At 45.3% G+C, this 71,908-nt stretch overlaps 3 protein-coding genes across 6 annotated transcripts; all 3 read right to left on the minus strand.

Moving 5' to 3' along the window:
* Nucleotides 1-15,122: 15,122 nt before the first annotated feature.
* On the minus strand, nucleotides 15,123-22,834 carry LOC110508022 (ewing's tumor-associated antigen 1). Its single transcript, XM_036973288.1, has 6 exons — nucleotides 22,497-22,834; nucleotides 21,063-21,194; nucleotides 20,112-20,176; nucleotides 19,622-19,731; nucleotides 17,593-19,382; nucleotides 15,123-17,422 (listed from the first exon to the last, which is right to left on the minus strand). Exons 1-6 carry the CDS (start codon nucleotides 22,672-22,674, stop codon nucleotides 17,298-17,300), a joined length of 2,400 nt encoding a protein of 799 aa, XP_036829183.1. The 5' UTR covers nucleotides 22,675-22,834; the 3' UTR covers nucleotides 15,123-17,297.
* Nucleotides 22,835-31,796: 8,962 nt separating this feature from the next.
* On the minus strand, nucleotides 31,797-33,834 carry LOC118948232 (atrophin-1-like). The gene is made up of 2 exons (XM_036973293.1): nucleotides 33,820-33,834; nucleotides 31,797-33,716 (listed from the first exon to the last, which is right to left on the minus strand). The coding sequence occupies exon 2, from the start codon at nucleotides 32,936-32,938 to the stop codon at nucleotides 31,964-31,966; it is 975 nt and encodes a 324-aa protein (XP_036829188.1). The 5' UTR covers nucleotides 32,939-33,716; nucleotides 33,820-33,834; the 3' UTR covers nucleotides 31,797-31,963.
* A 2,403-nt stretch (nucleotides 33,835-36,237) lies between these two features.
* Nucleotides 36,238-48,964, minus strand: LOC110507270 (kelch domain-containing protein 1). 4 transcript variants are annotated; one of them, XM_036973289.1, is made up of 14 exons: nucleotides 48,857-48,964; nucleotides 48,389-48,512; nucleotides 48,132-48,202; nucleotides 41,685-41,802; nucleotides 41,394-41,506; nucleotides 40,988-41,072; nucleotides 40,817-40,900; nucleotides 40,077-40,157; nucleotides 39,820-39,878; nucleotides 39,600-39,709; nucleotides 39,396-39,468; nucleotides 38,679-38,778; nucleotides 38,528-38,580; nucleotides 36,238-36,683 (listed from the first exon to the last, which is right to left on the minus strand). In XM_036973289.1, exons 2-14 carry the CDS (start codon nucleotides 48,494-48,496, stop codon nucleotides 36,563-36,565), a joined length of 1,176 nt encoding a protein of 391 aa, XP_036829184.1. In that variant the 5' UTR covers nucleotides 48,497-48,512; nucleotides 48,857-48,964; the 3' UTR covers nucleotides 36,238-36,562. The 4 variants fall into 4 exon arrangements, with proteins under 4 accessions (XP_036829184.1, XP_036829185.1, XP_036829186.1 ...); XM_036973290.1 differs by having other exon boundaries at nucleotides 48,389-48,509; nucleotides 48,857-48,925; XM_036973291.1 differs by lacking the exon at nucleotides 48,389-48,512.
* Nucleotides 48,965-71,908: the final 22,944 nt, after the last annotated feature.

Below are 71,908 nucleotides of genomic sequence, written 5' to 3' on the forward strand. Positions count from 1 at the left end.
CCACAGATAGAATGACGGATAGTAAGCCAATCAAGCCCTGAGCTTCAGATCTACGCTGTCAGTCATCAACATCGAGTCATGTGTTTTCTAAGACAAAACAATGAAAATGGATGATATCGTCTTCTTGTTAATTGGATGGCTCCTCTATGCTGTTATATTCTTATGGTCATAATCAGAGACTAAGTAAACTATTTATTTTCAAACGTTTTTAATGAACTTTGTTTTCTTTACATCCGTAATTCAAACCAGCTCGTATATTTTACATTTCTAGCCACTCTGTTTTTAAAGAGACAAGTCTTTCATATTGGAAATGAATATGGGGTGAATGTAATGTATTTAGTAGAGGACATGAATATGGGGTGAAGGTAATGTATTTAGTAGAGGACATGAATATGGGGTGAAGGTAATGCATTTCATAGAGGACATGAATATGGGGTGAAGGTAATGCATTTCATAGAGGACATGAATATGGGGTGAAGGTAATGTATTTAGTAGAGGACATGAATATGGGGTGAAGGTAATGCATTTCATAGAGGACATGAATATGGGGTGAAGGTAATGTATTTAGTAGAGGACATGAATATGGGGTGAAGGTAATGTATTTCGTAGAGGACATGAATATGGGGTGAAGGTAATGTATTTCATAGAGGACATGAATATGGGGTGAAGGTAATGTATTTCATAGAGGACATGAATATGGGGTGAAGGTAATGTATTTCATAGAGGACATGAATATGGGGTGAAGGTAATGTATTTCATAGAGGACATGAATATGGGGTGAAGGTAATGTATTTCATAGAGGACATGAATATGGGGTGAAGGTAATGTATTTCATAGAGGACATGAATATGGGGTGAAGGTAATGTATTTCATAGAGGACATGAATATGGGGTGAAGGTAATGTATTTCATAGAGGACATGAATATGGGGTGAAGGTAATGTATTTCATATTGGTCATGAATATGGGGTGAAGGTAATGTATTTCATATTGGTCATGAATATGGGGTGAAGGTAATGTATTTCATAGAGGACATGAATATGGGGTGAAGGTAATGTATTTCATAGAGGACATGAATATGGGGTGAAGGTAATGTATTTCATAGAGGACATGAATATGGGGTGAAGGTAATGTATTTCGTAGAGGACATGAATATGGGGTGAAGGTAATGTATTTCGTAGAGGACATGAATATGGGGTGAAGGTAATGTATTTCATAGAGGACATGAATATGGGGTGAAGGTAATGTATTTCATAGAGGACATGAATATGGGGTGAAGGTAATGTATTTCGTAGAGGACATGAATATGGGGTGAAGGTAATGTATTTCATATTGGTCATGAATATGGGGTGAAGGTAATGTATTTCATAGAGGACATGAATATGGGGTGAAGGTAATGTATTTCATATTGGTCATGAATATGGGGTGAAGGTAATGTATTTCATATTGGTCATGAATATGGGGTGAAGGTAATGTATTTCATATTGGTCATGAATATGGGGTGAAGGTAATGTATTTCATATTGGTCATGAATATGGGGTGAAGGTAATGTATTTCATATTGGTCATGAATATGGGGTGAAGGTAATGTATTTCATATTGGTCATGAATATGGGGTGAAGGTAATGTATTTAGTAGAGGACATGAATATGGGGTGAAGGTAATGTATTTAGTAGAGGACATGAATATGGGGTGAAGGTAATGTATTTCGTAGAGGACATGAATATGGGGTGAAGGTAATGTATTTCATAGAGGACATGAATATGGGGTGAAGGTAATGTATTTCATAGAGGACATGAATATGGGGTGAAGGTAATGTATTTCATAGAGGACATGAATATGGGGTGAAGGTAATGTATTTAGTAGAGGACATGAATATGGGGTGAAGGTAATGTATTTCATAGAGGTCATAAATAGCTCTTATACCTGCCTTCTTTTCCACAGATAGTGTTTCTGATGTGTGTGTGCATGCTCACGCACATGTGAACATGCACATACGCAGAAACACAAACACACACACCAGAAACACACACACACACACACTATCTCTGCAGCGTAGATCTGAAGCTCAGGGCTTGATTGGCTTACTATCCGTCATTCTATCAAGTGGTAATTGAAAACAGCCTGGCACTCATTACAAAAGTGTGTGTGTGTGTGTGTTGGATTTCTCTGTATTACACATTCATAATAACCAAGCTAAAGCACTAAGAGAAAACTACAAGTGGCTGTAGTATTTGGCATGACTTGAAGAGAACAGTGTTTGGAGACAAATACATTTATCTGAATGGAAAATAACTCATTTGTTGACAGATAGACGCGGCAAGTTGTCCTGGGAAATAATCGTCAGACGTTAAGTTCTGCTGTTTGGAAAGTCCAGGGTGTCCTTTTTGTCTCATGATTTTCTTAGAATGTAAACACACACACACACACACAAAGTTACACATGCAGACAGGCTGGAACACACACACACACACAAAGATACACATGCAGACAGGCTGGAACACACACAAAGATACACATGCACACAGGCTGGAACACACACACTCTACACAAAGTTACACATGCACACAGGCTGGAACACACACACACTAAACACATATTCAATGACAGACACTATGAACTCCTCCACTCCACGACCACATCCCCAGACAGTTATCACTGTGGTAGATTGAGGCTTGTCTCACACACACAAAGAGACACACACACAAACAAAGAGACACACACACACAAAGATGCACACACACACACACAAAGATGCACACACACACACTAAGATACACACACATACACACACACAAAGATACACACACACACACACAAGATACACACACACAAAAGATAAATACACACACACACACACAACGACACACACACACAAAGATATACACACACACCACCTTGAACCTGTGAAGCCCGTGTACATACAGGTTTTCCCTGTTAAGGATACTGTAGCCTGGGTTTAATCTACATGTGGAATGCGCTCCACCACTCCTGTCCTTGCCTGCGTCCTGAATGGCACCTTATTCCCTATGCCCTGCCCCCCCCCTGGTCAAAAGGTAGTGCACTAAATAGGGAATAGGGCACCATTTGGGAAGGCTACTGCTTGTGTCTCGTCAGCAGGTCTGATCTATTGATTGGAGGTTTTCAGCCTGAGAACCAACACACACTCATGGATGGACACACACACACACACACACACACACACTGGTGCGTGTCAACCCTCGCCTGATGGCTGAACATCAATCATCCCTTGTCGAGCTGCCTGCTTTGTCTCCTCCTACCACTGTTTTCCCTGTCAGGGATCCGTCTTTGTTTTGAATGGCAGCGGTGAGAATGGGGCCGGACCACATGGACGAGCCCCAAGTTGTCTGCAGGTGCCAAAAGTACGCTGCCCCTCTGTCATCTCCGCTCTAGCCAGGGGCCACGGATAACATGATGCATTCGTATCACTCAATATGGAGATGGTAGGTTGAGTACATGCGAGAGGCATTACAGCCTGTTGGGTTTTCTTCTTGGTTTCGCACGTCTATGTTGTGAATGTGTATGTGTGTGTGTGTGGTGTGAATGTGTGTGTGTGTGTGTGTGTGTGTGTGTGTGTGTGTGTGTGTGTGTGTGTGTGTGTGTGTGTGTGTGTGTGTGTGTGTGTGTGTGTGTGTGTGTGTGTGTATGTGTGTGTGTGTTTGTGTGTGAATGTGTGTGTTTGTGTGTGTGTGTGTGAGTGGGTGTGTGTGTGTGTGTGTGTGAATGTGCTTCTATGTTAACTTTGTCCTACATTCTACAGTGTATTATTAAATACACTGTAGAATGTGTTGTTGTTAAAAGAAGACAGCTATCCCCCATCATGCAATGCAGGATGTGCAGGCATACTATGCAATCAACATCCGTTACAAATATCCATCAAACAACTCCCCAACTTTTTCAAACTTGACTTACAGTGCATTTATCTCCTGATCATTAACATGTCAACATTTGAGGTTACAAAATTTGAGGTTACAAAATTCACACTGCATCAACTACAACTACTAAAGAGACAATAGAAAAATACATAGTAAAATGTTTATCTAGTTGTCACAAAATGATCAGAGATCAGAGACTTTTACAGGAAGCGGAAGTATCGCAGTAGACAGAATACAGTTCTATATCAGTAAAACACATCCCTTCATTGTGTTTTTTTCTCCCAGGCTACTGAGACTTAGTGGTGAAAAGATGTCACTTGTAGACCAGGACATGTACAACCTCCATTATGGAGAAGAACAGTGCTTTAGTTACACATGGATGGGATCCTCCATTCCGGTTCTCATGGTTTCCAACCACATTCAATCCACAACACAGGGCCTGCGGTAACCAAGAGAAAAAGGGCTCAATTCAAAGATATCGTCTGTCTGGATGTATCACGCTGCCTGAGGTGCTGCTAGTTCCATGTATATAAAAATAAAGACAACTTTCAAAACAGAATCTTCAAACATACTCATCTGTGTCTTGCTCTGTTGTGGGAAAAAAACGCAAAATAAACCTTGATGGAAATGTTTCATTTTTCCACCAACAGCTGCTAAACGAAAGAAAAAACAACAACAGATCTCTTCATGTGCATCTTTAGTTTCTCAGTTTATTTGATAAACCCTATTTGCATTTGGAAACAGCTTGGGTGATTTGACTGGGGACTGACAATTTCCCTGTAAGGAGATAACTGTAGTTCAAACATTTTCCCTCTGTCTCTTCTTTACTTTGCATTTGGCATTCATGAGCGCGCACGTGTGTGTGTGTGTGTGTTTATTGTGTACATCCATGTGTTCTATGATTATGTGGTGTGTGTGTGTTTGTGTACATCCATGTGTTCTAGTGTCCTTTGTGTCAGCCTGTGTATGAAGATCTATGAACATGTGGTGTGTTTGTGTGTGTGTCTACATCCATGTGTTCTAGTGTCCTATGTGTCAGCCTGTGCATGAAGATCTATGAACATGTGGTGTGTTTGTGTGTGTGTGTGTGTGTGTACATCCATGTGTTCTAGTGTCCTATGTGTCAGCCTGTGCATGAAGATCTATGAACATGTGGTGTGTTTGTGTGACAGAGAGAAAGAGAACTCCTCCTTGTTGCATGGACTTAATGTGAGACAGATGAGATGAAAGTACCACAGCAGCCCGTCATTGGCTACCACTATCACCATAGAGACAGGCGTGACCTCATAAAGGTCATGGGGAGTTTGGGACATCCATACCCCAGTCAGCTGACAGGTTTGTTTGTGTGTCCCTTGTGACTCAGTTGATAGAGCATGGCACTTCAACACTAGGGTTGTAGGTTCAATTCCCAACGGGGACCAGTATGCAAACTGTATGCTCCTGTAAGAGCATCTGCTACAGTGCAAATATTCTCTGCGTTCCCTTGAAAACGTCCATGTTGTGCATTTTAACCCTTCAGAATAAAAGCCTAAACTCTATGGAAAGATGAGGCTGTCATGAACACGATGGTGCTCTCCGACCTCCACAAGCCCCACCGGGACTCGTCTGAGGCCAGTACCACCGAGGTGCAGCATCTAAACCTATCGGGCTACAGTCATACACTCTTGTTATATGATGTACTGTTTTAGTTAGATTTAAAAATAACAAAATAATAATCTTTTGTCTGATGTGTAAATATGTTTTTTTTTTAATGTTTCTATTTGATTCTTCTCACTTTTGTTTATTTATTTCACTTTTGTTTATTTATTTCACTTTTGTTTATTTATTTCACTTGCTTTGGCAACGTAAACATATGTTTCCAATGTCAATAACTGCATGCCATTGAATTGAAATTGACTTGAGAGAGAGTCTCGGTGCTCAGTGAGAGAGATAGTCTCATGGACAAACTCAATGGCAGACCTGAACAGCTGGAGATGCACTCAGAGTCGGTCTCTTAATGCAGTCCTGCAACACATAATGAACTGAGGCCCTGCACAGCAGGATACGTTTTACTCAGGAGCACACAAGTAGCCTCGGCTAGCTAGCTAGCATTTACTGCTACCTCCTAGGCACACAACAGAGCAACAACAAACCCACATTCATCTCAACAACCGCTGCCTTGAAGTCTGTTGAGTGTCTGTTATGACAATGTGCTGATATAAAAGTTATTTGCGGATCTTCCTTTCATGGTTTTTATAACAACAATTGGCCAATAAAGTAGCAGATGAAACGCTAACAGGCTACGCTAGCTCCACGCCTCACCTCATTCTCCTCGGGGGGAGATTTGGCACCTCACTGCAAAGCCCGGCAACACAATTACCTCAGCCTAAACCTGTCAGCAGACTATTACAGCAGCTCGAGTGTGTGTTCGTGTGTGTGTGTGTGTGTGTGTGTGTGTGTCAACACACCATTACAGCCCAAGCCACCTATTATGGGGATGGGGGAGGGAGTCCAAAGCTATTGTAGCGAAAAGGTGTTGTCAGATATAGGCTGGCGGAATGTGGCTACAGGGTATTTGTTGGCGGAGGTCGGCCTATAGAGCAATCATGGCCTCTAAAAACATGGTTAAATCTGTAGGTTCTTCTCAGCACCCTTAATACTGAACACTGATGGTATGGTGCTGCTGATTGGAAGGATATGAAAGAACACTGATGGTATGGTGCTGCTGATTGGAAGGTTCTGGAAGAACACTGATGGTATGGTGCTGCTGATTGGAAGGATATGAAAGAACACTGATGGTATGGTGTTGCTGATTGGAAGGATATGAAAGAACACTGATGGTATGGTGCTGCTGATTGGAAGGTTCTGGAAGAACACTGATGGTATGGTGCTGCTGATTGGAAGGATATGAAAGAACACTGATGGTATGGTGCTGCTGATTGGAAGGTTCTGGAAGAACACTGATGGTATGGTGCTGCTGATTGGAAGGATATGAAAGAACACTGATGGTATGGTGCTGCTGATTGGAAGGTTCTGGAAGAACACTGATGGTATGGTGCTGCTGATTGGAAGGATATGAAAGAACACTGATGGTACGGTGTTGCTGATTGGAAGGATATGAAAGAACACTGATGGTATGGTGCTGCTGATTGGAAGGATATGAAAGAACACTGATGGTATGGTGCTGCTGATTGGAAGGTTCTGGAAGAACACTGATGGTATGGTGCTGCTGATTGGAAGGTTCTGGAAGAACACTGATGATATGGTGTTGCTGATTGGAAGTATATGAAAGAACACTGATGGTATGGTGCTGCTGATTGGAAGCTTCTGGAAGAACACTGATGGTACGGTGCTGCTGATTGGAAGGATATGAAAGAACACTGATGGTATGGTGCTGCTGATTGGAAGGATATGAAAGAACACTGATGGTATGGTGCTGCTGATTGGAAGGATATGAAAGAACACTGATGGTATGGTGCTGCTGATTGGAAGGATATGAAAGAACACTGATGGTACGGTGCTGCTGATTGGAAGGATATGAAAGAACACTGATGGTATGGTGCTGCTGATTGGAAGGATATGAAAGAACACTGATGGTATGGTGCTGCTGATTGGAAGGATATGAAAGAACACTGATGGTACGGTGCTGCTGATTGGAAGGATATGAAAGAACACTGATGGTACGGTGCTGCTGATTGGAAGGATATGAAAGAACACTGATGGTACGGTGCTGCTGATTGGAAGGATATGAAAGAACACTGATGGTACGGTGCTGCTGATTGGAAGGTTCTGGAAGAACAATGATGATATGGTGCTGCTGATTGGAAGGTTCTAGAAGAACACTGATGGTATGGTGCTGCTGATTGGAAGGATATGAAAGAACACTGATGATATGGTGCTGCTGATTGGAAGGATATGAAAGAACACTGATGATATGGTGCTGCTGATTGGAAGGATATGAAAGAACACTGATGGTACGGTGCTGCTGATTGGAAGGATATGAAAGAACACTGATGGTACGGTGCTGCTGATTGGAAGGTTCTGGAAGAACAACGATGATATGGTGCTGCTGATTGGAAGGTTCTAGAAGAACACTGATGGTATGGTGCTGCTGATTGGAAGGTTCTGGAAGAACAATGATGATATGGTGCTGCTGATTGGAAGGATATGAAAGAACACTGATGGTACGGTGCTGCTGATTGGAAGGATATGAAAGAACACTGATGGTACGGTGCTGCTGATTGGAAGGATATGAAAGAACACTGATGGTACGGTGCTGCTGATTGGAAGGATATGAAAGAACACTGATGGTATGGTGCTGCTGATTGGAAGGATATGAAAGAACACTGATGGTATGGTGCTGCTGATTGGAAGGATATGAAAGAACACTGATGGTATGGTGCTGCTGATTGGAAGCTTCTGGAAGAACACTGATGGTATGGTGCTGCTGATAGAAAGATCTGGAAAAATATCAACTGAAAAACATAAACAGGGGTTTCAATGACAAGCCTAAGAACAATGGGTTAACTGTCTGTTCAGATGTACCTTGTCAGCTCGGTGGATTTGAACTTGCAACCTTTCAGCTACTAGTCCAACGCTCTAACCACTAGGCTACCCTGCCGCCCCTACACTCTAACCACTAGGCCACCCTGCCGTCCCTACACTCTAACCACTAGGCTACCCTGCCGTCCCTACACTCTAACCACTAGGCCACCCTGCCGTCCCTACACTCTAACCACTAGGCTACCCTGCCGTCCCTACACTCTAACCACTAGGCCACCCTGCCGTCCCTACACTCTAACCACTAGGCTACCCTGCCCCCCCAACACTCTAACCACTAGGCTACCCTGCCGTCCCTACACTCTAACCACTAGGCTACCCTGCCGCCCCTACACTCTAACCACTAGGCTACCCTGCCCCCCCAACACTCTAACCACTAGGCTACCCTGTCGTCCCTACACTCTAACCACTAGGCCACCCTGCCGTCCCTACACTCTAACCACTAGGCTACCCTGCCGTCCCTACACTCTAACCACTAGGCCACCCTGCTGTCCCTACACTCTAACCACTAGGCTACCCTGCCGTCCCTACACTCTAACCACTAGGCCACCCTGCCGTCCCTACACTCTAACCACTAGGCTACCCTGCCGTCCCTACACTCTAACCACTAGGCTACCCTGCCGTCCCTACACTCTAACCACTAGGCTACCCTGCCATCCCTACACTCTAACCACTAGGCTACCCTGCCGTCCCTACACTCTAACCACTAGGCCACCGTACCGTCCCTACACTCTAACCACTAGGCCACCCTGCCGTCCCTACACTCTAACCACTAGGCTACCCTGTCGTCCCTACACTCTAACCACTAGGCCACCCTGCTGTCCCTACACTCTAACCACTAGGCTACCCTGCCGTCCCTACACTCTAACCACTAGGCTACCCTGCCGTCCCTACACTCTAACCACTAGGCTACCCTGCCGCCCCTACACTCTAACCACTAGGCTACCTGCCGTCCCTACACTCTAACCACTAGGCCACCCTGCTGTCCCTACACTCTAACCACTAGGCCACCCTGCCGTCCCTACACTCTAACCACTAGGCCACCCTGCCGTCCCTACACTCTAACCACTAGGCTACCCTGCCGCCCCTACACTCTAACCACTAGACTACCCTGCTGCCCCAGGTTACAGTAGATTAGAACTGAAAGATGGTGCCCCATCATGCAAACATTCTGACAGAAATAACATTCTGAAGATGGATGGTGATTGACCTTTTCACCTTTATTGCAGGACTGGGATGTGTACGACTTCAGCCTAAAACATATAGTAACCTCGTCCTTACTGTTACATCCACATCATACTCCTTGTTTTCCACTAGAGTGACTCCACATTATATTCTGCATCGTTTAAAACGCCCTGATTAAACCTCCTGGCCACACAGCCTTACAGGTAGACATACAACATATTCCATCCAGCCTGTATGGTACAGCCTGAAATCTAAACATGGAGGTCCCCTCCCCTGTTCAATGGAACATTCCAAGCAGCCCCTTTCCTCCCACATAGCCCTGATGAGGGAGGCCCCCAGGGAGGAAGGGAGCGATGCTATATGAATCACCCCCAGTCAGCTGCTCTCTCCCTGGGCTCGGGTTGGTCATACCTGGGGGCCTCTGAATGGAGCCCTCAGGTAAAGCACTGTTGAAACAAATCTAAAAGCTGGCTAATGACACGCACTGTGAAACTCTGCACAGGTCATTTACCCTGCTGACAGGCTGGGGCCTCTTCTCTCTGGCGCGCTCGCTCTCCTCATACACTGGGAGGTAATCTACATTAGGAAAACACACCTCTCTCTCTCTCAAGGTTTACTTACTCTCTCCCACCACAGCATGGGAAAGCTATCAGAGATCAGTAGAGACAAAGCAATATCCTTTTACAATAATACATTTAAAAAAACAGGTGAATGTTAAGTTGCTTTATGTGTTTTTAACAAACTCAGGATATTCTACACCACGACCATGTTTATACTGTATGTATGAAAGATGATCCATGTTTATACTGTTAAGATGATCCATGGTTATACTGTATGTAGGAAAGATGATCCATGTTTATACTGTATGTATGAAAGATGATCCATGTTTATACTGTATGTATGAAAGATGATCCATGTTTATACTGTATGTATGAAAGATGATCCATGTTTATACTGTATGTATGAAAGATGATCCATGTTTATACTGTATGTATGAAAGATGATCCATGTTTATACTGTATGTATGAAAGATGATCCATGTTTATACTGTATGTATGAAAGATGATCCATGTTTATACTGTATGTATGAAAGATGATCCATGCCACTGTTTTCCAGCTCCTGAAGAGATTCAACCAGAGAGAGAGGGTAGAACGTACAGTTGTGAGTGAAGTGGATTAGTCTGTGGAGAAAGTCAAATCCCCAAATGTATTTTTTATTTATTTAACTAGGCAAGTCAGTTAAGAACAACTTTTTTTTTTTTTACAATGATGGCCTACACTGACCAAACCGTAACCAGGACGACGCTGTGCGCCGCCCTGCGGGACTCCCAATCACGGTTGGATGTGATACAGCCTGGATGAAGACAGCTTGGCTGTCGAAACGTTGGTAATTCAATATTTGCATCTGAGCTCCAAGAGTGTGCGGCTCTCTTTTATTTTCAAGTTTTCTACTCCGCTAGCCAGCACCTCACCTAAATAGGTGTTCTACTCCGCTAGCCAGCACCTCGTCTAAATAGGTGTTCTACTCCGCTAGCCAGCACCTCGTCTAAATAGGTGTTCTACTCCGCTAGCCAGCACCTCGTCTAAATAGGTGTTCTACTCCGCTGGCCAGCACCTCATCTAAATAGGTGTTCTACTCCGCTAGCCAGCACCTCGTCTAAATAGGTGTTCTACTCCGCTAGCCAGCACCTCGTCTTAATAGGTGTTCTACTCCGCTAGCCAGCACCTCGTCTAAATAGGTGTTCTACTCCGCTAGCCAGCACCTCGTCTAAATAGGTGTTCTACTCCGCTGGCCAGCACCTCGTCTAAATAGGTGTTCTACTCCGCTAGCCAGCACCTCGTCTAAATAGGTGTTCTACTCCGCTAGCCAGCACCTCGTCTAAATAGGTGTTCTACTCCGCTAGCCAGCACCTCGTCTTAATAGGTGTTCTACTCCGCTAGCCAGCACCTCGTCTTAATAGGTGTTCTACTCCGCTAACCAGCACCTCGTCTTAATAGGTGTTCTACTCCGCTAGCCAGCACCTCGTCTTAATAGGTGTTCTACTCCGCTAGCCAGCACCTCGTCTTAATAGGTGTTCTACTCCGCTAGCCAGCACCTCGTCTTAATAGGTGTTCTACTCCGCTAGCCAGCACCTCGTCTTAATAGGTGTTCTACTCCGCTAGCCAGCACCTCGTCTTAATAGGTGTTCTACTCCGCTAGCCAGCACCTCGTCTTAATAGGTGTTCTACTCCGCTAGCCAGCACCTCGTCTTAATAGGTGTTCTACTCCGCTAGCCAGCACCTCGTCTTAATAGGTGTTCTACTCCGCTAGCCAGCACCTAGTCTTAATAGGTGTTCTACTCCGCTAGCCAGCATCTCGTCTTAATAGGTGTTCTACTCCGCTAGCCAGCACCTCGTCTTAATAGGTGTTCTACTCCGCTAGCCAGCACCTCGTCTTAATAGGTGTTCTACTCCGCTAGCCAGCACCTCGTCTAAATAGGTGTTCTACTCCGCTAGCCAGCACCTAGTCTTAATAGGTGTTCTACTCCGCTAGCCAGCACCTCGTCTAAATAGGTGTGTGTTTCTTTTTCTTCTAGACCGCCTGGATTCAAAACAGGGACTGTAGGAGACACCTTTTGCACTGAGACCTCTGCGCCACTCGGGAGCCCTTGAACACTCAAAATACCTTTCAGGAAAATAGATGTCCATCGTGTCTCTGACATGAGCTTCTTCCCCTGAACCTGAAACCGTGTGGGAGGAAAGGTCACGGTTGAACACTGCAATACAGAGTAGAGAACGTGACTTTTCTCAGCAACCAACTGCTTTTGAGGAATACTCTGACAGAGACAGAGAGGATGTTAAGAGTTCACAATGGAGAAGAAAATGGAGATGAAATTCATTGTTAGTTTCATCTGGTTTTGTTTGTATCTTCCATGTGAAGAAGGGGGGGGAGGGGGTCTTCCTCCCTCCTTCTGTACCACTGTGAATAAATAGATGACTACATTTAGCTTTTGTTTCTGTTCTGAATAAAGGAAGTAGCCTACAATCCCTAGTTTACCAATCCTGTACTGCAATCACTACTTCAATAGATACAAACTAAGTGATCCAAAAAATACAACATGTACAGTTGAAGTCAGACGTTTACATACACCTTGGTCAAATACATTTCAACTCAGTTTTTCACAATTCCTGACATTTAATAATGGTAAAAATGCTCTGTCTAAGGTCAGTTACGATCACCACTTTATTTTAAGAATGTGAAATGTCAGAATAATAGTAGAGAGAATGATTTATTTCAGCTTTTTATTTCTTTCATCATATTCCCAGTGGGTCAGACGTTTACATACACTCAATTAATATTTGGTAGCATTGCCTTTAAATTTCAGGAGTCAGGTTTGTAGGCCTCCTTGGTCGCACATGCTTTTTCAGTTCTGCCCACACATTGTCTGAGGATTGGAGGTCAGAGCTTTGTGATGGCCACTCCAATACCTTGACTTCGTTGTCCTTAAGCCATTTTGCCACAACTTTGGAAGTATGCTCGGGGGGTCATTGTCCATTTGGAAGACTCATTTGCGACCAAACTTTAACGTCCTGACTGATGTCTTGAGATGTTGCTTCAATATATCCACATAATTTTCCTACCTCATGAAGCCATCTATTTTGTGAAGTGCACCAGTCCCTCCTGCAGCCAAGCACCCCCACAACATGATGTTGCCACCCACATGCTTCACGGTCGGGATGGTGTTCTTCGGCTTGCAAGCCTCCCCCTTTTTCCTCTAAACATAACGATGGTCATTATGGCCAAACAGTTCTATTTTTGTTTCATCAGACCAGAGGACATTTCTCCAAAAGGTACGATCTTTGTCCCCATGGGCAGTTGCAAACCGTAGTCTGGCTTTTTTATGGCGGTTTTGGAGCAGTGGCTTCTTACTTGCTGAGCGGCCTTTCAAGTTATGTCGATATAGGACTCATTTTACTGTGGATATAGATACTTTTGTACCTGTTTCCTCCAGCATCTTCACAAGGTCCTTTGCTGTTGTTCTGGGATTGATTTGCACTTTTCGCGCAAAAGTACATTCATCTCTAGGAGACAGAACACGTCTCCTTCCTGAGCGGTGTGACGGCTGCGTGGTCCCATGGTGTTTATACTTGCTTACTATTGTTTGTACAGATGAATGTTTTACCTTCAGGCGTTTGGAAATTTTTCCCAAGGATAAACCAGACTTGTGGAGGTCCACAATTTATTTTCTGAGGTCTTGGCTGATTTCTTTTGATTTTCCCATGATGTCAAGCAAAGAGGCACGGAGTTTGAAGGGGGGCCTTGAAATACTTCCACAGGTACACCTCCAACAGAAGCTTCTAAAGCCATGACATAATTTTCTGGAATTGTCCAAGCTGTTTAAAGGCATAGTCAACTTAGTGTATGTAAACTTCTGACCCACTGGAATTGTGATAACAGTGAATTATAAGTGAAATAATCTGTCTGTAAACAATTGTTGGAAAAAGTACTTGCGTCATGCACAAAGTAGATGTCCTTACCGACTTGCCAAAACTATAATGTTTAAATGTACTGTTGAAGTCAGAAGTTTACATACACAAAAGGTTACATCCAACATAGGTTGGAGTCACTAAAACTAGATGTTCAACCACTCCACAAATGTATTGTTAAACTAAACACCTACAGTTGATGTACACTAAACAGGTACATTAAAAATAATGTAAACCGTTACCATGGCAACATGATGGGCAGCCATTACTGTCTAACAGCAATACAATCATTCTGATCCCACAAAGCAGACCTTGTGGTGTGGACACACAGTGTTCACTATTACAGAAATCCACCAATCCATCAGCAGGTGGGATATTGTTGGCCTCAACACCTGTTGGCCTCGCAGGTTTCATCAGATAGTTGAAATAAATGGTAGTCATCATCATAACTATAATCATAGTCATAAAGCCACCTTTATGCTCGCGCCAAACTGTCCTGCCATTTAGATTTACTGTCAATGTGCTGCTGAAGAGAGAGAGGAGGGTGAACACACACACAGATACAGTTCCCTGTGGGCACACCCACCCACACAGGTGTGTTCTACCTGAGAGCTCTACTCTGGCAGGCACAAAATGGCTCCCAACAGAAATGGCTGGGGGGGCTCTCATCAGAAATGGCTGGGGGGGCTCTCATCAGAAATGGCTGATGGGGGGGGCTCTCATCAGAAATGACTGAGGGGAGGCTCCCATCAGAAGTACACTGGTGAATTCTCAAGGGAGTACAAAGACACACACTGTACCACACACACAATACGGCAGGTGTGGAAGACAAATTAGATTCAATATGAATATAATCCCTCAACTTTCTAATATCGTCCAGAGAGATTAGCTGTTCACAACGTCTGACTTGTCGTTGAATGAGAAACTTACAAAATGTGCTCATTGCCATGTCTGTCATCATTCTTTAAATAAGCCACACCAGTGGAGGCTGGTGGGAAGAGCCACACGTGAGTTGGAATGAATCTGAGAGGAAAAAAGTAGCATGGTTTTGATGATAGTTTAATGGTGGTTTTGACTCAGAATGAATAACACCATCTAGTAATATTGTATAAGTGGCATGATACTGTGGTCTTTCTGTTCATATCACTGTGACCTGTGTAAATATGGACCACTGTAAGAAAAATAAAAAAAACAAGGTAACTATGACAACGCAAAGAAAAATAAAATGCATAAATTAAAAAATTAAAAAACAAGATGGTGAAAAAGTCTAATCTAGTCAGTAGTGACATATTCAAGTAAAAATGAAAGGAAAAATCAACTTTCTTTTCTAACACATTGGGTTTTAATAAAGTCGTAAAAGTTCTTCAACATAACATCACGCCGTCTTGATTCACAGCCGAGCTGCAGTCTCTCTCTAAACACACTGCTTTTGATCATCTTTGATTACAGAATCTGAATGAACATTTTGATGAAACAGTATATGCCAGGTGGTTTTGGTCAACACAGTCGTTTTTTAGGTATAACTGGTCATCTCTGGTACATAAAGACAGTAAAAACTAATCTGATGGGAGATACACAGCTCCACCTCTCTCCAGGTCATAACCTGTCTCTACAGTCACTGAGACTTGACTGATACAATGGACCCATTGAGATAACAGAAGTAGATACAGAACCACTTCCTCCTAGTCTTATACATCACCATGTGACATGCCAGGATTCCAACCTTTATTGAAAGCTTTTTAGATAGGTTTCCTTCCAATTGGCGACAGGTGTTTATGGGACTATTCAAAACAATCAGAAGAAACATGGACATTTCCCCACCAGAGACGAGTTTCCATCACACTGGATAAAAGTCTGTGTGTGATGGCAGAGCGCACATAAAAAATAACTTTTGTCGTTAAATTCTCACACGCGCTGAATAAAGAATACAAATAAAGTTAAATGGGCTTCCATTGCATTTGGGCTCCCGAGTGGCGCAGCGGTCTGAGACACTGCATCTCAGTGCAAGAGGCGTCACTGGTTCACCTGGTTCGAATCCGGGCTGTATCACATCCGGCCGTGATTGGGAGTCCCATAGGGTGGAGCACAATTGGCACAGAGTCATCTGGGTTTGACCGGCATTGTAAATAAGAATTTGTTCTGGAACTTGCCTAGTTAACATTTTCAACTCTACTGATGACTTTGTCACTACAAATTGCGTTGTATAGCAAATGTGCCCCACTCTGGTTTTGACACGCAGCTCACAGATGTGGGTAGGCCTATAGCCTACATGATGAGATTATTACGGGCAAAATATAAATCTTTTTTTCTTATTTGTCAAACGGCAGGGAAGCATCGATCATCATGTCACCAGAATAAAGCCCTTGATATTGAATGGTAAGGGGCATCATCAGGTCACCAGAATAAAGCCCTTGATATTGAATGGTAAGGAGCATCATCACTTTAGACTTTTACCACCCATCTCATATCCCATCTTGTCTAGCATATATTGTTTTGTCGACATTTGGACAAGTTCACTGACAAATTTGCCGTTTCCATCAGGTCTGTGGTGACATTTTCTTTCCCGACTCACATAAAGAGTTTGGATGGAAACCTGCTTAGTGTTGGAGTTATTCTCATTTCTGGGTAAAGGTGCAGAACACAAGGCACTAATATACCACATGCAGTGTAACGATAATGTACTATAATGTTGCAGCAACAAGGTGAGTTGTGGACCTATAGTTTATCTGAGAGATACTATCGGAAGACAGTAGAACAAGATCTCCACATTGCTCATCAAGACGACTCATTATCTACTTGGAATGTCAACAGACGTGTAAACAACAACAACAACAACAACAAAAGTGACACAAATCTCCCTTTGAGGTGCTGTAAAGGCATTGACAAGCCAACCGGTTGCTGTGACTCCTGATACAGTGTTGCTGTTGTATATTCTACTCAACTTCTCAGTGACCTCCAGAAAGAACAACAGTGAGAATATTAGCAACTAAAAAAAGTGTAGCAGCTCTCAAGTGAGTGAGTGAGTGAGTGAGTGAGTGAGTGAGTGAGTGTGTCTCAAGCAGTATAGCTCCGTAACGCTAAACCGTTCTAGTAGCGCCGACAGTGTTCTGTGAAGACACCGTGATACATGTTTATGCTACCTACCTAGCATAGGATAGCTATTCTACAGGTATTGTGGTTTACTGTGTATTAATCTAGTGTCCCAGTGTTGAGTCACAGAGGAAGTCCCCCTGCTTTTAGGGAAGTTTCTCTGGTCCTTCTTCTGGCTATGGCCTCCTGCTTCTTCCTCTCAATCTCCTCCTCCGTGCATCTCCCCGTCATCTGACTGTTGACAAACACTGAGAAACAAAATCAGATGACATGGAAATTAGGACTCTGAATGCAATTGACCCAACAGCCATCTATTTACCTCTTAGGAGGTCAGGGCTCTAAGAGTTAGCATAATATTAGAGCTAAGCTGACAAGTGGTGGATTATTGTTTTGCCTTTTTATGGGGTAAAAAGCTCACCTTTGTTGCCGATGGCGGCCGAGTCCGACAGATGTCTCTTGAACGATGACGCATGATGGGAATTTGAGTTTGGGAGGGTTCTCGCCGACACTGTCCGTGGCATGACTGACTTTGAGTTCTCCGCTTGGAAGGTTCTAACTCCAAGGGATCCTAGGCCAAATGTTCCACAGCCTGGAGCACCCTTCAGCTGGGTAAACTTGCCCAGACCCTCCCCGCTGCCTAGATGGTTCTGGGACGTGACTGTATGATGTCCGACCCAAACATTTCCTGCTTTCGCTGGAATGTTCCATCTCTGAAAGTGCACAGGGGTGCTGCTCCCATCTCCTGGTGCTGAGTTGGAGCGGCCAGAGGTGCAGGTGGTTGACTGTTTACTGCTAGGACCACCTACAGCCCTATCCATAGTCATAGACCCCTCTCTCACTGAGTTGGAGCGGCCAGATGTGCAGGTGGTTGACTGTTTACTGCTAGGACCACCTACAGCCGTATCCATAGTCACAGTCCCCTCTCTCACTGAGTTGGAGCGGCCAGACGTGCAGGTGGTTGACTGTTTACTGCTAGGACCACCTACAGCCGTATCCATAGTCACAGTCCCCTCTCTCGTTGCAGCCAGAGGGGCGGATGGAGGAGCTTTCGGTTTGCTCTCTTGGAAGCGGACCTCAGTGGTATCCGTGGTTACGGAGGCCTCCTTGGACAGGTGCTGACTGTTGGAGATCCTCTCCATGTCGTCACACACCTGATACAGCAGTTCGTCATCGTCACCTTCGTCGTCGTTCCAAAGCAACTCAGAGTCAAACAGGGACTGGAGGTCCTCCTCTGAGAGGTCTTTGAAAGCGGAGTCTGGGGCTGTGGTTCCACGTGAGGTTGGAGTTGTGGCTGTGCTCACCCCATCAGCCTTCCCTTCTGCAGAGTCTCTACTGGGGCCCCTACTCCCCACAGCCGCAGACACGCCGGGCCTGGGTCTCTCAGGCTGGGCCTCTCCAACAGTGAGGAACGGTCTGAGTGCTTCTTTGGTTGTCGGAGCCATATTCACCTGGAAACAAAGGTTGGGCTCCAGCAGGAAAGTGCTTCTGCTGGTGGGCTTGGGTTTAGGACATGGCCCAGTGAGGCCACCTCTGTTTGAGGGTTGAAGGTGTGTGCTTGTCCCCTTCCAGACAGAGTGAGAGGGCAGGCTGATAGGATTAGAGGTAGTAGAGGAGGGTGGTAGGGTCTTCTCTGTATCTGTCAGCAGCTGTGTGTGGTCTCTGTCAGTGCTCAGAGTCAGTGAGCTGCTGGGTTTGGGGGACAGCGTTTTCAGCCCCTCGGGATTCTGGGTCATCTCCAACACGATAGGGTCACTGAGAAGGTCATCATCCTCCCAGTCAAAGTCCTCGTCTTTCGCCACAGTCGTCATGGCGTTCCACTGTCCCACTTCCTCTTTACCAGTACGAGCCGATGAACCAGACGTGCTTCCCCCGCCAGGCTTGAACTCCGACTCTTTGACGAGGTCATCGGCAGTGAGACGGCTGACCTCAACTTGAACCTTGACCTCCTGAGGACAGGTGGAGGCGGTCGACCCTTGGCTGAGCCGTCCGGTGACTCGCTGCGTCGGCCCGTCGAACAGAGCGTTAAGCTCCGCCTCTACCTGCTGGGCTGATGACGACATTGTCGTCGGGCCCTTGGGTTCCTCCCCGTAGCGGTTGTTGTTTATGGTATTGTTTGTGTGTTCAGCGCTCCTCTTCTCTCGGTCCTGCTGGTGCATGTTGATGTCAAACTGCCTGGCCAGCTGCATCAAGTCCTCCACTGAGCTTTTCCTGTAGAGAGGAGAGGATGAAGTGACTGGATGAATGAACAAAAGGAAGGCATAATGAATATATTGAGGAACCTTTGAAGAAGCTAGTATAAGCACTATCAAAATATCTGAACACAAGAATGATCTGATTAAGAGAACTACTGGAAAAGACAAAACTATTGGACGAGAAATAAACCTTACACGTTTAAAATAAAAGGTTTTCAACCTGATTACACAAGTGATTTGTACAAGTTCACTCACCGAGTGGATCTCTTCCTTGCTTTGGGCGGGCGTACCTCTGGGGTACATGGGACAGCACTGTCCCCAATCCACTGGAGCAGAGGACTATCCACAGAGACATGCTGGGCATCCTGGAGCAGAAGACATGGATTACAACAGCTGGTTTGTGTGCTGTGACCGACCTGAAGCTCTGGGGGGGTACATTCTAGCCAGGGCCCAGGCTTTCACCTCCAGTGCTTCAAGAAGAACCAGATTTAGAATGTCTCTTTGCATCCACTGAAACAAACCAACACAGTAGAATGCGGTCTTTTACATTTTAATATAACGAGGCCTTTATATCCACAGTAACACATGATTCAAAAGCACGTTGGTGCCGCAGGGTGCATCTATTCATTTATCTTATGTCACTAGGCCAGTTAGTTAAGAACAAATTCCTGTTTACAATGACGGCCCTATACGCCCATCTATCAATGGACCTCAGTGACACGGTGAACATGTTTTATATACTGACCTTAGGGGCGATCCGATTGACAATGTCTGATATCTCAACAACTCTGGTGTTGCCGGGCCCTTCGCCTGGAGAATAAGGACAGCAACAGTTAAGCCTTCTGATGGCACATATACATAGTAACCACAAACACTTTGGGCACAAAGGCCACTAGCGGAAACTGTGAGTAGCCTGTGTGTAGGCTTTGTGGAGGATTGAAACACATGACCTCCTATCAACTGGCTTTGAGAAGAAGAACAAAAAGATGGGTGGATTGAGGATGACTCATGATGGTCTGATAGGTGTGAGGAGAATGAGGAAGAGGAGGAATGAAGGACAACGTTATGCTAATGTTAAAAAAATAGCTTCTATCTCAAGGCCATCAGACTGTTAAACAGCCACCACTAACATTGAGTGGCTGCTGCCAACACACTGACACTGACTCAACTCCAGCCACTTTAATAATGGGAATTGATGGGAAATGATGTAAAATATATCACTAGCCACTTTAAACAATGCTACCTAATATAATGTTTACATACCCTACATTATTCATCTCATATGTATACGTATATACTGTACTCTATATCATCTACTGCATCTTTATGTAATACATGTATCACTAGCCACTTTAACTATGCCACTTTGTTTACATACTCATCTCATATGTATATACTGCACTTGATACCATCTACTGTATGCCATCTACTGTATGCCTATGCCGCTCTGTACCATCACTCATTCATATATCTTTATGTACATATTCTTTATCCCCTTACACTTGTGTGTATAAGACAGTAGTTTTGGAATTGTTAGTTAGATTACTTGTTGGTTATTACTGCATTGTCGGAACTAGAAGCACAAGCATTTCGCTACACTCGCATTAACATCTGCTAACCATGTGTATGTGACAAATAAAATTTGATTTGATTTAAAGCTAAATCAGCCTTTTCATCAAGTGACTTAACAACATACCACTTCTAGCAGGAGTCGGTGATGCCGGGTCCCATATGATGTCTTGTAAAATATCTCCATCCCCGGGGGAATCAGCAGTGTTGTTTAAACCCGTGTATCTGCCCCTCGCTCGTCGTTTGGGGGTCTCCAGATCTGGTGGGAACGAGACAAACTGTAAGGTCACTAGACATACTAAATAGGTGAACAACAAAATGGGGTCTACCTGGTCACGCATGAGTACAATAGGGAGAGCATCAGCGCGTGTGTTTGACTAGGGGCTAGTGCATTGTTCAGTTATGCATGGAGCCATGTCATCGTGGAATGCTCTGCCACCAGAGGTTACTCAGGGAAAAAGTCTGTTTAGCTTTAAAAAATATATTTATATATATATATCACAGCACCTCTCCTCTTTCTGAAGATTATATATATATATACTTTTTTTATTTAACAAGGCAAGTCAGTTTAAGAACAAATTATTATTTACAATGACGGCCGACCCCGGCCAAACCCTAATGACGCTGGGCCAATTGTGCGCCGCCTTATGGAACTCCCAATCACGGCTGGTTGTGATACAGCCTGGAATCTAATCTGTAGTGACGCCTCTAGCACTGAAGATGCAGTGCCTCAGAACGCTGTGATACAGCCTGGAATGGAACCAGGGTCTGTAGTGACGCCTCTAGCACTGAAGATACAGTTCCTTAGACCGCTGTGATACAGTCTGGAATCTAATCTGTAGTGACGCCTCTAGCACTGAAGATGCAGTGCCTTAGACCGCTGTGATACAGCCTGGAATCTAATCTGTAGTGACGCCTCTACCACTGAAGATGCAGTGCCTCAGACTGCTGTGATACAGCCTGGATTGGAACAAGGGTCTGTAGTGACACCTCTACCACTGAAGATGCAGTGCCTCAGACTGCTGCACCACTCGGGAGGCCCAAAATCTCATCTAACTGTATATAAGAATATGAATATGTATACATTAATAGTGTGTAAATAGTAAATATTAATAGTGTGTAAATAGTATTTTTGTTGTCTCTATGTGTCTTTCTAATATATAACTCTTATTATGTTTTATATTTGTATATAATGCCTTTGGCTATAACTGTTTTGTACTTTGTAATTTATTTGTAAGGTACTCAGGAAGAGTAGCTGCGGCATTTACTGTAGTTAATTAAAGGTTCAAATGAAAAAGCTAATGGGGATCCTAATAAACAAAACCAACGAGGAATCACATCAGATCTATACATTGCATTTCTATCTGCAACGTTGAAGAACGTTTGGCAACTGAACGTGGCCCTGGCTAGCTACGTCTATGCCCAGCTAATTAACGTTAGAGCTGTTTATCCTGCAACCTACACGGACGTTTGCCAGTTAGCTATTGAGTCTAGATGTTGTTAGCTACCCAACTAGCTGGTTAGCAATACCATTCCCGTGCACTTTTAGCAACCATCTTACCTTTAGAACGAGTATGTGGTGACTTCCTGACAGAAGGTGAAGATTGGGGTGTCAGTTTCTGACTTTTACCCGATTTGTTTGTTCTCAGCCTTTTTTGTGAAAATGTGGAACCATGACTCCAGATTTCACTTAAGTCATTTGAGCCAGTGTTATGATCGTGCTTTCTTGGATTTGGCATATTTCGCCGTCAGTTTTCTTGTTCATCATTTGACTTGACCATTTAAACGCAAATCGAATCGTTTGTCATTATCCGATTGCTTATCTTCGTGGGTAAAAGTGTGCGGTGTTTGTGTTCAGCACGTACGCCGCCATGATGTTGTGTGACGTCACGCCAAAACGCATAAACCTGATTGGTTAATAGCGCCTTACCCGCTCCCTCTGCAAAAGTGAAGTTGCCCCCAGACACTGAACTGAGATCAGTTTTTCGATTTCACTCACTTTTTGTAACCTAAGAGTCATGGCAACTAGGATGTTTACTAGTTGTATTTACAAGTGATGCTGAAATATGTTAGAACACGGACCTGCTTTGTTTATCAGGACGTTTTGGAAGTTTATTTGTAATAGTCCATATGTATTAAATACAGTAAATCAAAGTTTATTTGTCACGTGCGCTGAATACAACAGGTGTAGTAGACCTTACAGTGAAATGCTGAATACAACAGGTGTAGTAGACCTTACAGTGAAATGCTGAATACAACAGGTGTAGTAGACCTCACAGTGAAATGCTGAATACAACAGGTGTAGTAGACCTGACAGTGAAATGCTGAATACAACAGGTGTAGTAGACCTCACAGTGAAATGCTGAATACAACAGGTGTAGTAGACCTTACAGTGAAATGCTGAATACAACAGGTGTAGTAGACCTTACAGTGAAATGCTGAATACAACAGGTGTAGTAGACCTGACAGTGAAATGCTGAATACAACAGGTGTAGTAGACCTCACAGTGAAATGCTGAATACAACAGGTGTAGTAGACCTTACCGTGAAATGCTGAATACAACAGGTGTAGGTAGACCTTACAGTGAAATGCTGAATACAACAGGTGTAGTAGACCTTACAGTGAAATGCTGAATACAACAGGTGTAGGTAGACCTTACAGTGAAATGCTGAATACAACAGGTGTAGGTAGACCTTACAGTGAAACGCTGAATACAACAGGTGTAGGTAGACCTTACAGTGAAATGCTGAATACAACAGGTGTAGGTAGACCTTACAGTGAAACGCTGAATACAACAGGTGTAGGTAGACCTTACAGTGAAATGCTGAATACAACAGGTGTAGTAGACCTTACAGTGAAATGCTGAATACAACAGGTGTAGGTTGACCTTACCGTGAAATGCTGAATACAACAGGTGTAGGTAGACCTTACAGTGAAATGCTGAATACAACAGGTGTAGGTAGACCTTACAGTGAAATGCTGAATACAACAGGTGTAGGTAGACCTTACAGTGAAATGCTGAATACAACAGGTGTAGTAGACCTTACAGTGAAATGCTGAATACAACAGGTGTAGTAGACCTTACAGTGAAATGCTGAATACAACAGGTGTAGGTTGACCTTACAGTGAAATGCTGAATACAACAGGTGTAGTAGACCTTACAGTGAAATGCTGAATACAACAGGTGTAGGTAGACCTTACAGTGAAATGCTGAATACAACAGGTGTAGGTAGACCTTACAGTGAAATGCTGAATACAACAGGTGTAGTAGACCTTACAGTGAAATGCTGAATACAACAGGTGTAGTAGACCTTACAGTGAAATGCTGAATACAACAGGTGTAGTAGACCTTACAGTGAAATGCTGAATACAAGAGGTGTAGTAGACCTTACAGTGAAATGCTGAATACAACAGGTGTAGTAGACCTTACAGTGAAATGCTGAATACAAGAGGTGTAGTAGACCTTACAGTGAAATGCTGAATACAACAGGTGTAGTAGACCTTACAGTGAAATGCTGAATACAACAGGTGTGGTAGACCTGACAGTGAAATGCTGAATACAACAGGTGTAGTAGACCTTACAGTGAAATGCTGAATACAACAGGTGTAGTAGACCTTACAGTGAAATGCTGAATACAACAGATGTGGTAGACCTGACAGTGAAATGCTGAATACAACAGGTGTAGTAGACCTTACAGTGAAATGCTGAATACAACAGGTGTAGTAGACCTTACAGTGAAATGCTTACTTACAGGCTCTTACCAACAGTGCAAAAAATGTGTTAGGTGAACAATAGGTAAGTAAAGAAATAAAACAACAGTAAAAAGACAGTGAAAGATAACAGCAGTGAGGCTATATACAGTAGAGAGGCTACATACATACAGTAGAGAGGCTATACACAGTAGTACACACTACTGCCCTAAATGTTTACATTCAGAATCACAGAGGACATCCTATCAAAAAATGATTTTTCTTTCTTTATATTTGTATATAATTGGTTGTTACAGTGAAATGCTGAATACAACAAACCTTACAGTGAAATGCTTACTTACAGGCTCTAACCAATGGTGCAAAAAAATTTATTAGCTGAAGAATAGGTTATTAAAGAAATAAAAACAACAGTAAAAACAATAGCGAGGCTACATACAGACACCAGTTAGTCAGGCTGATTGAGGTAGTATGTACATGTAGATATGGTTAAAGTAACTGTGCATATATGATGAACAGAGAGTAGCAGCAGCGTAAAAGAGGGGTTGGCGGGTGGCAGGACACAATGCAGATAGCCCGGTTAGCCAATGTGCGGGAGCACTGGTTGGTCGGGCCAATTGAGGTAGTATGTACATATGTACATGAATATATAGTTAAAGTGACTGTGCATATATGATAAACAGAGAGTAGCAGCAGTGTAAAAAGAGGGGTTGGGGGGGAGGAACACAATGCAAATAGTCTGTGTAGCCATTTGATTACCTGTTCAGGAGTCTTATGGCTTGGGGGGTAAAACTGTTGAGAAGCCTTCTTGTCCTAGACTTGGCGCTCCGGTACCGCTTGCCATGCGGTTGTAGAGAGAACAGTCTATGGCATTCCTCTGATATCGCCTGGTGTATAAGTCCTGGATGGCAGGCAGCTTAGCCCCAGTGATGTACTGGGCCGCACGCACTACCCTCTGTAGTGACTTGCGGTCGGAGGCCAAGCAATTGCCGTACCAGGCAGTGATGCAACCTGCTCTCGATGTTGCAGCTGTAGAAGCTTTTGAGGATCTCAGGACTCATGCCAAATCTTTTTAGTTTCCTGAGGGGGAATAGGTTTTGTCGTGCCCTCTTCACGACTGTCTTGGTGTGTTTGGACCGTTCTAGTTTGTTGGTGATGTGGACACCAAGGAACTTGAAGCTCTCAACCTGCTCCACTACAGCCCCGTCGATGAGAATGGGGGCGTACTCGGTCCTACTTTTCCTGTAGTCCACAATCATCTCCGTAGTGTCGGTTACGTTGAGGGATAGGTTGTTATTCTAGCACCACCCTGTCAGGTCTCTGACCTCCTCCCTATAGGCTGTCTCGTCGTTGTTGTGTCATCTGCAAACTTAATGATGATGTTGGAGTCGTACCGGGCCATGCAGTCGTGGGTGAACAGGGAGTACAGGAGGGGGCTGAGCACGCACCCCTGGGGGGATCCAGTGTTGAGGATCAGCGTGGCAGATGTGTTGCTACCTACCCTCACCACCTGGGGGCGGCCTGTCAGGAAGTCCAGGATCCTGTTGCAGAGGGAGGTGTTTAGTCCCAGGATCCTTAGCTTAGTGATGAGCTTTGAGGGCACTATGGTGTTGAACGCTGAGCTGTACTCAATGAATAGCATTCTCACATAGGTGTTCCTTTTGTCCAGGTGGAAAAGGGCAGTGTGGAGTGCAGTAGGGATTGCATCATCTGTGGATCTGTTAGGGCGGTATGCAAATTGGAGTGGTTCTAGGGTTTCTGGTGGTGTTGATGTGAGCCATTACCAGCCTTTCAAAGCACTTCATGGCTACGGACGTGAGTGCTACGGGTCTGTAGTCATTTAGGCAGGTTGCCTTTGTGTTCTTGGGCACAGGTACTACGGTGGTCTGCTTGAAACATATTGGTATTACAGACTCAATCAGGGACATGTTGAAAAGGTCAGTGAAGACACCTGCCAGTTGGTCAACACATGCCCGGAGCACACGTCCTGGTAATCCGTCTGGCCCCGCAGCCTTGTGTATGTTGACCTGTTTAAAGGTCTTACTCACTTCGGCTACGGAGAGCGTGATCACACAGTCGTCCGGAACAGTTGATGCTCTCATGCATGCCTCAGTGTTGCTTACCTCGAAGCGATCATAGAAGTGATTTAGCTCGTTTGTTAGGCTCGTGTCACTGGGCAGCTCGCGGCTGTGCTTCCCTTTATAATCTGTAATAGTTTGCAAGCCCTGCCACATAAGACGAGCGTCGGAGCCGGTGTAGTAGGATTCAATCTTAGCCCTGTATTGACGCTTTGCCTGTTCACCATCTCACCAGAGCTCTCAAAATAATAACAGCATTTTAAAACAGATGGAAAGTTCAGGAAGATACATAAAATATCCAACAACAGAACAAGACTGTGTCATATGCAATCAGCCATAGAGTGAAACTTTACACTACCTGGCTCTTTAAAGTGATAACTCAACCAAATGCCTCATTTACTTTTTTGGCACTTAAGCTGACTGTCCCGCATGTCATCAGCTTTGGGAAGTGATTCTCCACTCATCTGTACCCAACCCCTCCGATACACTTGAAGCCCTGGGCCCATATCCACAAAACTCCTTAATCATTAGGATCTAAAAGGCGATACTGATCCTAGATCAGCTCTCCTACTCTGAGAGGCTTTGTGGATACGGGCCCAGGGCTGTTTGCTCTGAATCTCTATGCAAACATGGTGGTAATGTGTCACTTCCCTCATCACACTGATGTGGAGACATGACCCTTTCCTGGTGGGGTCCAACACTGACTGTTAAGGTCACACTCTCTTTAGACCGATTGTGTATGTGTGTGTGTGTGTGTGTGTGTGTGTGTGCGTGCGTGCGTGCGTGTGTGTGTGTGGTGTGTGTGTGTGTGTGTGTGGTGTATCAGAGGGGTTGGTAGAGATGAAGACCATTCTCCATCTCTGGATAGTAAAGTATTCTTCTAGATCCAGGTTAGATAAGTCTGGAGTGTATGTAAAAGCTGATAGGAAAAATCTATATGGATAAATATTATATTAGTCAAAACTTGACCTAAATTAACCTAAAATCAATTTTTTCGAGGGGTATTTTCTTTCCAGTTTTATTATCAAGACAGATCTAAGGTTGATATATACTGCATTAGATCATTCAGTATAGTAGCCTAACCTGTGTGTTCAGCAGATATAGTTGGGTTATAGTTGGGTTAGATTTGGGGTCAGATATAGTTGGGTTAGGGTTGGGGTCGATATAGTTGGGTTATGTTGGGGCGGCAGGGTAGCCTAGTGGTTAGAGCATTGGACTAGTAAGCGAAAGGTTTCATGTTCAAATCCCCGAGCTGACAAGGTACTGTCGTTCTGCCCACCGTCATTGAAAATAAGAATTTGTTCTTAACTGACTTGCCTGGTTAAATAAAGGTACAAAATAATTGGTTTAGTCAGATATAGTTGGGTTAGGGTCAGATAGAGTTGGGTTAGGGTCAGATTTAGTTGGGTTAGGTTTAGGGTCAGATATAGTTGGGTTAGGACCAGATATAATTGGGTTAGGGTCAGATATAGTTGGGGTTCGATATAGTTGGTTTAGGGTTATATATTGTTAAAGTTAGTGTCAGATAGAGTTGGGTTAGGGTTAGGGTTCGATATAGTTGGTTTAGGGTCATATATAGTTAGAGTCAGGGTCAGATATATTTGGGTTGGGGTTAGATATAGTTGGGTTAGGGTTTGGGTCAGATATAGTTGGGTTAGGGTTAGGGTCAGATATAGTTGGGTTAGGTTTAGGGTCAGATATGGTTGGGTTAGGGTCAGATATAATTGGGTTGGGGTTAGATATAGTTGGGTTAGGGTTTGGGTCAGATATAGTTGGGTTAGGGTTAGGGTCAGATATAGTTGGGTTAGGTTTAGGGTCAGATATCATTGGGTTGGGGTCAGATATCGTTGGGTTAGTGTCAGATATATTTAGGTCAGGTCTAGGGTCAGATAGAGTTGGGTTAGGGTTGGGGTTCGATATAGTTGGTTTAGGGTTATATATAGTTAGGGTCAGGGTCAGATATAGTTGGGTAAGGGTCAGATAGAGTTGGGTTCAGGTCAGATATATTTGAGTTGGGGTTAGCATCAGATATAGTTGTGTTAGGGTCAGACATAGTTGGGTTAGGGTCAGATGTAGTTTTGTTCGGGTCAGAAATATTTGGGTTAGGGTCAGATATAGTTGGGTTAGAGTCAGGTATAGTTGGCTTAGGTCTAGGGTCAGATATGGTTGGGTTAGGGTCAGATATAGTTGGGTTAGGGTTAGATGTTGTTGGGTTATGGTTAGGGTCAGATTTTTTTTGTATTTTTTTTATCTTTATTTAACCAGGCAAGTCAGTTAAGAACAAATTCTTATTTTCAATGACGGCCTGGGAACAGTGAACTGCCTGTTCAGGGGCAGAACGACAGATTTGTACCTTGTCAGCTCGGGGGTTTGAACTCGCAACCTTCCGGTTGCGGTTAGGGTCAGATATAGTTGGGTTAGGGTCAGATATAGTTGGGTTAGGGTCAGATATAGTTGGGTTAGGGTCAGATATAGTTGGGTTAGGGTCAGATATAGTTGGGTTAGGGTCAGATATAGTTGGGTTAGGGTCAGATATAGTTGGGTTAGGGTCAGATATAGTTGGGTTGGGGTCAGATATAGTTGGGTTGGGGTCAGATATAGTTGGGTTAGGGTCAGATGTAGTTGGGCTGGGGTCAGATATAGTTGGGTTAGGGTCAGATGTAGTTGGGTTGGGGTCAGATATAGTTGGGTTAGGGTCAGATATAGTTGGGTTAGGGTCAGATATAGTTGGGTTAGGGTCAGATATAGTTGGGTTAGGGTCAGATATAGTTAGGTTAGGGTCAGATATAGTTGGGTTAGGGTCAGATATAGTTGGGTTAGGGTCAGATATAGTTGGGTTAGGGTCAGATATAGTTGGGTTAGGGTCAGATGTAATTGTGTTAGGGTCAGATATAGTTGGGTTAGGGTCAGATATAGTTGGGTTAGGGTCAGATATAGTTAGGTTAGGGTCAGATATAGTTGGGTTAGGGTCAGATATAGTTGGGTTAGGGTCAGATATAGTTGGGTTAGTGTTTGATGTAGTTGGTTTAGGGTTATATATTTAAAGGTAGGGTCAGATGTAATTGGGTTAGGGTCAGATATAGTTGGGTTAGTGTTTGATGTAGTTGGTTTAGGGTTATATATTTAAAGGTAGGGTCAGATATAGTTGGGTTAGGGTCAGATATAGTTGGGTTAGGGTCAGATATAGTTGGGTTAGGGTCAGATATAGTTGGGTTAGGGTCAGATATAGTTGTGTTAGGGTCAGATATAGTTGAACATTTGGTTAATCCCAATGAGCTTTGAAATATTTTATGCTGCCCTCATTTAGTGAGACACACACACACACACACACACACACACACACACACACACACACACACACACACACACACACACACACACACACACACACACACACACACACACACACACACACACACACACACACACACACACACACACACACACACTAGGCAGTGTTCATAAAGTGTCCACCAAGCCTTCATCCACCACTCACTATTACTGATGACATTATAGGTTGGTCACGTTCATATAGTAGCAGCGCACAGTAGTAGTGCTGTGGCTGCTGTATCAACCCCTGATAAATCACAATAAAACATGATTAATACCCCGCCAAATGAGTGCCCAGGCCTTTATTACTCCTGTACGAAGCAAAGAAAAATACTTGTCAGCAAAGAGGGGATAAAAAGTGCCCCCTTTCCCGCCCCCGTGGATAACACCCTCACCCCAAAACATATTCCCTGCTGCCGTGGTCATGTGGAACATATTTCAGCTCAATCGTAGTTTGAAACACAATGGAAGGCAAATGTTTGAAATGTTGTCGCAGGAGGTTGTAGGGCATTTATCTCTGTTATCGTAGGTGAGCCTAAGATAGAATTACTGTCTGGCTGCAACAGGTTCAGAGACAAAGGATGCATCCCAATGTAGCGCAGTGCTATTGACCCAGGGCCCATTCCCTATGTATGTGCACTACTTTTGGCATAGGGCTCTGGTCAAAAGTAGTGCACTATACATGGAGTAGGGTGCCATTTGGGACTCAGTAAAAGCTTGTGGATATACTTCAACACTGTTTCACACCAGTAATAACACATGTCTGGGTCAAAATGTGGCCATTTGTTGTGCTCATTTTGTAGTCTATTGAATTATACAACCTTGAGAAGATGTCTGGGAATACTTGTAGTTTCTCTTTATATGTAGAGATAAACTGAATCATGATAGTGTATTATTATTGACGTTTTTTACTTAATTTCATTTAATTTAATTTACACATTATATTTAGATATAAAACTGTCTGATGTATAATTTAGTTTTGCTGGTGGTAATTTGTATTACTTATGAAGTCTTACTGAGGAATGAGAAATGTTCCAGACATTTCACACACATCATTTCAAGTTGTGTTAATTCCAACAGAACATGTTTCTCTGGTGAATGCATGTTAAAGCACAGTGATAAAATTCATATAAAAAACAAGTTTAATGGATTTACAGTACAAGATTAACTGATATATATATATACAGTACAACATTAACTCACATATATATATATATATATATATATATATCAAGTTTAATAGATATACAAAACAAGTTAAATAGATAAAACTAGTTTAATATATATATAAACAAGTTTAATAGATATATACAACAAGTTAATTGATAAATAAAACAAGTTTAATTGATATATAAACAAGTTTTGTAACGACTTTCTTCCTGGGAAGGAGAGGCGGACCAAAACGCAGCGTGGTTAGGGTTAAACATCTTTAATAAAGACGAATACCGAGAAAACACTACAGATATACAAAACAATAAATGTGGAAAACCAAAAACAGTCCTGTGTGGTGAAACAAACACAGACACAGAAATAATCACCCACAAAAACTGAACACAAAACAGGCTACCTAAATATGGTTCCCAATCAGAGACAATGACTGACACCTGCCTCTGATTGAGAACCATATCAGGCCCAAACACAGAAACAGACAAACTAGACACACAACATAGAATGCCCACCCAGCTCACGTCCTGACCAACACTAAAACAAGGAAAACACACAAGAACTATGGTCAGAACGTGACAAGTTTAACAGATATATTAAACAAGTTTAACAGATATATAAAACAAGTTTAGTTGATATATAAAACAAGTTTAACAAATATGTAAAAGTGTAACAGATATATAAAACAATGTAGTTTGATACATGATTCTCTGTATTTCTATCTCAGAGGATTTTCCTGAGCAAAGCACTAGATGGTGCCTGTATACCTCTCTTGCTCTGTGTGTGTGTGTGTGTGTGCGTTCGTGCGTGTGTGTAAATGTGGCGTGTGTGTAAATGTGGTTTGTGTGTGTACCTGTGTGAGTGTGGTGCGTTTGATGCTGTGGGGATATGGGCTGGATGCAGGGAGACTGGAGCAGGACGGATGTGTGTTTGCTTCTCTGGGTTTGACTGCTTCCCTGTGTGAGTGTGGTGCGTTTGATGCTGTGGGGATATGGGCTGAATGCAGGGAGACTGGAGCAGGACGGATGTGTGTTTGCTTCTCTGGGTTTGACTGCTTCCCTGTGTGAGTGTGGTGCGTTTGATGCTGTGGGGATATGGGCTGGATGCAGGGAGACTGGAGCAGGACGGATGTGTGTTTGCTTCTCTGGGTTTGACTGCTTCCCTGTGTGAGTGTGGTGCGTTTGATGCTGTGGGGATATGGGCTGGATGCAGGGAGACTGGAGCAGGACGGATGTGTGTTTGCTTCTCTGGGCTTGACTGCTTCCCTGTGTGAGTGTGGTGCGTTTGATGCTGTGGGGATATGGGCTGGATGCAGGGAGACTGGAGCAGGACGGATGTGTGTTTGCTTCTCTGGGTTTGACTGCTTCCCTGTGTGAGTGTGGTGCGTTTGATGCTGTGGGGATATGGGCTGGATGCAGGGAGACTGGAGCAGGACGGATGTGTGTTTGCTTCTCTGGGCTTGACTGCTTCCCTGTGTGAGTGTGGTGCGTTTGATGCTGTGGGGATATGGGCTGAATGCAGGGAGACTGGAGCAGGACGGATGTGTGTTTGCTTCTCTGGGCTTGACTGCTTCCCTGTGTGAGTGTGGTGCGTTTGATGCTGTGGGGATATGGGCTGAATGCAGGGAGACTGGAGCAGGACGGATGTGTGTTTGCTTCTCTGGGTTTGACTGCTTCCCTGTGTGAGTGTGGTGCGTTTGATGCTGTGGGGATATGGGCTGCATGCAGGGAGACTGGAGCAGGACGGATGTGTGTTTGCTTCTCTGGGTTTGACTGCTTCCCTGTGTGAGTGTGGTGCGTTTGATGCTGTGGGGATATGGGCTGAATGCAGGGAGACTGGAGCAGGACGGATGTGTGTTTGCTTCTCTGGGCTTGACTGCTTCCCTGTGTGAGTGTGGTGCGTTTGATGCTGTGGGGATATGGGCTGAATGCAGGGAGACTGGAGCAGGACGGATGTGTGTTTGCTTCTCTGGGCTTGACTGCTTCCCTGTGTGAGTGTGGTGCGTTTGATGCTGTGGGGATATGGGCTGAATGCAGGGAGACTGGAGCAGGACGGATGTGTGTTTGCTTCTCTGGGCTTGACTGCTTCCCTGTGTGAGTGTGGTGCGTTTGATGCTGTGGGGATATGGGCTGCATGCAGGGAGACTGGAGCAGGACGGATGTGTGTTTGCTTCTCTGGGCTTGACTGCTTCCCTGTGTGAGTGTGGTGCGTTTGATGCTGTGGGGATATGGGCTGCATGCAGGGAGACTGGAGCAGGACGGATGTGTGTTTGCTTCTCTGGGTTTGACTGCTTCCCTGTGTGAGTGTGGTGCGTTTGATGCTGTGGGGATATGGGCTGGATGCAGGGAGACTGGAGCAGGACGGATGTGTGTTTGCTTCTCTGGGTTTGACTGCTTCCCTGTGTGAGTGTGGTGCGTTTGATGCTGTGGGGATATGGGCTGAATGCAGGGAGACTGGAGCAGGACGGATGTGTGTTTGCTTCTCTGGGTTTGACTGCTTCCCTGTGTGAGTGTGGTGCGTTTGATGCTGTGGGGATATGGGCTGGATGCAGGGAGACTGGAGCAGGACGGATGTGTGTTTGCTTCTCTGGGCTTGACTGCTTCCCTGTGTGTGAATAACAGACACCACTGGATTATTGATACTTGGATTATTCATACTGATGTTTGGTTCTGTCTTGGAGAGATGTGAGATTTTAGTTATGTTTTGCCTGTATTGTTTTAAATGAGTGGTATTGTTAAGGTCAGAGGTCAGAGGGGGCTGAGGAGAGCTATATGCCATGGTGGTCAAATTAATAGTACAATTGTCATCAATGTTGTAGCCAGGCCAGAGGTCAAATAGCAACTAGAATGGGTATTTTTCCTAAAGAGAAATTGTGTGACTTGCTTAATTTGTCCAATAATACGTTTTGAATCTTTAGAAGTTGAAATTGCTTGTGTTGAAAACTGTTGGCTAGTTGTAAGTAGTGAATGTATTACAGTAGTGGGATACTAGCCTTTAGTGATACCCTATATATACAAAAGTATGTGGACACCCTTCAAATTAGTGGATTCTGTTTTTTCAGCGACACCCGTTTCTGACAGATGTATTCAATCGAGCACACAGCCATGCAATCCCCATCGACAGACGTTGGCAGTAGAATGGCCTTACTGAAGAGCTCAGTGACTTTCAACGTGGCACCATCAAAGGATGCCACCTTTCCAACAAGTCAGTTTGTCAAATGTCTGCCCTGCTAGAGCAGCCCCGGTCCACTGTAAGTGCTGTTATTGTGAAGTGTAAACATCAAGGAGCAACAACGGCTCAGCCACGAAGTGGTAGGCCACACAAGGAATAATGGTCTGGGGCTGATTTTCATGGTTCAGGCCCAATAGTTCCAGTGAAGGGAAATCTTAACGCTACAGCATACAATGACATTCTAGACGATTCTGTGCTTCCAACTTTGTGGCAACAGTTTGGGGAAGGACCTTTCCTGTGTCAGCATGATAAGAATGACCTTAACCCCATCGAACAGCTTTGGGACGAATTGGAACACCGACTGCGAGCCAGGCCTAATCAGCCAACATCAGTGCCCAACCTCACTAATGCTCTTGTGGTAGAATGGAAGCAAGTCCCCACAAAATGTTCCAACATCTAGCGGAAAGCCTCTCAGAAGAGTGGAGGCTGTTAAAACAGCAAAGGGGGACCAACTTAATATCAATGCCCATGATTTAGGAATGAGATTTTGGACAAGCAGGTGTCCACATACTTCTGATCATTTAATGTATATTAAAAGTAGAAGTAGTGACTGCAGTAATAGTACGTAGTAGTGACTGTGGTAGTAGCACGTAGTAGTGACTGTGGTGGTAGTACATAGTAGTGACTGCAGTAGTAGTACATAGTAGTGACTGTGGTGGTAGTACATAGTAGTGACTGTGGTGGTAGCACGTAGTAGTGACTGCAGTAGTAGTACATAGTAGTGACTGTGGTAGTAGTACGTAGTAGTGACTGTGGTAGTAGTACGTAGTAGTGACTGCAGTAGTAGTACATAGTAGTGACTGTGGTAGTAGTACGTAGTAGTGACTGCAGTAGTAGTACATAGTAGTGACTGTGGTAGTAGTACGTAGTAGTGACTGCAGTAGTAGTACGTAGTAGTGACTGTGGTAGTAGTATGAAGTAGTGACTGCAGTAGTAGTACGTAGTAGTGACTGTGGTAGTAGTATGAAGTAGTGACTGCAGTAGTAGTACGTAGTAGTGACTGTGGTAGTAGTACGTAGTAGTGACTGCAGTAGTAGTACATAGTAGTGACTGCAGTAGTAGTATGTAGTAGTGACTGCAGTAGTAGTACATAGTAGTGACTGTGGTAGTAGTACATAGTAGTGACTGCAGTAGTAGTACATAGTAGTGACTGTGGTAGTAGTACATAGTAGTGACTGTGGTAATAGTATGAAGTAGTGACTGCAGTAGTAGTACGCAGTAGTGACTGTGGTAGTAGTACGAAGTAGTGACTCTTGTAGTAGTGACTGTGGTAGCAATTCTTCAGATATCTTATCAAAACTCAGTGGCCTCCATCATTCTTAAATGGAAGAAGTTTGGAACCACCAAGACCCTTCCAAGAGCTGGCCGCCCGGCCAAACTAAGCAATCGGGGGCAAAGGGTCTTGGTTAGGGAGGTGACCAAGAACCCGATGGTCAATCTGACAAAGCTCTAGAATTCCCCTGTGGAGATGGAAGAACCTTCCAGAAGGACAACCATCTCTGCAGCACTCTACCAAACCTTCCAACAGGACAACGATGCTAAGCACACAGCCAAGACAACTCAGGAGTGGCTTCGGGACAAGTCTCTGAATGTCCTTGAGTGGCCCAGCCAGAGCCCGGACTTGAACCCGATCGAACATCTCTGGAGAGACCTGAAAAGAGCTGTGCAGAGGCGTTCCCCATCCAACCTGACAGAGCTTGAGAGGATCTGCAGAGAGGAATGGGAGAAGCTCCCCAAATACAGGTATGCCAAGCTTGTAGCGTCATACCCAATTAAGACTCGAGACTGCAATCGTTGACAAAATGACTTTAACATAGTACTGAGTAAAGGGTCTGAATACTTTCGGAAATATGATATTTCACAAAAAAAAAAAGTTTTATACATTTTCAAAAATGTCTAAAAACCTATTTTTGCTTTGTCATTATGGGGTTATTGTGATGTCATTATGGGGTTATTGTGATGTCATTATGGGGTTATTGTGATGTCATTATGGGGTTATTGTGTGTAGATTGATGAGGGGGAAAAACAATGTAATCCATTTTAGAATAAGGCTGTAACATAACAAAATCGGGGAAAAGTCAAGGTGTCTGAATACTTTCTGAATGCACTATATGTATTATATATTTCTGGACGTTCTCCTCTGTACAGCTTCCAGTAGTTTCCGGGGCAGAGAGTGAAGCTGGTTTTGAAGCATCTTGCAGTTATTCACATTCTTTGCTATGCAGTCCACACATATCCTGTAAGACAAAACAACATGTTTAAATTGGAAATCAGCAGTTGCTACATCCATTTTTGGACATCTAAATTAATGATATGTACCCATTGCTTCTTGAAGACTATAACTTATCAACGCCTCATGAGCTTAGTTCAACTGTCGGACCCCATCAGAACCCGGAAAATAATCTTGTTTAAACTCCAATGTTTGTAAACAAAGTGAATGTAAACAAACACCATATAGCCTCAGAACATGGTTAAAACTATAATGTTTATATCATGGATGGTCAGTCCTTCCACCCATAGCTCTGTCTATAAATGTGAGTGGTTTCTCCCTCTCCGGCCCCATACCAAAACAGGGGCATTTGAGTGGTTTCTCCCTTTTATTTTATTTTTATTTCACCTTTATTTAACCAGGTAGGCTAGTTGAGAACAAGTTCTCATTTGCAACTGCGACCTGGCCAAGATAAGGCATAGCAGTGTGAACAGACAACACAGAGTTACACATGGAGTAAACAATTAACAAGTCAATAACACAGTAGAAAAAAGGGGAGTCTGAATATACATTGTGTGCAAAAGGCATGAGAAGGTAGGCAAATAATTACAATTATGCAGATTAACACTGGAGTGATAAATGATCAGATGGTTATGTACAGGTAGAGATTGGTGTGCAAAAGAGCAGAAAAATAAAAATAAATAAATAAAAACAGTATGGGGATGAGGTAGGTGAAAATGGGTGGGCTATTTACCAATAGACTATGTACAGCTGCAGCGATCGGTTAGCTGCTCGGATAGCAGATGTTTGAAGTTGGTGAGGGAGATAAAAGTCTCCAACTTCAGCGATTTTTGCAATTCGTTCCAGTCACAGGCAGCAGAGAACTGGAACGAAAGGCGGCCAAATGAGGTGTTGGCTTTAGGGATGATCAGTGAGATACACCTGCTGGAGCGCGTGCTACGGATGGGTGTTGCCATCGTAACCAGTGAACTGAGATAAGGCGGAGCTTTACCTAGCATGGACTTGTAGATGACCTGGAGCCAGTGGGTCTGGCGACGAATATGTAGCGAGGGCCAGCCGACTAGAGCATACAAGTCGCAGTGGTGGGTGGTATAAGGTGCTTTAGTGACAAAACGGATGGCACTGTGATAAGCTGCATCCAGTTTGCTGAGTAGAGTGTTGGAAGCAATTTTGTAGATGACGTCGCCGAAGTCGAGGATCGGTAGGATAGTCAGTTTTACTAGGGTAAGTTTGGCGGCGTGAGTGAAGGAGGCTTTGTTGCGGAATAGAAAGCCGACTCTTGATTTGATTTTCGATTGGAGATGTTTGATATGGGTCTGGAAGGAGAGTTTAGAGTCTAGCCAGACTCCCTCTCCGGCCCCATACCAAAACAGGGGCATTTGAGTGGTTTCTCCCTCTCCGGCCCCATACCAAAACAGGGGCATTTGAGTGGTTTCTCCCTCTCCGGCCCCATACCAAAACAGGGGCATTTGAGTGGTTTCTCCTTCTCCGGCCCCATACCAAAACAGGGGCATTTGAGTGGTTTCTCCCTCTCCGGCCCCATACCAAAACAGGGGCATTTGAGTGGTTTCTCCCTCTCCGGCCCCATACCAAAACAGGGGCATTTGAGTGGTTTCTCCTTCTCCGGCCCCATACCAAAACAGGGGCATTTGAGTGGTTTCTCCCTCTCCGGCCCCATACCAAAACAGGGGCATTTGAGTGGTTTCTCCTTCTCCGGCCCCATACCAAAACAGGGGCAGGGGAAAACAGTTTGTTATTGTTTCCACAACTGATTTCTACTTTTAAGGGACGATGAAAATGGACATTACACGTGATGTAAATAAAATCTGTGATTATTATGAGACATTTTACCGAAAGAGGGGATAAGGCTGGGTCTGGAAAACAAGTGCATCATGGCTGTGGCCCTGAAAACATGTGAAAACAAACAGTTAGTTTGTAGTGTCAGTGATTCTACATTTAACCAGGGCCACTGTGATGATTTGGCTGAAGGCTATCGTCATACCGTCAGATTCCCATAGGTTCCTACTAGGAGGACGTAGTCACAACTACCCCCAAACACAACGACGTCAGAGTCCTTTGCTTGGCTTGCTGTGTGCCACAACCTGCAGGGGAGGAAAGTCAAAGAAATGGGGGATTTCATCAAAGTACAGAGAATGTGCACTCCGTTTAATCATTGTACATTTTAGGCTAATTTCTCTTCACTCCTCGATCTGCACTACACAGACTTCAGATGAGATGGAAATGGAATGCGTTCTGATAGAACCTTTAGTTTTTATCAGGGAGTCATGCCAGTCATACCAGTCATACCAGTCATACCAGTCATACCAGTCATACCAGTCATACCAGTTATACCAGTCATACCAGTCATACCAGTCATACCAGTTATACCAGTCATACCAGTCATACCAGTCATACCAGTTATACCAGTCATACCAGTCATACCAGTTATACCAGTCATACCAGTCATACCAGTTATACCAGTCATACCAGTCATACCAGTCATACCAGTCATACCAGTTATACCAGTCATACCAGTCATACCAGTCATACCAGTCATACCAGTCATACCAGTTATACCAGTCATACCAGTCATACCAGTCATACCAGTCATACCAGTTATACCAGTCATACCAGTTATACCAGTCATACTAGTTATACCAGTTTAATCAGATTAGGAACTAGATTTATCATGATGCTAAACTGTCAGCTACTGTACTACCTTGGTTTGTTGTTGTTTGGATGGTCAAACTCCCTCCATGTCTTTGTGTCAACGTCTAAAACCCATCTATCACCTACAGAAACATAACAGATACAAGAAAGAAAGAACTCCATGGAACAGAAGGTTTTCTAGGTGGGTTAAATTGTTGAGTAACAGCTGAGTAAGGATTTCATCCTACTGGGTCTAAATGGGTAAATGACTTACTCATTGGTTTGCAGTCCACATTCAGTCCACCAAATAGAAACAAAGTGTTATCAGATACTGCAGTGAGGCTGTGCCACGACCTTCCCCCTGGCACAGTGGATGTTGGTACTCTGGAGAAGACATTTGGAAGGAACAGTTAAACACACCAAAGCTGTTATTATGATAAACACTGGAACGTTTGAAAGATGATCATTTGAAAGAGTGAAATATAAATACCTACATTTCAGACCATGTCCATGATTCTAGATCTAGACAATGAATGTCACTTGGTGTGGTTTCCTAAAGAGAAGGGTAGAAGGACGGGCAAACCACTGAACATCCCAAAACAGGTCAACAAAACTTGAGTCAAGTATTAGACTTGACTGTACAGTAAGCAATGTGATCCCATTAATCTCAGCAATGTTTTAGGGTTTTCTGTGTCTCTGCATCAATGCAATACAAAACGTGAGGAGGAGTTCAACTCAACAGAGTACTCACCAGTACTCGGCCCCCATAGACATACCCTTTATGACCAAGTGTTGCACCTGCATGGGCAGCTCTGGGGGCAGGAGCACGACCCTGTCGTCAGAAAGAGCTACTTACAGTACAGGTACAGAAGGACAAATTGTTGCTTGGCTGTTTGTGTGCAAATAACAAATTAGTTCATGTATAACCAGCATCATTGTGCTAGCTTAGCATATAGTGCTGCCTCCCTAAACGTGTCTGTGACTGGGCTTGAACCAGAGTCTTCTACCTCTCCTCTGATTGGTCTTGAACCAGGGTCCTCTACCTCTCCTCTGACTGGGCTTGAACCAGGGTACTCTATCTCTCCTCTGACTGGGCTTGAACCAGGGTCCTCTACCTCTCCTCTGACTGGGCTTGAACCAGGGTCCTCTACCTCTCCTCTGACTGGGCTTAAACCAGGGTCCTCTACCTCTCCTCTGACTGGGCTTGAACCAGGGTCCTCTACCTCTCCTCTGACTGGGCTTGAACCAAAGTCCTCTACCTCTCCTCTGAATGGGCTTGAACCAGGTTCCTCTATCTCTCCTCTGACTGGACTTGAACCAGGGTCCTCTACGTCACCAACACACACGACCACCAGCTTGACAATGTAGAAACAGATTGAGCTAAACAACAGGTACCGATTGGATAGCTCCATCAGCGACATTTCAAGCTAACTAAGTTCCACATAGTGAAGTTATGTTGTGATGTAATCATACAGTGTGTGTCTGTCTTACAGAGCTCTGTGGTTCCCTCCAGCTGGCTAGTGTTGTGTCAAAAACGTGGACTTCATTGTTCCATCCCCAACCAACGTTCTGCTCCTACAAAACACACAATACAACACGTTGAAAATGGTGGTCGTAATTCATACGTTTGGACGCCATCACAAACAAAAAGCAAAGATGTACCAATGATGCCGTGTCCACGATGAAGCTTTTGTCATCCATGATGTCATCAAGTGTCTTGTGACCATATCCACCAAAGTAGGTGACCCTACAGAATGGAAGATTCTCAAAGTAGGTGACCCTACAGAATGGAAGCTTCTCAAAGCAGGTGACCCTACAGAATGGAAGCTTCTCAAAGTAGGTGACCCTACAGAATGGAAGATTCTTAATTGGTAAAACTTACAAGATTTTCTGTACCTGTAGACTTCCATTCACTGCACTAAGGCTAGCTAGCATTGGCTAATTGCTAATTGCCAGAATCTCACAGTATTCCCTTAAAAATGTGTCATTTGAACCCTGACTGTCTTCCTGTTTGTAGCAATACTGCAATGGGCATTGACGTTGCATTCTAACGTTATATGTCACTGACCTGTCGTTGAAAACCCAGCAGCACAGCTTATCTCTGGGTGAAGGAGGAGAGCCACTCTCAGCTTTCACGTTCTTCCATCTGTAGTCCCCATCCAGGAGGTTGACACGGTATAGCTACAAGCACACATCTTTTCAGAACGTAACACACGTGTCTCTGAAGCTAGAGTTCGACACCCATCTGAACCGTCTCCTAACAACGGAAGCCTTAATAATGATTAATAAGCTTTTGGTGATTTTCAGAAAAAAATATTTGCATATCAGGGGCACTACAGTTTCTGTTGAGCTAGCTCACCTGATTGGTCTGTCCCGTGTCATCATATCCTCCGAATATGTACATGTGGCCAATTAGAAAGCAGCTGCAGGTGCCTGACATGGGGGGCGGGATCTCTCCTGACATTTGACACATTTCCCTTCAGAAGACAAAATGAATAAACCAACTACTAATACACACAGAATACACAGCATGAAGTTCCAAGCTAATACTATAGACCAGTCTAAACTATAGACCAGTCTAATACTATAGACCACTGTAGACCAGTCTAATACTATAGACCACTATAGACCAGTCTAATACTATAGACACTATAGACCAGTCTAATACTATAGACCAGTCTAATACTATAGACCACTATAGACCAGTCTAATACTATTGTTACGATGCGTGAATGAGGACCCAAAAGCGAATTAACTTAAACAGAGCTTCTTTAATTACCAAACATAGGTAGGCTCAGACGGACCGGCAGATTCCGACAGGACAAGACAAGGTTACAGCAAACATGACGACAGTCTGGTTCAGGCATGAAACACAACAAACAAGAATCCGACAAGGACAGGAGCAGAAACAGAGAGAGATATAGGGACCTAATCAGAGGGAAAAAGGGAACAGGTGGGAAAAGGAGTGACGAGGTGGTTAGGAGGAGACAAGGCACAGCTGGGGGAAAGAGGGGGAGAAAAGGTAACCTAACAACGACCAGCAGAGGGAGACAGGGTGAAGGGAAAGGACAGAGACAAGACACAACATGACAGTACATGACAGTACCCCCCCACTCACCGAGCGCCTCCTGGCGCACTCGAGGAGGAAACCTGGCGGCAACGGAGGAAATCCTCGATCAGCGCACGGTCCAGCACGTCCCGAGAGGGAACCCAACTCCTCTCCTCAGGACCGTACCCCTCCCAATCTACGAGGTACTGGTGACCACGGCCCCGAGGACGCATGTCCAAAATTCTACGGACCCTGTAGATGGGTGCGCCCTCGACAAGGATGGGGGGGGGGGGGGAAGACGAGCGGGGGCGCGAAGGACGGGCTTGATGCAGGAGACATGGAAGACCGGGTGGACGCGACGAAGGTATCGCGGAAGAAGAAGTCGAACTGCGACAGGATTAATGACCCGAGAAATACGGAACGGACCAATGAACCGCGGGGTCAACTTGCGAGAAACCGTCTTAAGGGGAAGGTTCTGAGTGGAGAGCCAAACTCTCTGACCGCGACAATATCTAGGACTCTTAGTTCTACGCTTATTAGCAGCCCTCACAGTCTGCGTCCTATAACGGCAAAGTGCAGACCTGACCCTCTTCCAGGTGCGCTCGCAACGTTGGACAAAAGCCTGAGCGGAGGGGACGCTGGACTCGGCGAACTGAGATGAGAACAGCGGAGGCTGGTACCCGAGGCTACTCTGAAAAGGAGATAGCCCGGTCGCAGACGAAGGAAGCGAGTTGTGGGCGTATTCTGCCCAGGGGAGCTGTTCTGACCAAGACGCAGGGTTGCGAAAAGAAAGACTGCGTAAGATGCGACCAATAGTCTGATTGGCCCGTTCTGCTTGACCGTTAGACTGGGGGTGAAAGCCGGAAGAGAGACTGACGGAAGCCCCAATCAAACGGCAAAACTCCCTCCAAAATTGAGACGTGAATTGCGGACCTCTGTCCGAAACGACGTCTGACGGAAGGCCATGAATTCTGAAAACATTCTCGATGATGATTTGTGCCGTCTCTTTAGCAGAAGGAAGCTTAGCAAGGGGAATGAAATGAGCCGCCTTAGAGAACCTATCGACAACCGTAAGAATAACAGTCTTCCCCGCTGACGAAGGCAGTCCGGTGACAAAATCTAAGGCGATGTGAGACCACGGTCGAGAGGGAATAGGAAGCGCGCAGACCGAACAAGCAGCCACGAACAAGCAGCCACGAAACGACGCGTGTCATGCTCCCGGGTGGGCCACCAAAAACGCTGGCGAATGGAAGCAAGCGTACCCCGAACGCCAGGGTGGCCGGCTAACTTGGCAGAGTGAGCCCACTGAAGAACGGCCAGACGAGTAGGAACGGGAACGAAAAGAAGGTTCCTAGGACAAGCGCGCGGCGACGGAGTGTGAGTGAGCGCTTGCTTTACCTGCCTCTCAATTCCCCAGACAGTCAACCCGACAACACGCCCCTCAGGGAGAATCCCCTCGGGGTCAGTGGAGGCTACTGAAGAACTGAAGAGACGAGACAAAGCATCAGGCTTGGTGTTCTTAGAGCCCGGACGATAAGAAATCACGAACTCGAAACGAGCGAAAAACAGCGCCCAACGCGCCTGACGCGCATTAAGTCGTTTGGCAGAACGGATGTACTCAAGGTTCCTATGGTCAGTCCAAACGACAAAAGGAACGGTCGCCCCCTCCAACCACTGTCGCCATTCGCCTAGGGCTAACCGGATGGCGAGCAGTTCGCGGTTACCCACATCATAGTTACGTTCCGACGGCGACAGGCGATGAGAAAAATACGCGCATGGGTGGACCTTGTCGTCAGAGAGGGAGCGCTGAGAAAGAATGGCTCCCACGCCCACCTCTGACGCGTCAACCTCGACAACGAACTGTCTAGAGACGTCAGGTGTAACAAGGATAGGAGCGGATGTAAAACGATTCTTGAGGAGATCAAAAGCTCCCTGGGCGGAAACGGACCACTTAAAGCACGTCTTGACAGAAGTAAGGGCTGTGAGAGGAGCTGCCACCTGACCGAAATTACGGATGAAACGACGATAGAAGTTCGCGAAGCCGAGAAAGCGCTGCAGCTCGACGCGTGACTTAGGGACGGGCCAATCAATGACAGCTTGGACCTTAGCGGGATCCATCTTAATGCCTTCAGCGGAAATAACAGAACCGAGAAATGTGACGGAGGAGGCATGAAAAGTGCACTTCTCAGCCTTCACAAAAAGACAATTCTCTAAAAGGCGCTGGAGGACACGTCGAACGTGCTGAACATGAATCTGGAGTGACGGTGAAAAAAATCAGGATATCGTCAAGGTAAACGAAAACAAAGATGTTCAGCATGTCTCTCAGGACATCATTGACTAATGCCTGAAAGACAGCTGGAGCGTTAGCGAGGCCGAAAGGAAGAACCCGGTATTCAAAGTGCCCTAACGGAGTGTTAAACGCCGTCTTCCACTCGTCCCCCTCCCTGATGCGCACGAGATGGTAAGCGTTACGAAGGTCCAACTTAGTGAAAAACCTGGCTCCCTGCAGGATCTCGAAGGCTGAAGACATAAGAGGAAGCGGATAACGATTCTTCACTGTTATGTCATTCAGCCCTCGATAATCTATGCAGGGGCGCAGAGACCCGTCCTTCTTCTTGACAAAAAAAAACCCCGCTCCGGCGGGAGAGGAGGAGGGGACTATGGTACCGGCGTCAAGAGCTACAGACAAATAATCTTCGAGAGCCTTACGTTCGGGAGCCGACAGAGAGTATAGTCTACCCGGGGGGGGGGTGGTTCCCGGAAGGAGATCAATACTACAATCATACGACCGGTGTGGAGGAAGAGAGGTGGCCCTGGACCGACTGAACACCGTGCGCAGATCGTGATATTCCTCCGGCACCCCTGTCAAATCACCAGGCTCCTCCTGTGAAGAAGAGACAGAGGAAACAGGAGGGATAGCAGACATTAAACATTTCACATGACAAGAGACGTTCCAGGAGAGGATAGAATTACTAGACCAATTAATGGAAGGATTATGACAAACTAGCCAGGGATGGCCCAAAACAACAGGTGTAAAAGGTGAACGAAAAATTAAAAAAGAAATGGTTTCACTATGATTACCAGAAACAGTGAGGGTTAAAGGTAGCGTCTCACGCTGAATCCTGGGGAGAGGACTACCATCCAGGGCGAACAAGGCCGTGGGCTCCTTTAACTGTCTGAGAGGAATGTCATGTTCCCGAGCCCAGGTCTCGTCCATAAAACAGCCCTCCGCCCCAGAGTCTATTAAGGCACTGCAGGAAGCTGACGAACCGGTCCAGCGTAGATGGACCGACAAGGTAGTGCAGGATCTTGAAGGAGAGACAGGAGTAGTAGCGCTCACCAGTAGCCCTCCGCTTACTGATGAGCTCTGGCTTTTACTGGACATGAAGTGACAAAATGACCAGCAGAACCGCAATAGAGACAGAGGCGGTTGGTGATTCTCCGTTCCCTCTCCTTAGTCGAGATGCGGATACCTCCCAGCTGCATAGGCTCAGCACCCGAGCCGGCAGAGGAAGATGGTAGTGATGCGGAGAGGGGGGCAACGGAGAACGCGAGCTCCTTTCCACGAGCTCGGTGACGAAGATCAACCCGTCGTTCAATGCGAATAGCGAGTTCAATCAAGGAATCCACGCTGGAAGGAACCTCCCGGGAGAGAATCTCATCCTTTACCTCTGCGCGGAGACCCTCCAGAAAACGAGCGAGCAAAGCCGGCTCGTTCCAGCCACTGGAGGCAGCAAGAGTGCGAAACTCAATAGAGTAGTCTGTTATGGATCGATTACCCTGACATAGGGAAGACAGGGCCCTGGAAGCCTCCTCCCCAAAAACAGATCGATCAAAAACCCGTATCATCTCCTCCTTAAAGTCCTGATACTGGTTAGTACACTCAGCCCTTACTTCCCAGATTGCCGTGCCCCACTCACGAGCCCGTCCAGTAAGGAGAGATATGACGTAGGCGACACGAGCAGTGCTCCTGGAGTAAGTGTTGGGCTGGAGAGAAAACACAATATCACACTGGATGAGGAACGAGCGGCATTCAGTGGGCTCCCCAGAGTAACACGGCGGGTTATTGATTCTGGGCTCCGGAGATTCGAAAGCCCTGGAAGTGGCCGGTGGATCGAGGCGGAGATGGTGAACCTGTTCTGTGAGGTTGGAGACTTGGGTGGCCAGGGTCTCAACGGCAAGTCGAGCAGCAGACAATTCCTGCTCGTGTCTGCCTAGCATCGCTCCCTGGATCCCGACGGCTGAGTGGAGAGGATCCGAAGTCGCTGGGTCCATTCTTGGTCGGATTCTTCTGTTACGATGCGTGAATGAGGACCCAAAAGCGAATTAACTTAAACAGAGCTTCTTTAATTACCAAACATAGGTAGGCTCAGACGGACCGGCAGATTCCGACAGGACAAGACAAGGTTACAGCAAACATGACGACAGTCTGGTTCAGGCATGAAACACAACAAACAAGAATCCGACAAGGACAGGAGCAGAAACAGAGAGAGATATAGGGACCTAATCAGAGGGAAAAAGGGAACAGGTGGGAAAAGGGGTGACGAGGTGGTTAGGAGGAGACAAGGCACAGCTGGGGGAAAGAGGGGGAGAAAAGGTAACCTAACAACGACCAGCAGAGGGAGACAGGGTGAAGGGAAAGGACAGAGACAAGACACAACATGACAGTACATGACAACTATAGACACTATAGACCAGTCTAATACTATAGACCACAATTGACCAGTCTAATACTATAGACCAGTCTAATACTATAGACCAGTCTAGTACTATAGACCAGTCTAATACTATAGACCACAATAGACCAGTCTAATACTATAGACCACAATAGACCAGTCTAATACTATAGACCAGTCTAATACTATAGACCACTATAGACCAGTCTAATACTATAGGGTAAGGGTTAAGTTTAGGGTAAGGGTTAAGTTTAGGTTAAGGTTTAAGTTTAGGGTAAGGGTTAAGTGTAGGGTTAGGATAAGGGTTAGGGTAAGGGTTAAGTTTAGGGTAAGGGTAAGGGTTAAGTTTAGGGTAAGGGTTACGTTTAGGGTAAGGGTAAGGGTTAAGTTTAGGGTAAGGGTTAAGTTTAGGGTTAGGATAAGGGTTAGGGTAAGGGTTAAGTTTAGGGTAAGGGTTAAGTTTAGGGTAAGGGTTAAGTTTAGGGTTAGGGTAAGGGTTAAGTTTAGGGTAAGGGTTAAGTTTAGGGTTAGGATAAGGGTTAGGGTAAGGGTTAAGTTTAGGGTAAGGGTTAAGTTTAGGGTAAGGGTTAAGTTTAGCGTAAGGGTTAAATTTAGGGTTAGGATAAGGGTTAAGTTTAGGGTAAGGGTTAAGTTTAGGGTAAGGGTTAAGTTTAGGGTTAGGATAAGGGTTAGGGTAAGGGTTAAGTTTAGGATAAGGGTTAAGTTTAGGGTAAGGGTTAAGTTTAGGGTTAGGATAAGGGTTAGGGTAAGGGTTAAGTTTAGGGTAAGGGTTAAGTTTAGGGTTAGGATAAGGGTTAAGTTTAGGGTAAGGGTTAGGGTAAGAGTTAAGTTTAGGGTAAGGGTTAGGGTAAGGGTTAAGTTTAGGGTTAGGATAAGGGTTAGGGTTCGTAGATACTTAGTTGAAATGTTACTGGTCTAATACTATAGAGCATCTACCTACAGAGGGAATATCCAGATAAAGTGTTAATCCCAAACAATTTCTCCATTCATATTCTTTACAATGTGTTATATACAGCCCATATGCACAAACACTATGTTAGAATTCCATTGATATTCTTACCATACACCTCTTTCTAAGTCATACAACCAGATTTCATCACTGGGAAGGAACACTTCCCTCTCAGCGGTTGACTGCAGAACAGAACAAAAACAAATCTAAGCACGTTGTTACTGAGAAAATACATCTATCAGCAGCATGTATGTTATACAGTATATGTGAATGCTAAACAACTATCAATTCAAAAACAACACCATCAATTAGGAATGCTTTCAAGATAGTTCCAGGAAGGGAATTTACAAATCATGTTTGAGGCTTACCATGTAGCCTCCCCAGACATGCAGAGTATTTCCCTCTAATACAGCTGTGTGACCACTTCGCTCAAGGGCAACAAGTTCCACACAGTGTTTCTCAACGGCAGAATCCATCGTTTCTACAAAACTTCTTAGAAAGTGAAAACACAAAGAAAAGGAGAGAAAGAAATGTACAAAGATCTCTCTGCCAGGATTTTTATTATCTCTGACCCAAATCTGTTCAAAATCTTTTATTTTTTTTATAGGCCCAAGCTGCTAATTTTGACTACAGACTTTGGCAGCGAATCGAATGTGCAGGGGCTGGCTGTTTTTAAGTAGCTGAGACGCTCCAACCTCTAGGGGAAAAAAAAAAACAAGTTGTTCTTGCCCTGACAGCGTTTATTGTAGCGGAAGGTCAAAGGTCATGTCATCTTGTCACCAGACCATTACTCCCTCTGGCCACGCCCCCTTACCTGAAAACGCCACAACACTCACCGAATACCTCTCCTCTGCCTGTTCCACTCTCTTCATACCACCACTCCCTATGAGCAGTTTGTTTTCCTGTGCTTAGCGGTTGTGTGCTTGTGTTTATGCAACGGGCAGCTCGCCCCTTCACTTCACTCACATGTACTTCTGAGGGCAGAACATATCATGTGTCATGTTTGAAATAGCCTTGCTGGGATCAGCCTGGTCGTGCAATAGTTCACATGCTGTTACACTTCACGTATCAAAGTGATGTGAAACGAAACGCGAGCCAGCCGTCTGTATTATGATTGGAACCAAGTCTTTGATTGGAAGGAAACAACCCCCCCCCCCCCACCATCCATCCATCCTCACAGAATCCATACATTGACTGATTGACGTCTCTAAGGCTTAAGCCCTTTTAAAATGTAACTTATTTTGTTCTCCACGTTTACTCCGTCTTCTAAGGTAGTTCTGTTGGGGTGACGTGTCTTAGCCCATTCACAGTGGTGCATCCAGCGAGCTATATTGATCTAATGTTGGAAGAGTTGGGGAGGAAACAACTAAAGGTAAAATAGCATGAAACAGTGTAAAAAGTATTCTACAGGGTTACTATAAATCAAAGAGGGTTATTACACTGTAAAACTTCTCCCTGTAAATGTGTGGGGTTATACTGGCACCAGAGCTCCCAGCTTAATACTGTAATTTAGCTTTACAGCAGAGATGCTGTAATATATTTTTACATCTCTGCTGTAAAGGAAAATTACAGTATGAAGCTGGCAACTCTAGTGCCAGTATAATACTGTGGATTTACAGGGAAATTCTCCCTGAAATCTAATTGTAATAAAAACAATGCATTTTTTACATAAAATACATTCATTCAAATTGTTAACACAATTAACAACAAAATGATCAACAGAATTGACAATAGAAGTAAAAACAATGAACACATATTTATACAAATAAGAGCATCATTACAACACGAATGCAAAAACGATATATTGTGTGTGTGGGGTGTAGGGGTGGGAGAGGGAGGTGGAGTTAAAATTGGGATTGATACAATCCTAAAGCTATGATCAGGGGCAACTCTACTCGGAGTGAGGGGGTTCAGAGGCAGTGAAACACACAATGGGACAGGAGAACATCCAGGAGGAAGAATTCAGTGCAGCATCAGGTGTTCTTCACTCACTGAGCTCTTTGAAGAATGGGGCAAATGTAGGGGTTGAGAACAGCTGGCTTCCTCTGGGCCACCTTGTCATGCACTTTGTCTTCAGCGTCATCATCTTGGGTTGATTTGAACCAGGAATCTGCACAACCGTTTATCCAATATAGTTTGATGAAATATTAAATCTATTGAGGGATTGAAGAAACACAAATTAGACTGCTGGGTGATTCTGATGAAACCAGTTGTAAACACGTCTGTAGCAAATTGAGTTACAAACCCATGATGCATCTGTAAAAAATCATTCTGAGTACTAAGATGTCTCCTATTTACCACGGTCTTATTTTAAATACATTTTTGCATTTTCGCCTGCATTTTGTACATTCTCATTACAGAAATGTGTCCTGATTTTCATTTTATAACATTTTACTAACTGATTTGATATGTTGCTGTAGTTTGTCCATTAATCCCCCCAAAAAATGGTAAACTAGTTTGATGTTTACATTAAACTATAATATTTATTACCTACAAAACACAGTGTCTGTGGTGGACATTACGTGACAATTTTTCAAGTTCCTGCAAAAAATCCAATCAGTTAAAAAAAACAGATATATATTCACCCATAATGCATCATCTACAGGAAGTGTATTTAATTGATTTGCTTCTATGCCTTCAGAAGGAGGTTCTTATTCTCATACACCCCCTTTAACCCACTTTGCCTTCTCATTACCCAAACAGCTAAAAAGCTCAAATTGGGAAAAAGTCAGATTTAATTTTATACTAATTGAATAAGTAAATGTTAATAATATTTTTCAGTGTTTAACTCAGGCATTTTCTTCAGGGGAGCAATGTTAACAAATATTACATTGATTTGTTTATACCTTTTTTGGACTGTTGCTGTAATGATAATTTTTGTGGAAATTGTGGTAAGATGCATAGATTCTAATCAAAAAACATAATCATTATTCTGAAGTAGATAGGTACATATCCTTAATGTCAGTGATCCAAAGAGGACATTTCGTTAAAGATGACCTTATTTATTATTATTATTATTATTCTGGCTCTCGTCCTTCGTACGGGAGTTGCAGCGATCGGACAAGACCAATTTGGATATCACCAAGTTGGGGAGAAAAAGGGGTAAAATAAACCGTCAACAGTGAAGAGGCGACTCCGGGATGCTGGCCTTCTAGGTAGAGTTCCTTTGTCCAGTCTCAACGTCAACAGTGAAGAGGCGACTCCGGGATGCTGGCCTTCTAGGTAGAGTTCCCTCTGTCCAGTCTCAACGTTAACAGTGAAGAGGCGACTCCGGGATGCTGGCCTTCTAGGTAGAGATCCCTCTGTCCAGTCTCAACGTTAACAGTGAAGAGGCGACTCCGGGATGCTGGCCTTCTAGGTAGAGTTCCCTCTGTCCAGTCTCAACATCAACAGTGAAGAGGCGACTCCGGGATGCTGACCTTCTAGGTAGAGTTCCCTCTGTCCAGTCTCAACGTTAACAGTGAAGAGGCGACTCCGGGATGCTGGCCTTCTAGGTAGAGTTCCCTCTGTCCAGTCTGAACGTTAACAGTGAAGAGGCGACTCCGGGATGCTGGCCTTCTAGGTAGAGATCCCTCTGTCCAGTCTCAACGTTAACAGTGAAGAGGCGACTCCGGGATGCTGGCCTTCTAGGTAGAGTTCCCTCTGTCCAGTCTCAACATCAACAGTGAAGAGGCGACTCCGGGATGCTGACCTTCTAGGTAGAGTTCCCTCTGTCCAGTCTCAACGTTAACAGTGAAGAGGCGACTCCGGGATGCTGGCCTGATAGGTAGAGTTCCCTCTGTCCAGTCTCAACGTTAACAGTGAAGAGGCGACTCCGGGATGCTCGCCTTCTAGGTAGAGTTCCCTCTGTCCAGTCTCAACGTTAACAGTGAAGAGGCGACTCCGGGCTGCTGGCCTTCTAGGTAGAGTTCCCTCTGTCCAGTCTCAACGTTAACAGTGAAGAGGCGACTCCGGGATGCTGGCCTTCTAGGTAGAGTTCCTCTGTCCAGTCTCAACGTCAACAGTGAAGAGGCGACTCCGGGATGCTGACCTTCTAGGTAGAGTTCCCTCTGTCCAGTCTCAACGTCAACAGTGAAGAGGCGACTCCGGGATGCTGGCCTTCTAGGTAGACTTCCTCTGTCCAGTCTCAACGTTAACAGTGAAGAGGCGACTCCGGGATGCTGGCCTTCTAGGTAGAGTTCCCTCTGTCCAGTCTCAACGTCAACAGTGAAGAGGCGACTCCGGGATGCTGGCCTTCTAGGTAGAGTTCCTCTGTTCAGTGTCAACATCAACAGTGAAGAGGCGACTCCGGGATGCTGGCCTTCTAGGTAGAGTTCCTCTGTCCAGTGTCTGTGTTCTTTTGACCATCTTAATCTTTTATTTTTATTGGCCAGTCTGAGATATGGCTATTTCTTTACAACTCTGCCTAGAAGGCCAGCATCCCGGAGTCGCCTCTTCACTGTTAACGTTGAGACTGGTGTTTTGCGTGTACAATGAAGCTGCCAGTTGAGGACTTGTGAGGCATCTGCTTCTCAAACTAGACACTCTAATGTACTTGTCCTTTTGCTCATTTGTGCACCGGGGCCTCCCACTCCTCTTTCTATTCTGGTTAGAGCCAGTTTGCGCTGTACTGTGAAGGGAGTAGTACACAGCGTTGTACGAGATCTTCAGTTTCTTGGCAATAGCCTTCATTTCTCATAACAAGAATAGACCGACGAGTTTTAGAAGAAAATTATTTGTTTCTGGCCATTTTGAGCCTGTAATCGAACCCACTATTGCTGATGCTCCAGATACTCAACTAGTCTAAAGAAGGCCAGTTGTATTGCTTCTTTAATCAGAACAACAGTTTCCAGCTGTGCTAGCATCATTGCAAAAGGGTTTTCTAATGATCAATTAGCCTTTTAAAATGATAAACTTGGATTAGCTAACACAACGTGCCATTGGAACACAGGAGTGATGGTTGCTGATAACGGGCCTCTGTACACCTATGTAGATATTCCATTAAAAATCAGCTGTTTCCAGCTATAATAATCATTTACAACATTAACAATGTCTACACTGTATTTCTGATAAACTTTATGATATTTCATTGTACAAAAGAATGGGCTTTTATTTCAAAAACAAGGACATTCCTAAGTAACCCCACAGTTTTGAATGGTAGTGTGTGTATACATATATATATATTATTTTTTTCTCCCCAATTTCGTGATATGCAATTGGTAGTTACAGTCTTGTCCGATCATCGCAACTCCCGTACGAAGGTCGAGGGCCATGCATCCCCCGAAACATGACCCCGCCAAGCCGCACTGCTTCTTGACACACTGCTTGCTTAACCCGAAAGCCAGCCGCACCAATGTGTCGGAGGAAACACAGTACAACGCTGGGCCAAACCCTCCCCTAACCCGGATGACGCTGGGCCAAACCCTCCCCTAAACCGGACGACGCTGGGCCAATTGGACATTGCCTCATGGATCACCCGGTCGTGGCCGGCTGCATCACAGCCCGGGATCGAACCCGGATCTGTAGTGACGCCTCAAGCACTGTAGTGCCTTAGACCGCTGCGCCACTCAGAGGCCGAAAAATGACAGTTGAGATTCCTGTTGTCAAATGTCAGTTTCGTGAGAATGACAGCTAGATACATCTACTTTAAACCCTAGCTAACTATTAAAAAGATTGCTATAATCTACAATCTACAATACCACAGATTATTTTACCAGACTCACAACATTTTATTTTCTCTCATGGCCACCAAATGTTTGCATACTACCGGCACAGTGAACAGGTTTAGCTAATACTGTAACATTATGGAACAATGGTGTAAACAGGGAGAGGCTATACGGACACTTCTGGCATGAAAAACAATGACATATGTTGCACAGCTGAGAGCAGAGTAAACCGAATCACAGAGGGTTGTGACAGCTAAGGACACTGTGTCCTGGTGTTGTTGTCGTTCATGCTCTTCCCATTGAGTAGACTGCACCACGGTGACATTGAGATGTCTACCAATAAGTTATTTATTGTGTAGGTTGCTATCCTACTTGAAATGTAAAAAATAAAAAATTCTCAGAGGGAATATAGGCCATATCTTTTGATCTAAACAAGCCATGTTCGCTGTAGCGATGGTGAAAACATAATAGTCACAAATCTGAGCTCAATTATTATCTGGGTGATTTTTCTTCTAGGTCACACAGCATGATATTTATGAACAATTTAGAGCAGACTGAAATGGCTTGTGTCAATTTGAGCTAGCTAACTTGCTAGCTAGCAAGCTAAGAAAACATGCACTAATTCAACGTTGCCTAGCAATAAAGATACTTTAAAAAAGTAAGGTAGCTACGAAGCAGGTGCTGAAAATATTCTTCCACTTTACTGCCACTTCAAGAAGATATTTAGTAAAATAGTCTGAGCATCATGTGTCTCACCCTACAGCGTGAGGTTTGCGCCTGAAACAAAAATCGTAATCTACAGTAGGCATAAGCTATTATTGTAAAGAAATACAGTATGTTAGAGTCATTTTTACAGGACATTTCCAATTACAGTTAACAACAGTATTTTTTTTTTTTGCATTTTACCCATAATCTACAGCATTAATGTTGTAAAACATATTTATGATATTTTGTTGTGCATTCTACAGTGTATTACTGTTGAAATGACAGAAAAATCCTAGTGTACAGCTAGAGAGCATTCAGCAATACAACAACAACTATTTATATCAGCTTTACAGTTCAACAAGTAAACAAATGTGGATTATTTTTCTTTAAGCACCATTGAGATCCACCTAAAATTGGAACTATAAATATGAATCACTAGAGGTTGGTAGCACCTTAATTGGGGAGGACGGGCTCGTGGTAACGACTGGTGCAGAATTAGTGGAATGGGTATCAATGTGTTTGATGCCATTCCATGTATTCCATTCCAGACATTATGATGAGCCGTCCTCCCCTCAGCAGCCTCCACTGATATGAATGGTTGGTGTGATGACAACATCATTATCAACTTCCTCAGCAAGACCACTCTTGATATTCAACTACTACTACAAGGTTAACTACTGTACTACTGCACTACTGATACTACCACTACTACTAAACACTACTAATACTACTACTACTACTACTATACGGTTAACTACTGTACTACTGCTACTACTACTACTACTACTAAACACTACTAATACTACTACTACTACTACTATACGGTTAACTACTGTACTACTGCTACTACTACTACTACTACTACTACTAAACACTACTAACACTACTACTACTACTACTATACGGTTAACTACTGTACTACTGCTACTACTACTACTACTACTACTACTAAACACTACTAATACTATTACTGCTACTACTACTACTAAACACTACTAATACCACTACTGCTACTACTACTACTACTACTACTACTACTACTGTTACTACTACTACTACTACTACTTCAACTACTACTACTACTATACGGTTAACTACTGTACTACTTCTAGTACTAGTACTACTAAACACTACTAATACCACTACTACTACTACTGTTACTACTACTACTACTACTACTACTACTACTAATACCACTACTGCTACTACTACTGTTACTACTACTACTACTACTACTACTACTACTAATACCACTACTGCTACTACTACTGTTACTACTACTACTACTACTACTACTCCTACTACTACTAAACACTACTAATACCACTACTACTACTACTACTACTACTAGTACTACTAAACACTACTAATACCACTACTGCTACTACTACTACTACTGCTACTACTACTACTACTATAAGGTTAACTACTGTACTACTGCTACTACTACTACTACTACTACTACTAATACTACTACTAAACACTACCAATACCACTACTACTACTTTTAAAGTCACTACTTGATTTGAAGAACTGATTCTGAAGCAGTTACTAAGTCGCTTTATGAGCCTTGTTATTGATGCTTTCACATAGAATGGAATGCAAGTTTATTCAGGGGATATGAGACAAGAACATTAAGAAAGTGACCTTTAATCCCTGATTGACCGATTGAATTAGTAGTGTTTAGTAGTAGTGGTATTAGTAGTGTTTAGTAGTGGTATTAGTAGTATTTAGTATTTATTTTTTTATTTTTTTTATTTCACCTTTATTTAACCAGGTAGGCTAGTTGAGAACAAGTTCTCATTTGCAACTGCGACCTGGCCAAGATAAGGCATAGCAGTGTGAACAGACAACACAGAGTTACACATGGAGTAAACAATTAACAAGTCAATAACACAGTAGAAAAAAAGGGGAGTCTATATATACATTGTGTGCAAAAGGCATGAGGTAGGCAAATAATTACAATTATGCAGATTAACACTGGAGTGATAAATGATCAGATGGTTATGTACAGGTAGAGATATTGGTGTGCAAAAGAGCAGAAAAATAAAAATAAATAAATAAAAACAGTATGGGGATGAGGTAGGTGAAAATGGGTGGGCTATTTACCAATAGACTATGTACAGCTGCAGCGATCGGTTAGCTGCTCAGATAGCAGATGTTTGAAGTTGGTGAGGGAGATAAAAGTCTCCAACTTCAGCGATTTTTGCAATTCGTTCCAGTCACAGGCAGCAGAGAACTGGAACGAAAGGCGGCCAAATGAGGTGTTGGCTTTAGGGATGATCAGTGAGATACACCTGCTGGAGCGCGTGCTACGGATGGGTGTTGCCATCGTAACCAGTGAACTGAGATAAGGCGGAGCTTTACCTAGCATGGACTTGTAGATGACCTGGAGCCAGTGGGTCTGGCGACGAATATGTAGCGAGGGCCAGCCGACTAGAGCATACAAGTCGCAGTGGTGGGTGGTATAAGGTGCTTTAGTGACAAAACGGATGGCACTGTGATAAACTGCATCCAGTTTGCTGAGTAGAGTGTTGGAAGCAATTTTGTAGATGACGTCGCCGAAGTCGAGGATCGGTAGGATAGTCAGTTTTACTAGGGTAAGTTTGGCGGCGTGAGTGAAGGAGGCTTTGTTGCGGAATAGAAAGCCGACTCTTGATTTGATTTTCGATTGGAGATGTTTGATATGGGTCTGGAAGGAGAGTTTAGAGTCTAGCCAGACACCTAGGTACTTATAGATGTCCACATATTCAAGGTCGGAACCATCCAGGGTGGTGATGCTGGTCAGGCGTGCGGGTGCAGGCAGCGAACGGTTGAAAAGCATGCATTTGGTTTTACTAGCGTTTAAGAGCAGTTGGAGGCCACGGAAGGAGTGCTGTATGGCATTGAAGCTCGTTTGGAGGTTAGATAGCACAGTGTCCAAGGACGGGCCGGAAGTATATAGAATGGTGTCGTCTGCGTAGAGGTGGATCAGGGAATCGCCCGCAGCATGAGAAACATCATTGATATATACAGAGAAAAGAGTCGGCCCGAGAATTGAACCCTGTGGCACCCCCATAGAGACTGCCAGAGGACCGGACAGCATGCCCTCCGATTTGACACACTGAACTCTGTCTGCAAAGTAATTGGTGAACCAGGCAAGGCAGTCATCCGAAAAACCGAGGCTACTGAGTCTGCCGATAAGAATACGGTGATTGACAGAGTCGAAAGCCTTGGCAAGGTCTATGAAGACGGCTGCACAGTACTGTCTTTTATCGATGGCGGTTATGATATCGTTTAGTACCTTGAGCGTGGCTGAGGTACACCCGTGACCGGCTCGGAAACCAGATTGCACAGCGGAGAAGGTACGGTGGGATTCAAGATGGTCAGTGACCTGTTTGTTGACTTGGCTTTCGAAGACCTTAGATAGGCAGGGCAGGATGGATATAGGTCTGTAACAGTTTGGGTCCAGGGTGTCGCCCCCTTTGAAGAGGGGGATGACTGCGGCAGCTTTCCAATCCTTGGGGATCTCAGACGATATGAAAGAGAGGTTGAACAGGCTGGTAATAGGGGTTGCGACAATGGCGGCGGATAGTTTCAGGAATAGAGGGTCCAGATTGTCCAGCCCAGCTGATTTGTACGGGTCCAGGTTTTGCAGCTCTTTCAGGACATCTGCTATCTGGATTTGGGTAAAGGAGAACCTGGAGAGGCTTGGGCGAGTAGCTGCGGGGGGGGGGGAGCTGTTGTCCGAGGTTGGAGTAGCCAGGCGGAAGGCATGGCCAGCCGTTGAGAAATGCTTGTTGAAGTTTTCGATAATCATGGATTTATCGGTGGTGACCATGTTACCTAGTCTCAGTGCAGTGGGCAGCTGGGAGGAGGTGCTCTTGTTCTCCATGGACTTCACAGTGTCCCAGAACTTTTTGGAGTTGGAGCTACAGGATGCAAACTTCTGCCTGAAGAAGTTGGCTTTAGCTTTCCTGACTGACTGTGTGTATTGGTTCCTGACTTCCCTGAACAGTTGCATATCGCGGGGACTATTCGATGTTAGCGCAGTCCGCCACAGGATGTTTTTGTGCTGGTCGAGGGCAGTCAGGTCTGGAGTGAACCAGGGGCTATATCTGTTCTTAGTTCTGCATTTTTTGAACGGAGCATGCTTATCTAAAATGGTGAGGAAGTTACTTTTTAGTAGTATTAGTAGTGTGTAGTAGTAGTAGTAGTATTAGTAGTAGTAGTACAGTAGTTAACCTTATAGTAGTAGTAGTAGTTGAATATCAAGAGTGGTCTTGCTGAGGAAGTTGATTGATTAATCAAATAAGAGATTGACCTATCCCGCACTGTCCCCAGGTGCTCAAGCCAGCTATTAGCCATGTGATTCACGACATCTACTGTTACTGTCCCACTAAAGGCTACTGTCCCATTAAAGGCTCCTGTCCCAGTACTATTTACAATACGATACAGTCAATATGGAGGTAGAAATGAGCAAACTCCAGGAAACATTGCAGCAGCAATCTGGATATGGTATGAGGCCATTCACCTTGTCAGAATCCATCTGAATATTTCCTGCAGAGATGACGTATCCTAGAAAGGAGATTGTGGAGCGATGGAATTCACATTTTGTTGCTTTCACAAAAAGCTGCAGGTCCTGTCAGACGTGGAGGACGAGCTCTTGAGCTGAACGGGAAAAGAACGTCGTCGAGGTAGACGAACACGGGAAAAGGCAGAGGAATGCGGGAAAAGGTAGAGGAACACAGGAAAAGGTAGATGAATGCGGGAAAAGGTAGAGGAACACAGGAAAAGGTAGATGAATGCGGGAAAAGGTAGACGAACACGGGAAAAGGTAGATGAATGCGGGAAAAGGTAGAGGAACACAGGAAAAGGTAGATGAATGCGGGAAAAGGTAGATGAATGCGGGAAAAGGTAGACGAACACGGGAAAAGGTAGAGGAACGCGGGAAAAGGTAGAGGAACACAGGAAAAGGTAGATGAATGCGGGAAAAGGTAGACGAACACGGGAAAAGGTAGATGAACGCGGGAAAAGGTAGAGGAACGCGGGAAAAGGTAGATGAATGCGGGAAAAGGTAGACGAACACGGGAAAAGGTAGATGAATGCGGGAAAAGGTAGATGAATGCGGGAAAAGGTAGATGAATGCGGGAAAAGGTAGAGGAACACGGGAAAAGGCAGATGAACGCGGGAAAAGGTAGAGGAACGCGGGAAAAGGTAGATGAATGCGGGAAAAGGTAGACGAACACGGGAAAAGGTAGATGAATGCGGGAAAAGGTAGATGAATGCGGGAAAAGGTAGATGAATGCGGGAAAAGGTAGAGGAACACGGGAAAAGGTAGATGAACACGGGAAAAGGTAGATGAACGCGGGAAAAGGTAGATGAACACGGGAAAAGGTAGATGAATGCGGGAAAAGGTAGACGAACACGGGAAAAGGTAGACGAACACAGGAAAAGGTAGATGAATGCGGGAAAAGGTAGACGAACACAGGAAAAGGTAGACGAACACGGGAAAAGGTAGAGGAACGCGGGAAAAGGTAGATGAATGCGGGAAAAGGTAGAGGAACGCGGGAAAAGGTAGAGGAACACGGGAAAAGGTAGATGAATGCGGGAAAAGGTAGACGAACGCGGGAAAGGGTAGAGGAACATGGGAAAAGGTAGAGGAACGCGGGAAAAGGTAGAGGAACGCGGGAAAAGGTAGACGAACGCGAACCGGTTCAACATGTCACGGACCACATTTCTGACCAGGGCTTAGAGTGGTAGCCGGTAACGTTTTTTTGTAAACTTTACCGTCATTAATGCTCTAGTAGTCAATACACAGGCGCAGGGGTTTGTCCTTCTTCTCCACAAAGAATAACCCTGCACCGGGGGGGGGGGGGGGGAGCAGATGGACAAATACTCCCTGCAGCAAGAGAGTCCTCAATGTACCCTTCCATCATCTTGGTCTCCAGACCCGACAGGGAAAAACATCCGCCCTCGCGGTGGTACTGTGCCCGGGAGAAGGTCGATAGTGCAGTCGTAGGGTCGATGTGGAGGAAGAGATGTGGTGCGGGCCTTGTTGAAAACCTCCCAGAGGTCCTGATAATCCGCAGGGACGGCAGAGAGATCCGGGGCAGGCTGCGCCGACTTCAGATATTGCACATAGCAGAATGGCCCCCATCCATGATAGAACCATGGACTTACATAGACTTACTGTGATTACCTGACACTCACAGGTTGATAGGAACCATATTGTGGGTGACTCTGCCAACAGAGCACCCATCCAGCACTCTGACGTCCATGGGAATGAAGAGGGTTTGTGTGGAGAGTCCCAGCTCCAACACCAGGGTAGCATCCATAAAGGTCTCGTTGGCCCCAGAGTCAATGAGCACCTGGAGAGATTTTGACCGGTCCCCCCACCTCAGGATGGCATGGAGAAGGGTGTGAATAATGGGAGATTAGAAACTCCCTGTACGGCTCACTAGCGTACTCGTACCTACTGATGAGCATGGTCTTTTAATGGACAAGTAGATATGTAATGTCCTGTTGTTCCACAATACAGACAGCTCTTGGTGCTCAGTCTGCGTAAGCGTTCAGCAGGAGACAATCTAGCTCTGGCCAGTTGCATGGACTCCGGAGGAGGCGAGTCGATAGCCCTCAGTGATTCCAGATGGAACTCGGATTCTCCCTGTATTGTAGACGCCAGGGACTTCCGGGATTCCTCGGGTGGCAAGGTGGGAACCGTGGACGAGCGAGTGTGACCGGGGACAGACCTCTTCTCCCTTCTACATTCCCGTAGATGCCCAGTGATCCGTATGGTCAAGGATAAGAGAGAGTCGAGGTCCAAGGGAAGCACCCAGGCTGCGAGCTCATCTTCAACCATCTCTGATAATCCATGAAGGAACGTGTCTAATAGGGATTCCGGGTTCCAGGCACTCTCAGCGGCCAAAGTGCCAAAATCTACCACGTAGTCTGCTACACTACCGGAGTCTAGTCGAGGGCAGGCATAGAGACAGGCAGGTACAGGAAGGCAGGCAGGCGACCTGACAAGACAAGACGAGCTGGCAACAGACAAATGGAAAACGCAGGTATAAATAAGCAGGAAATAATGGAGAAAAATGGGAGACACCTGGTGGGGGGGGTGGAGACACCTGGTGGGGGGTGGAGACACCTGGTGGGGGGTGGAGACACCTGGTGGGGGGGTGGAGACACCTGGTGGGGGGTGGAGACACCTAGTGGGGGGGGGTGGAGACACCTGGTGGGGGGGTGGAGACACCTGGTGTGGGGGTGGAGACACCTGGTGGGGGGGTGGAGACACCTGGTGGGGGGTGGAGACACCTGGTGTGGGGGTGGAGACACCTGGTGGGGGGGGGGGGGTGGAGACAAGCACAAGACAGGTAAAACAGATCAGGTTGTGACAACTTCTACTACGAAGCAAACCTCAAATTTTCAACACTAGCTTCTAACAATTCAAACTTCTAAACTTCTTCCACTACCATAACAATACTTTTGGTCAACCGGCAAGTTTTAAAGTTAATGTTTAATGTTTAATGTTTTTACGGGTTTAGAGCTACAGATGTCAGCAGAAGACGAAGGTTCATCAAAAAGTATGTCAGATTTGAGTAGTTGTTCTTTCAGCAAGCACTCCTAATAAAGAAGATATACTGTACATGAGAGTGTGACTGCTGAATCAAGTCACAGTAATGAATAAATAAGTCAAAGACCAGAACGTGACTGCTGAAGCAGGTCACACTAATGAACTGATGTCATTGTAGTAAAGTAATCAACCACATATTATGTTTCATGCCTTCATGTATGTGTGTGTGTGTGTGTGTGTGTGTGTGTGTGTGTGTGTGTGTGTGTGTGTGTGTGTGTGTGTGTGTGTGTCTGTGCATGCGTATGTGTGTGTGTTCATGTGTGAGTCTGTGCATATGTACGTGTGTGTGTGTGTGTGTGTGTGTGTGTGTGTGTGAGTGTGTGTCATATCCCTCTCCCACACAGAAAGGAGCCCGTAGGCACCGTCTAGAGCCCTGTCTAAAAGTCACAGTAACACCCCGTCACACCAAATGTTAGCATTTCACAGAACTGATAGTTAGACGACGGCGTAAAGACCACAGACATGTCACTTTCAATTTGAATATGAGATGTCAAACAACCCACTGTCTCACCGCCCGCCATGCAGTGACTGCCTCCTCCTCCTCCTCCTCCTCCTCATCCTTCTCCACTATGTCTCCCTCCTCCTCTTCCTCCCCCTCCTCCCCATGCTCTTCCCCCTCCCCCTCCTCCTCCTCCTCCACTTTGTCCTCTTCTCCCTCTTCCTCCCCTCCTCTTCATCCCCCTCTTTTCTCGTTCTCCTCTTCCGATCGACAGACTGCCAAAGGCAGCATAGGAGTAGAAGGAAGAGAGAACACACTGCCTGCCCCAGATCACTCCCTACTGCCTGCCTCAGGTCCCTCCCTACTACCTGCCCCAGATCCCCCACTACCTGCCCCAGATCACTCCCTACTGCCTGCCCCAGGTCCCTCCCTACTGCCTGCCCCAGATCACTCCCTACTGCCTTCCCCAGATCACTCCCTACTGCCTGCCCCAGATCACTCCCTACTGCCTGCCCCAGATCCCCCCACTGCATTCCCAATATCCCCCCACTGCCTTCCCCAGATCCCCCACTACCTGCCCCAGATCCCCCCAAAGCCTGCCCCAGATCACCCTACTACCTGTCCCCAGATCCCCCCACTACCTGCCCCAGGTCCCTCCCTACTGCCTTCCCCAGATCCCCCCACTACCTGCCCCAGATCCCCCACTACCTGCCCCAGATTACTTTCTACTACCTGCCCCAGATCCCCCACTGCCCCAGATTCCCCCACTGCCCCAGATCCCCCCACTGCCTGCCCCAGATCCCCCCACTGCCTTCCCTAGATCACTCCCTACTGCCTGCCCCAGATCCCCCCACTACCTGCCCCAGGTCCCTCCCTACTGCCTGCCCCAGATCCCCCCACTGCCTTCCCCAGATCCCCCTACTACCTGCCCCAGATCCCCCACTGCCTTCCCAGATCCCCCACTGCCTGCCCCAGATCCCCCCACTGCCTGCCCACTGTCTGCCCCAGATCCCCCAATACCTGCCCCAGGTCCCTCCCTACTGCCTTCCCCAGATCCCCCACTACCTGCCCCAGATCCCTCCCTACTGCCTTCCCCAGATCCCCCTACTACCTGCCCCAGATCCCCCCACTGTCTGCCCCAGATCCCCCCACTGCCTGCCCCAGATCCCCCCACTGCCTGCCCCAGATCCCCCACTGCCTGCCCCAGATCCCCCAATACCTGCCCCAGATCCCCCACTGCCTGCCCCAGATCCCCCACTGCCTTCCCAGATCCCCCAATACCTGTCCCAGATCCCCCAATACCTGCCCCAGATCCCCCACTACCTGCCCCAGATCCCCCACTGCCTGCCCCAGATCCCACACTGCCCCAGATCCCCCACTGCCTTCCCAGATCCCCCACTGCCTTCCCAGATCCCCCACTGCCTTCCCAGATCCCCCAATACCTGCCCCAGATCCCCCAATACCTGCCCCAGATCCCCCACTGCCTGCCCCAGATCCCCCACTGCCTTCCCAGATCCCCCAATACCTGCCCCAGATCCCCCAATACCTGCCCCAGATCCCCCACTACCTGCCCCAGATCCCCCACTCAAATCAAATGTATTTATATAGCCCTTCGTACATCAGCTGATATCTCAAAGTGCTGTACAGAAACCCAGCCTAAAACCCCAAACAGCAAGCAATGCAGGTGTAGAAGCACGGTGGCTAGGAAAAACTCCCTAGAAAGGCCAAAACCTAGGAAGAAACCTAGAGAGGAACCAGGCTATGTGGGGTGGCCAGTCCTCTTCTGGCTGTGCCGGGTGGAGATTATAACAAAACATGGTCAAGATGTTCAAATGTTCATAGATGACCAGCATGGTCGAATAATAATAAGGCAGAATAGTTTAAACTGGAGCAGCAGCACAGTCAGGTGGACTGGGGACAGCAAGGAGTCATCATGTCAGGTAGTCCTGGGGCATGGTCCTAGGGCTCAGGTCCTCCGAGAGAGAGAAAGAGAGAAGGAGAGAATTAGAGAACGCACACTTAGATTCACACAGGACACCGAATAGGACAGGAGAAGTACTCCAGATATAACAAACTGACCCTAGCCCCCCGACACATAAACTACTGCAGCATAAATACTGGAGGCTGAGACAGGAGGGGTCAGGAGACACTGTGGCCCACTCCGAGGACACCCCCGGACAGGGCCAAACAGGAAGGATATAACCCCACCCACTTTGCCAAAGCACAGCCCCCACACCACTAGAGGGATATCTTCAACCACCAACTTACCATCCTGAGACAAGGCTGAGTATAGCCCACAAAGACCTCCGCCACGGCACAACCCAAGGGGGGGGGGGGGGCGCCAACCAAGGGGGGGGGGGGGGGGCGCCAACCCCACTGCCTGCCCCAGATCCCCCACTGCCTTCCCAGATCCCCCACTGCCTTCCCAGATCCCCCACTGCCTTCCCAGATCCCCCACTGCCTCCCCAGATCCCCCACTGCCTTCCCAGATCCCCCACTGCCTGCCCCAGATCCCTCTCTCTTCCACACATGCCCGCACGCACTCAGGCACACGGCCTCCTTTATGTATTTTGTATTTGTTCCCCCTTGGTTGTTTAGACCCCATTAGGGAGCTAATTGTGATGAGGCTGAGGTCTGGGGTATTGTAGTAAAGTACAGTTAGTTCATGGCTAATTGCTCCAACAGCTGCTGGTGGTTATGAAAACGAGCAAGAAGGAGGAACAGAGGAGAGGAGAGAAGGGGTCTCTTCTACAGCGCTGGTCCCAGCTCCGGTGCACTCTAGGCTGGGCGTAGTGGAGCACCACCAGGGTCTCTCTGGAGCGCGACGCAGAACAGAACAGGCATCCGGATAAATCACCATACTCTCTGAGGAGCCTGCTGTTTTATATTTTCTGTGTGTGTGTGTGCATGCGTTTATGTGTGTGTGACAGTATCTCTCCATGTTTTTATTTCTGGCAACCTCTCCACCCCTTCTCCATATTCCCATATGAGCCAGCAGACCCCCCTTTGGGCTAGCAGTGCTTCATGTGTGACAGTTAGCATGTGGCGGAACCCTCTGATGTGGAAGGAAGTGAACGGTGGGTTTGGTGCCAGCTCCACCACAGAGCAGAGCAGAGGAGGGATATCACAGAGGCTGCTGCTGCCAATAGCCTGGTGCTCTGGATGAAAGCCTTGGCGATAAGTCCTGATCCTGTAACCATGCAGGTGAAGGGTGGAGGAATGTGGATAGGGTCCAATGTGTTTCAGCCAATAAGATTGTCCCTTTAGCAACTCTGCAGGGTCCAGAGTCGCTACTCTCCTCCTGTTCTCTCTGTTCCACTTCCCTATTAGCTTTAGGCACTTTATCAATTTGTAACTAGCTAGGTAGAACAACCACATATCACAGGCATAGTCAGTACACGTCTCCTCAGTAAAGTAGCCATCAGCGAGGTGGGGTGCTTTGCGATTATTTAAGAGAGTCTTCAAAGAAAGTAAGGTTTCAGATATTTTCTGAAGATGGGCAGGGACTCTGCTGTCCTATCTTCAGTGGTTAGCTTGTTCCACCGTTGTGGTGCCAGGACTACGCCTCAGGATAAGACCAAGATGCAAACACAGGAGGTGGATAGTTTGAATCTCAGATATTTATTATAACACAGGGGGCAGGCAGAGGTTTGCCATCCAGATCAGAGTCAGGCAGGTACCGGACTGCTGGCAGGTTCAGGGTCAGGACAGGCAGAAAGGTTTGAACCGGGAAGAGTAGAAACAATATCTTGAGAACAAGAAACCGGGAAACACGCTGGTACGACCTGACAAGACAAGACGAACTGGATACAGACAAACAGAAAATGCATAAATACACAGGAGATAATGGGGGGGGGAAATGGGTAACACCTGGTGGGGGGGTGGAGACAAGCACAAGACAGGTGAAACTGATCAGGGTGTGACACCAGGACAGAGAAGAGTTGGACTGGGCTGAGCGGGGTCTGACATCCCGTTAGGGGTAGGAGGGCCAAGAGTCCAGAGGTGGCAGGACTTGGGATGGGAGTAAGGTTTGAGCATACCCTGAAGTCAGGGTGGGGCAGTTCCTCTTGCTGCTACGTAGGCAAGCGCCATGATCTTGTAGTGGATGCGAGCTTCGACTGGAAGCTAGTGGAGGACCGGGGTGACATGGGAGAGCATGAGAAGGTTGAAAACCAGACGGGCTGCAATGTTTTTGGATACATTTCAGAGGTTTGTTGTCACGAGCCCAGAACCCAGCCAACAGCGAGTTGCAGTAGTCCAGACGGGAGATGACAGGTGTCTGGATTAGGACATGTGCTGCTTCCTGTGTGAGGTAGGGTCGTACTATGCAGATGTTGTAGAGCATGAACCTACAGGAACATGGTAGTAGGTACACCATATTTCTAGCTCTAGCTTAACATGGTAACAGCTATATTGTACCTCTAGCTTTTAACATGGTAGTAGCTACACAATAGCTCTAGCCTAGCATGGTAGCAGCTACACCATTGCCCTAGCCTAGCTCTAGCCTAGCATGATAGTAGCTACACCATAGCTCTAGCCTAGCATGGTAGTTGCTACACCATAGCTCTAGCCTAGCATGCTAGTAGCTACACCATAGCTCTAGCCTAGCATGGTAGCAGCTACACCATTGCTCTAGCCTAGCTCTAGCCTAGCATGATAGTAGCTACACCATAGCTCTAGCCTAGCATGGTAGTTGCTACACCATAGCTCTAGCCTAGCATGCTAGTAGCTACACCATTGCTCTAGCCTAGCATGGGAGTAGTTGCACCATAGCTCTAGCCTAGCATGGTAGTCGCTACACCATAGTTCTAGCCTAGTATGGTAGTAGCATCACCATAGTTCTATTCTAGCATGGTAGTAGCTACAACATAGTTCTATTCTAGCATGATAGTAGCTACACCATAGTTCTATTCTAGCATGATAGTAGCTACACCATAGCTCTAGCCTACGTCTGCCTGACTTGACTGCTCATTTATTCTGTTCATACTAGCCACGCTGATGATGAATGTCCCACAGACTGCACATGTGTTAAAATATTCATCAATCAGGGCGCGCCAATTTAGGAAGGAGGAAAACCAATAGAATGTTCTGTGGCAACGGTCATGGTATATTTATATGAATATTTAGGCCGTGGGTGGCACATTGAGATTAATCTGTGCCTTAGTCACTTTTTAACCAATTGCATTTATTATTGTTTCTTTATATTGAGCAGGGAGACGGAGAGTAGAGGGGGAGGAGAGAATAAAGGGGGAGAGAGGCGGAGGAAAGTGGGAGACAATATGGGAAGGTCTTTGATGTGGTCGGCTGTGGAAATGGACTCAGGATTTCTCCAGTGGTGTTTTAGAATCCAAAAAAGTAATGTCGGTCGGGGCTCTAAGAAAATCCTCATTTCATATGTATAATACTTGTTGATTAGCAGAAAGCTGCAGAACTGTCTGGATAAGTCATTTTAGATTGTTAACTACTTAATGCTACTAAAATGCTGCTATTTCCTTTGTGCTTTTGCAAAAATCTAATTTTCAGTATCATGAAATCAGACCTAGTTTTTCCTTGTCTCGAACACAGATGGTTACCAGAAGTACTTGATTAATCAATGCTCCTTACAGTTCCTAACAGTGCATTTCTGTACTGACAGTATTTTCTCTCTCTCTCTTCCTTCCCCCTATCTCAATCTCTCTCCCCCTCTCTCTCTCCTTTCCCCCTATCTCAATCTCTCTCCCTCTGTCTCTCTCTTCCTTCCCCCTATCTCAATCTCTCTCCCTCTCTCTCTTCCTTCCCCTATCTCAATTTCTCTCCCTCTCTCAATCTCAATCTCACTCTCACTCTCAATCTCTCTCTCAATCTCTCTCTCTCTCTCTCTCTCTCTCTCTCTCTCTCTCTCTCTCTCTCTCTCTTTATCTCTCTCTCTCTCTCTCTATCTCTCTGTCTCTCTCTCTTTATCTCTCTCTCTCTCTTTATCTCTCTCTCTCTCTCTCTTTATCTCTCTCTCTCTCTCTCTTTATCTCTCTGTCTCTCTCTCTTTATCTCTCTCTCTCTCTCTCTCTCTCTCTCTCTCACTCTCTCTCTCTCTCAATCTCTCCCCCCCTCTCTCTCAATCTCTCCCCCCCTCTCTCTCTCTCTCTCCCTTCAACCTACCTCAATCTCTCTCCCTCTCTCATTTCCATTCATTTCAATTTAAAGGGCTTCATTGGCATGGGGAACATATGTTTATATTGCCAAAGCAAGTGAAATAGACAATAAACAAAAGGGAAATAAACAATTGTAAATGAACAGTAAACATTACACTAAGAAACGTTTTAAAATAATAAAAACATTTCAAATGGTATATTATTGGCTATGTACAGTGTTGTAACAATGTGCAAATAGTTTCAATAGTTTAACTAAACATAAAAATATAAGTTATATTTACAATGGTGTTTTTTCTCTCTCTCTCTCTCTCTCTCTCTCTCTCTCTGTCTCTCTCTCTCTCTCTGTCTCTCTCTCTCTCTCTGTCTCTCTCTCTCTCTCTCTCTCTCTCTCTCTCTCTCTCTCTCTCTCTCTCTCTCTCTCTCTCTCTTCTCTTTGTAGCTCTCCTCCATTCAAGTGGACTGGGGGGGGGGGGGGGGCTTCCCAGGTGCGGTTTACCCAGCAGAGTCACCCTCTCCTGGGGCAGGTATGACAGGAAGTGGGCCAGATGGCACGGGCCAGGTCTGGAGCATGTGACCTACTCTCTGGAGAATGTGAAGAAACTAAAGGTTAGGGAAGATGGGGAAAGGAGTCAGGCTGAAGGAAAAGAGACGATTAATGCAGAGAGTAGAGAAAGAAGAGGGAGAGGTGAGGATGAGATGGGAGGCGGGAAGGGCATAGGGGGCGAATAGAGGTGCCTTTAATATTTCTTCTTCTCTTAGGCCCTGTTTCAATACTTTAATGTCTCAACAAAGGGAGGAAGGAAGGTTGCATTTAAAAGGTATTTCAACAGGGCCCTGGTTTTGGACGATTTCTGTTTTGAATGAGTGAGTATTATAGAGCTCAACACTTTCCTCCTGAATGATCCATCTGTATGATCCATCTGTATGATCCATCTGTATGAGCCATCTGTATGATCCATCTGTATGAGTCACCTGTATGATCCATCTGTATGATCCATCTATACGATCCATCTGTATGAGCCACCTGTATGATCCATCTGTATGATCCATCTGTATGAGCCATCTGTATGATCCATCTGTAACTATGTAACACTTCTTATGTAGTCCTGTCCACAGCCATGAACCAAATCCTATTTAATAAAATCAGAGACAGAGAGGCCCTGTGGCTGCTATACCTCAGACCCCGAGGAAACCAGGCGGTCTCAGGTGGCTTGGAAAACACACATCCTTGTTTAACCAAGCAGGAAGCGAGCAGGAAGTTACAGTATCTGTAGTGTACAGTCAGTTGTCTTTTTAGACGCCGGAGATCTAGTAACTGTGGTCACGTTTACATGGATGTTTGTCATCACTAGAGGATTGTCTCTCGATCGTAACAATCTCTCTAGTCGCTCATCGTATTGTAGAACTACAACTTCCTTGTGTATTTCATACATAACTCCCGTTCCCTCTCTCTTTCTCTTCCATCCTGCCTCTTGCTCCCTGCTCTAATTGGCTTTGATCTAAAATTGGCCGGGGTAAGAAGTCTGTCTTTTACAGTCACATTTTCATATGGGGGGGGGGGGGGGTTGAACATATTGGAAGGGGGTTCGTGTTCCACTTTGACTTCCCTGGGACACCGGGAGGGTTGAGCATATGGCGAACACCCTCGTCACTCCCCACAGCAGCACCCGCCACACGGCCCGCCGGAGTCTCCAGCGACAACAGGAGGGACCATATTCCAATTTCTGCTTCCTGTCAGCGGCGAATCCCAGGGCGCTACCCTCACTCTCCGATCCTCCTCCCTGATCGGTCTCCCCCATCCCTGCTCCTCCAACATCTCACACACACACACACACACACACACACACACACACACACACACACACACACACACACACCCGAGAAGCAAATCAGCATCTCTGTATCACAGTCTGTTACTGTAGAAGGAAGAGTAAAATAACATTGCATTGTATTTCCCTCACACTTTACTGTATAAATTATGGTAGGTCTGACAGTCAGAAAGTCAGTGTTTATGGGTAACACTCAGTCAGTGAAATGTAGAGGCTAACTGGTGGAAAATGTCAAGACAAGTCTGATTCATTAAGCCTGTCTTTGTAAGACAAGTCTGATTCATTAAGCCAGGCTTAGTTAAACAAGTCTGATTCATTAAGCCAGTCTTAGTTAGACCATAGAAGAAATAGATAAAACAATTTATTTATTTAACCAGGTAGTCCAGTTGAGAACAGTTTACAACTGCGACCTGCCCAAGATAAAGCAAAGCAGTGCGACATAAACAACAACACAGAGTTACACATGGAATAAACCAACGTTCAGTCAATAACACAATAGAAAAGTATATATACAGTGTGTGCAAATGAAGTAAGTTTCACGACCCCCACTGAAGGTGTTTCCCCTGCCTGTTCAGGTGGTTCTCGGCGGCCTGTTTTTGTTTGGGCTGGTCAGTGTTATGCGCCCTGTAATTTGGCGTGACCGTTTTGTGCCGGAGAATAAATCATTACATTTCACCGAACCCTCTGCTCTCTGCGCCTGACTCCTACCCACCACTCCTAGTAAACCCTGACAGTAAGATCAGGGAGGTAAGGGAATAACTAGGCCGTAGTGGCGAAATAATTACAATTTAGCAAATAAACACTGGAGTGATAGATGTGCAGAAGCTGAATGTGCAAGTAGAGATACTGGGGTGCAAAGGAACAAAACATATAAATAAATAAACAATATGGGGATGAGGTAGTTGGATGGACTATTTACAGATGGGCTATGTACAGGAGCAAAGATCTGTAAACTGCTCTGATAGCTGATGCTTAAAGTTAGTGAGGGAGATATAAGTCTCCAGCTTCAGTGATTTTTGCAATTCGTTCCAGTCTTTGGCAGCAGAGAACTAGAAGGAAATGCGGCCAAAGGAGAAATTGGCTTTGGGGTTGACCAGTGAAAAATACCTGCTGGAGCACGTGCTATATATTTTATTGCTATATATTTTATTGCATCCATAAAATCTATAAAATCTATCATTATTAATTGTACAGAATTGTAATGTTATATAAATGTTTCTGTTTGGCTTAGAATATAAATTCATTTCGATTAGGCAACATTACTAAACCCAATATCCAAACTCAGATAAGTACATAATATAATTTACTTTAGCAATAGAGCATGATTTAATTTACATTGCTTTTATTTTGTCGACTCTATAAACATTGCTTTGTTCTGTACAGTAATCTCTGCATGCAGAATAGATGGCGTCTGCGTGTTTGACCAGAAGTCCCCACAAGAATAGTAAACAAACAAACATTTGACCAACTGGGGACATTTTGTTAGACCCTATGAGGTCAAACGCTATTTCTAGGGGGTTTAGGGTT

This window comes from Oncorhynchus mykiss, unplaced genomic scaffold, assembly GCF_013265735.2.
Source record: "Oncorhynchus mykiss isolate Arlee unplaced genomic scaffold, USDA_OmykA_1.1 un_scaffold_228, whole genome shotgun sequence".
In the NCBI taxonomy this organism is placed as follows: domain Eukaryota; kingdom Metazoa; phylum Chordata; class Actinopteri; order Salmoniformes; family Salmonidae; genus Oncorhynchus; species Oncorhynchus mykiss.

Excerpts from the sequence above, each read along its gene's own strand:
- LOC110507270 (XM_036973289.1), bottom strand. The coding sequence starts at position 48,496 with ATGGATTCTGCCGTTGAGAAACACTGTGTGGAACTTGTTGCCCTTGAG. Across the intron at positions 41,073-41,393 it reads TGCTGGGTTTTCAACGACAG|GGTCACCTACTTTGGTGGAT; the intron begins GTCAGTGACATA and ends TCCATTCTGTAG. Across the intron at positions 39,879-40,076 it reads TCTATGGGGGCCGAGTACTG|GAAACCACACCAAGTGACAT; the intron begins GTGAGTACTCTG and ends CCTTCTCTTTAG.
- LOC118948232 (XM_036973293.1), bottom strand. The coding sequence starts at position 32,938 with ATGCAGCCCATATCCCCACAGCATCAAACGCACCACACTCACACAGGG.
- LOC110508022 (XM_036973288.1), bottom strand. The coding sequence starts at position 22,674 with ATGCCAAATCCAAGAAAGCACGATCATAACACTGGCTCAAATGACTTA. Across the intron at positions 20,177-21,062 it reads ACCGACTCCTGCTAGAAGTG|GCGAAGGGCCCGGCAACACC; the intron begins GTATGTTGTTAA and ends CTTATTCTCCAG. Across the intron at positions 17,423-17,592 it reads GGCCGCCATCGGCAACAAAG|TGTTTGTCAACAGTCAGATG; the intron begins GTGAGCTTTTTA and ends TTTGTTTCTCAG.